The 72,089-nt window shown below is 36.8% G+C and overlaps 1 long non-coding RNA gene across 1 annotated transcript; it reads right to left on the bottom strand.

The window, feature by feature from the left end:
- Positions 1 to 28,184: 28,184 nt before the first annotated feature.
- On the bottom strand, positions 28,185 to 52,604 carry LOC108497312. The gene is made up of 5 exons (XR_001874754.1): positions 52,562 to 52,604; positions 49,652 to 49,773; positions 37,156 to 37,187; positions 30,363 to 30,528; positions 28,185 to 28,474 (listed from the first exon to the last, which is right to left on the bottom strand). It is a non-coding gene; the product is annotated as an uncharacterized LOC108497312 (long non-coding RNA).
- Positions 52,605 to 72,089: the final 19,485 nt, after the last annotated feature.

The raw sequence follows: 72,089 nt of genomic DNA, 5'->3' as shown, positions 1-72,089 counted from the left end.
AAAAAGAATGAAGAAATTAATTCAAATATATCTAGATTACATCTAGAAAATGGGGCCACATTATATTATTATATTTATTGAATAATATTCTAGTGATTAAAAATTCATTCACTGTGGAAGTTGCATTAAGAGGATTCTCCTTTGACGAATGTGCAGGTTGGTTTAGGAGAGGCTTAAACTGGTGAAACAAGGCAACTTGCTAAAAACACAGGGGGCCTTTTCATCTTGTTTAACCAGTAGCATCTAAATTGCACAGTGGGCAAGCAAGTAACTGTGATCATGAATTAAAAAGGTGACTAATGAATTACAGATTAGCATTGTAACGTTGGATTTGGATGTTAAAAAGACACTGTACATCTTCTCATCTGCTAAATGTAGGTCTCTGATGTGGACAAAAATTAATTTCCATTGATGCCAATGTCTGGCAAACTTCTCAGTTGCAGGACTTTACGTATTTTCAGTACACACAATCAAGTACAGAATGATGGGGTTTTGCCTCCAACATACACTACTTCAAGTTTTGCAATACTCTGTGATAAATTCAGGTTATAATTTATGCTCATTTTCACTACTCTACAGGTAGTTTCTAAAGAAAGCTTTCAGCAATGGTTAACATCTGTATGAATTAATTTTTCAACTAATAATAAGAGAATGAAAATTCATAATAAGCAGTACCTTCTTCAAGTTTATAGTAACACCATACGACAAAGAAATCACGACCTCGACAACTTAGGAAATATCTTACCACGTTCTTTTCCCATCCAAGATGAAAATAGAGATGAGAATGGAAGGAAGTAAACCTAGACACATGGTATCATCCCATTTATAACAATTTTACTTTCTGATATGTTTTCTGTCTTACACCACCACTAAGAGGAGTCTTTGTCTACCACAACTTCTCTTGTGTAAAAATTAAACAACCAAGATAATACAATGAATATCAATAATGTGTTCTAGCTTTACCTTTTTCCTCTCATTTTAGAATTTTAACAATATGAGTTATAATTATGGAATCATAGAAACACTGGTTGGAAGGAACCTGCAGGTGAAGCAGTACTAGACCAGATCAGCCTTGTAAGGCTCAGCTTTTAAAACCTCTGGACTCTTCCAGGGACCCACTATGATGCTCTCCTTCTCTCCTACTGAGGGAGGTGTCTCCAGCATGCACTATGAATCTCTGATCCTCTAGCTCCTGGTCCTTATTTTACTCTCTGCCCCATCCCCTGTAAGTCTCATCTTTGCCAGACCAAACAAGCCCCAGGCCCTCAGCCTCCCCTCACAGGCCCCGTGCTCTGGGCTCCATATTTGTGGCCTCTTCAGTTTTTAACATCTTCATGATCTAAGGGGCCCAAATTTGAATGTAATATTCCAGATACAACAGCAACATATTGCCCAGTTGGGAATGATTATCAGGCCCAGCTGGTTTAATGCAGGGTATCAGATGACCCGATGATCACTGCGGGTCCCTTCCAACTCGACATGTTCAGTGATTCTGTGATAACTGATACCTTTACTGGAGTGTAAAGTCCTTGCTTACATACTTGATTCAGACCCAAAGTGTAACCCAGGTAAGTCTGCTCATGGATTTTGTGTTTTCATAGGAAAAACATGAGCCTTCCTGCATTCCTGAGGTGCTTTCTGTGCCTCCCTCGGAATCGTTGAGACCAAAGCCTGAGAAACTTCTTTCCCATTACAAATGTCCAAAAGAGAAACATGTCAGAACAAAGACAGACTGCACCTAATCCTATTAATGCTGTGCAAAATCAATCTCCTAAAGCTTTCTAGTGCTTGCAAACAGGCAGTCAAGATGCCTCTGGTGATGGACAGAAATTGCGGGTTTTCCTCCCCATTTTGTTGCTATTTCTTATTTTCGTTCTCTTTGCTGTTGCTGCAAACTGATTGACTGTAAAAGATCTACTTCAATGTCAGTCTCCTGTTAACAGCTGGGAGGTCACTTTGTCTTACTTGCAGCCACAAAGAAACACAAGATAATCACACTGTGACAGCCATACCCAGCAAGACAGCAAGGGAAGCAAATCTCTTTGCCCATTTCAGCCCTTACTGAATTTCCAGACAGTGAAAGGAGAACATTCCTTTTCAATTCCATTAATGGTGGATAGCCAGTAGGAAAGCTTATTTTCAGCTCATAAAGCATGTTTTCAGGAGAAAGGTAGAGTTTTTCCCTTCTCTGCTACTAAAAGAAAAAATCTACAGTTTTCATTAATCTATCCCATTTTAGGGAAAATAGCCTCTTAATTTTCTTAACTGTGTTTCTCAAAGTCCTGTTGAGCTAGACAACAATATTCCAGACAGAGGAATTCAATGGGAAAAACTATAGAAAGAGACAATCCTGTGACACAAAAACCTGGAGCTGAACAGCATTAATGTCATGTAATTTAGTTGCTAGTTTCTGTAAGCACTTGAATATAAATCACAATTTCTACTGAAACTGAATTTAGTAACTAGAAACACAGGGAAGGAAGCATAAAGAAGACCATCTCTTTCTCTTCATTGCCTCTGAACTGTTCCTTGTTTCCATAGGTGCTGCTTCTCATTTAACAGAGACATTAGCATAGAAATAATCTGCATCAAGTCTGCTTCAAAGCTTGGCTCAGTCCCAGGAGTTTTGTCTGCCTAACTATATTAGGATCAAAAATAATTTGAGTCATTATATTTTACATCCAGATTAGCTATAGAAAAGACAACTTTATTTCTATTAACAGATACACATTACAAAATTATTATTCCCCTTATATTCACATAACATGAGAGAGATTGTCACAGCAGCTCATTCAAAGAGCTAGAAAAAAAATTTTAAAAAAATCACTAACACCAGTTTTCTAATAAAACCATCATGTCCAAGTCAGATCAACTACCTACAGTTAGTTTCACATTCTACATGGCATGTTACCTGTAAAGAAACAGCTAAATATTTTTTTTTATCATGTATGCCAATAAATCACAGGTAATTACTCCAAACTCTATTTATAAAACAAAAGAAAACAAAAGGTTCAGCACTAGAAGCACTGTGTTGCACCAGCCAACTCCCAGGGTCTCAGAATCTATCATTAGTAGTTTTATCTACTAAAAAATTAAGCTTGGCTGAGATCATCATGAAATTGGCAATAAATCTGAGATTCTATATAAAGAAAGAGCAAGTTAAAGATACTTTGCTATTCACTTCTCTGTACTGGTAGCTATTTGTTGAAGCATTCAACGTTTATGAATTTCTGCAAACCTAAAAGTAATAACTCAGTCAGCCAGACACAGTGTCCCAGAGTCATGAGCCAGTCAGCAGGAAAAAATAAAATAACCAGTAATGAGTATGATGTATTGGTTAGAGCAGATACTCCTGGATTCTTTATTTAGCTCTGCCAGCAATTAGTATGTGACCTTGAGCAAATTACTCGGCTAAAAAAACAGTTTAAAGCACCAGGTTTATACTGGGCATAGGTATGAATGCACTGTAAATCTCACAGATTTTCAAGTGCAAATAGGAAATTCAGGTTCCCTTACACTTGTACATTATTTTTAAAGAGAGCTGCAAGAAAATAAGAACTGTAAGTTCCACACCTTCTTCCACTGAATGTTGCCTCTAAATCCTTCGAAAAAATGTTAAACACAAACTTTTAATGCTACAGTATCTATTTATATTGTGTATACTATCACAGTGCTCTTACAGTGCTGTGTAATGACGAGGCTTTGTTATGTAGTGTTATTAGAGAGCTGTTTAACAACGAGTGTAGGATAGAGATATGGAACCTGAGTACCTCAAACTTCTCCACCGTTGCCTAATGTCCTCTGTTTGGACAATTAATGGCAGGGAAACGAAGCCAGATTCATCCCACCCAGCATCAGGCATGTCAGGGAGCAGCGAGGTGCAGTTGGTCCATGAAGGGAGCTGAGCCTGGAGCAGAGCGCAGGAATAAGGCAGAGAACTTACCAACATGTAGCCAGGATGCAGAGCTGCAGGTCCAGGTCGGGATCAGGGCCAGAGGCAATGGTCAGGACTGTACACAATCCAGTGATTACCCAGGAAGTCCACAGCAGCAGGGCAGGGTGAGGACAAAGCGGGAAACCGAGCCAGCAGGTTGGGGGCAGGGGCAGGATGAGACCAGGCACAGACCTACCTTCTGCACAGCTCCTGTCAGCAAAGGGGCTGCCCTTGGACTCCACCAGCTAAACTCTGATTTAGCCAGCTAAACTCCAAGAAGGAGGATGCCCTCAGGTCCTGCCCAGTGCACTGAGGGGCAGAAAGAAGAGAGCTCGATGCTCCTCCATCAGAAGAGATGTTCATGCAGAGTGTTCCTACACCTGATATCTGACACACCTTCTGGAGCTGCTTCTCAGTCTTGTGAGTTCATCAACTTCTGTGCTGCCTCACATACGTGCTGAAGTGGAATGAAAGAACCTGGGTCAAGCATTCCTTCCTAAGACTGCAACCTGTGAAGAGCAGGAGACTGAACTCAAACCACCAAAATCTCATGGCTATCAGTAAAGCCATTGGAATCTGCTCCTCCCTTTCTGATAGGATCTGAGCTCCTTAGCTTTGGATTTCAGTTATATTTTATTCAGCTTTGGAAGGATTATAAATCCCAGTCATGCTGGGTAGATTCCTTAAGACATGTTCCCCATGACATTCAAAACTCTGGATGAAGAGCCCCATATAGGCACTGAGTAGCATGTCTAAACTAGTATTTTTAAGATGTATTTTTACATTTACACGTTTATCAGAGCTTCAGATATCTCCTTGTGGCATGCAACTAGAAGCCAGTAAGGTTGCCATGTGCAGATAAAATTAGTTAGCATCACTGGTATAATTAGTACAGAGACAGCCCTCTCAGAGGGATAAAACAGTTTCTTTTCCAAGATCTGCTCCTGATTTTTCCTTAAGCCCTTTAAGACAACAGGCACATCTATTAGGCTTTCTATGACTACATTTCACCCTCTATTAAATAAATTAAAAAAAAAAAAAAAGAGAACAACACCAGGTTTCTCAAAATACCACCTCAATGAAGAGTTTTGGGATCATAAGATACAGAGCATCAATAACTGATCCTGCCTGCAAACCACAGGGAGCCTGGACCAGCTGTAACTCTTGGAACAGCTCTGCTCATTTTGCAGGATTTTTGCCTGAGAACAGAGTGCATTGTTGGTTTACTGATTATCTCACGTATTCTAAGGGTATCTCTGCCACTGGATGCAGCTGAGTCATGAGTTATGAAATAGTGATTTGCATGACCACAAATAAATACCTTGTAAACAGATCTAGTGGGGTGGAGTGTTATTGTGTCTGTGCTTGCATAACACTTTTTTTTCAGCAAAGCTCTATGAGGTGGTATTAAACTGACATTGATTAAAAGTTACAGAATTCAGTTATATTTAGAACTTAATTTAAAATCTTAAAAACACCCCGAGGCTAGCTGTAGGAAGACAAAGCATCATTTTCTAATTAATTTTAATGGAAACACTTTCAAATTTTATTTTATTGAAGAGAAACTGAATTTGGAATATTTGCACAGCCTTTTAGAATGAAAAATCACTTTGTCAGATACAGTTAATCTGAACAAGTTTCCTACAGCATCATCTTTTTTTATACTATCCTCTCTCATAATATTGGTAACTCCCTGGCAATCTTTAGGTAAAATACATTTTCTCAAGATTTTAGCTTAAAAAACATTTCAAATTCCGAGGGAAAAAAGATGTGAAATCAAAGATAAATATCAGATTTTTTTCTTTGCTTTAAAACAATTAGAGGAAAACCCAAATTTCTGTTAGAGAAACAGAGAAAATAGAATTTTTCTAACTCAGCCAATCTGCCCCATCAATGAAAGGGACAAGAATGCTGAAAAGAAAAAAAACAGATTAAAGAGCTACTTGAGAGGTGGTGGTCACTGAAGAGATAACCCAGTTAAATTAAAATGACTAATATCTGTTTCAAGATGCTACTTTCTTTTCAAGCCATTTTAATCTATTTGTTGTGATATTCTTTTTGTCCAGACTTTACAAAAAAAGACCATGTTTTGAGATGTACCCAGCGCCCGGTCTGTGTGTCAGTGAACTTGTACACAGTATGTCAAACAACTGGGCTAAACATTCGCTTATTACCTACATCATTTATTTACTTACTTTGTTTTTGAAATTAGATATCTAAATACTTAGATAATTTTAGAGATGAAAGGAATTTGCACAAGAATTAGGACTCACAGAGTTGAGGCCTTGGTGTATTTTTATGTTTTGTTTCCTACTATCTGGGGTCAACTTTGATTACTTATCAAAGATGAGAGAAAGAAAAAGAGAACCTCATTCATGTTCCTCCAGCCTTGACACTGTTGAAACAGCTACAGACTCTGCCTCAAGTTTTAATAACATTAGAACAAATCTAAATTACACCCTGCAATTCATGGTCAAATCAGCAGTTTCAGCTCCTGAGTTAACTCAAGTGCAGTTTACAATAACCATAACTCTTGCAAAGTGTATCAGCTCAGCTGCATGAGCAAAAAGGAAGTAAATTTAGAGGGTAGTATATGGGCTCTCTCTCAACTGAGGGCTCTGGAAGGGGACTTTTATATTTAGGGCAACAATATTTCCCTTAACATCAGTGAGTCTGTTTGCTCGTGTATTCCCCAAAGTGATTGTGGTTCAACCTGAAGCAAAAAAAAAAATTAGGTAGACTCCTGCAGAATCATAATGAGTTTCTCTACAAGCAACTGATTGACCCTTTGAAGTTTGTTTTTATCATGAATGTCCATACAATTGCATGAATGATTTCCACCTTTAAAAACTACTCTGTTTCCATGCACAACAATTCTTCAGCTTTGCCCACGCTCAGCCATCTGTGGATAGATGCAATACCGTGTGGCTTATTTGATCAAGCATACAAAATTGAAAGTATTAAATAAAAGCAGTGTTGATATATTCACTCGTGCCTCTCCTGTGATGGGCATTTTGAAACAAATATTGAGAAAAAAATGTGATCTTTTTACTCATAATTTATTACACAACTTACATTTAGGGCTATGCAAACCCCTTCCAGATCCCAGGACACCGCTGCAGCTTGGCCTCTGCTACCCCAGCACTCAGGCTTTCAGGTTCAAAACAAAATATTTACACTTGTTAACACAATATGTATGTGCAAAATGAGTGCCACATGTAAAAATAAGAAGGCAGTCAGGCAGTACCATCCTACTGGGTTTTTTTACAGAAACATTATAAAATATTAAGTTCAAATAATTTACCCAAAAGATTAGAAGATTGCAGGTTGAACTCCCAGGCACTTCAGAAGTTTTTAAAGACCCATGTAGTAGCTCCAGTGATGCTAAAGCATATTTTTTATAATTAGGTAACCAGCTTCTGCAAAAGTCATATACATGTATATCACCATTATTAAAGAGTTTTAAAAAGTCTACATCTTTTAGCCAACTAATTGACTGATACACTCACTGTATCAACAGTACACAGCCTATTTTCCTTATTAGTACTCCAACAGTATTTTTCAAGATTTCAGACCTACATGCTTTATTACAGCAAATTAAAACATTTAAGCTATCTAAACCCCAAAATAATAGAATAACTTATATATGATTTATTGCTTTCACATCCTCAGGCACAGTGGATGTTTTCCAAAACCCAGCTTTGAGAAGAAAGTATTTATAACATATATATCTATGTCTATATATATATATAGCATATGTGTATAGACTTAAGTCTCATTTCAAATAATAAGGTTGACATGGAGTATCATTGGTGTTTGTTTCCTTAATTTCTAATTATATTTTCTCATCCTGAAGTTAAACAAACTTTCTGCAACCTATTTTGGTAGGATCTCCTCAAGGTTCCAGTTTGACATTGCCTTTCAGATCAAAAGGGAACCTATTCAATCAAGTTCAAATACATTTCAGATATACGACGTCAGCAATGTAAGTTAGAGGCATGACTGTAATGAGCTGAAGGATAATCACTGCTCACTAGTTCACACTGGAAACATTTATCACGAAACTTTCTCTTAAATGAAACCTTGCAATCCAACAGCAATATCTGTCAGCTGAGGAGAGACATGACAGAATTGTTCAATAAAAGTCTTGTTCATTAGAACTTGGATTTTTTTTTTCCCTTTTTAAAGCAAGGATGTCTTATGATTAAAATATCATTATAAATGAGATGGTAGCCTGTCATGTGGAAAATTGAGATTCTCTGGTTCTAGTGAACTGCCTCCCAGCCTGAGGGTTTTTAGCTAACTTAAGTGACAGGCCTCCTTGTCTCACTAATTTACACATTTAATTTTTCATTATCTGTTTTCATGTAGACTTTTTATTGTTTAATGTGCTTCAAGATACAAAATATGCTGGTTGTCTTCTTGCTTTTATTAATATGCACTCATATGTATCTATGGTCATATACAGAGTTCTATATACTGAGAATTTTTTTGAAAGAAGATATTAAAATCCATAGACATAACCCCCACTAAAAGAAGAGTTTATTTTTCTCGAATGACTAAAATGTAAAGGAGCTGCACAAGCATTAGATTTTTATTTTTGGAGGGTCTCTTGTTCTTGAATGTTAAGTTTTGACAGCCACACTGAACAGTTCCATTAGTGCACCATTTTTTTCAGTTCTTTCATGATTTTAACATAGATTAGATTGACAGTAACCACATTTTTCCTTCAGGGCAAAAATATATGTTTTCCTATTAGATTTTGAAGGGATTAACATCAATGGTTGACCTCAATTTTTGCAGACTATTCTACTAACAGCACTCCTATTATATTTGCCAATCAGTTAAAGGACTTCTGTCAGACCCAAGTGCTTTACCTCCATCAGCTATGATCAAAGGGGGTCAGGACCTCCAATTTTAGAGGATATTTTTTCCTTCTTCCTCTCCCAGGAAGATATCAAAAGACCATGTTTTAGTGACTGATAGTCACAGGACGAATTCATACTCCAAGTATGAGACCAAAAGGAGTTTCTTAGAGCAGGAGAGAAGGCAGAGCAGCAGCAACAGCCACGTCTGGGATATTCACGCACCAGGAAAGATAAAATTTCCTGAGTGTTTGTACCTTTTCCTAATTTCCCACGTCATAATTGGTCACTGGCACAATGAGTCATGGAGTCTAAGCTGTGTGTCAGCAGGCAGATCTAAATCTCACTGAAGCCAAAGAGAATGTTACCTATTAATGCCAGGGTAAATCAGGCCCTTTTGTCTTCTCCTTTCCCAGACTTTACTAGGATGACTAATTAAGTGCATGTATGAGGGTATCTAACTTTGTTTCAGGGAAATATAGTTGCATGAAGGTGGTATTTCTCCATTTAGGGAACAGAGAAAAGAAGAGAGAGGGAATCAGATCCCCTAGAGATTTGAATAAGTTCTTTCCTGATGCAAGGACATTGTTCTTAGTTACTGGAAAGCTTCATTTCAGCCACGTACTGAGGAATATCCCAAACCTGCCTATATTTAGCAAAATATTTAACTAATAAATAGGTAGGCATTAAAGACAATGAAGTAAACAATGCTATGAAAAAATTCATCTGAAGAAATGGAAATAGTCATCACAACTCACAAGACTGAGGACTCCACGTTTCACAGAGGTGTTTGCAAACAATCCATAATTTAAAATGGTGAGAAAAAAAAAAAAGTTGAATCCTGTTTGTATATTACTTAAGAGGATAAATTAATGGGATAAATTATTCATTCTGAAATATTCACTGCGCTTTACTAATTATGACAGCAAACACAATGCAGGAATTTGATAACTTTCACTGTCACATACAAATGCAAAGACATGCCTGGAGATGCACTGCAGGCCAAAGGGAATGGGAAGAGAGATAATTAAAGATGCTTTAATAGGTTTTCAAAGTTGCTAAGATACCGTCAGGTAGCGTAGCACATCTTGGACAGCCACAAACATCCAAGACTATGTTCTAAATATTCATTTCCTGTAGCTTTGCTTTCATTTTGCCTTTCCTTTCTTTTGCATTTCCTCCACTGCTTCTTTTTCAAACTTTCCTGTTAATTGCAAACGTCTTTAGATAAAACATCACCGTCTGACAGGAAGAAATATTTGTGTTCAGGATTCACTATATCCACGCAGCAGTGAGCAAGTCTTTAAAGCTTTTCTGAATAATAAAAAGCACCACAAATATAAAGATGAAGTTATCTGCAAAAGCATGACTTGTAGCAGAGCAGGCAGCTGAGGAGATATATGTTTACTGCTTCTGATACAGTCAGGAAAGTAACAGGAGATAGAGCTTTCTTCAACTGTCACACATGGATTTTTCTAGTAGCATTACATCTTCCTGTGTAATTGAAAAAGAACATTGGGGGCATTTACATTAGACACAAATGTGAAGATGGAGTAATGTGAAAGAAAATAGCTTTACAGATGTGACATAAAAATAATAATCTCAAATAAATGGTTCTGATCTCACTACCTGCCTGAAGCTTATACAACAGAGCAGTATGAGTAAGTGTGCATCTGCTAATATAATAATATCATATATAAATATATATATTAATAATGGGTATTGAATCATTTAGGTGTCAGTTTAATCCTTGTAATAATCGTATTCAGACACACATACACAAAGGCTTCACCATTTTTAACTAACACTAACAGTGATTAAAGATCTTAGAGCAAACATTCCTCAAATTAAAATTAAAAGCTAAATTAACTATAAGTACCGAACAAAAATCACTTCAGTTCTGATTGCCTTGACACAAAGCTGGATGGAAAAATTCTCTTCAGCCTTGCTTTTGGTGTCCATTTTTGCCACGCAGATTTTTGTACAGATGCATTCCAACCCAGACTTAGCAATGTTCTTTGAAAACAGAACGGCAAATGCCTACTGAACTTTTCTTTTAAAACTTAACACCTAAGATCAAAGACTAATTCAATTAATTTTAATCTCTAAAGTTATTAGATCTGGGGGCTTTATTATTAACATTTTTTAGGCTTTTAATCCTTTATACAATGACTTATGCAGGCACATAATATCCCAAATGATAATAACCACACTGCGAATTCTAATAAATTTTTATCTGGCACAAATCATATATAAAGCTGTCAGCTGAGCTCCTTCTCTGTAGAAAAGAAACAGAAAATCCTGCACATGATGGAAACAAGGGGTGATAAAGACTACAGATACCAGTGCACTATTTGCAACTAATCATTTATTCAGAGATCAGAAATTGTTTCCAGGCAGACACTGGGGCAGTTCTTGGCACTTAACATGATCCTCTTTCAAGCAACTTGGTGTTAAAAAGGGATATAAAGCATCCCAAGGACTGTGACATGCAGAAATAGCTTTCAGCTGCCTTTTCTCTCTGCATTGTCTGCAGTCATGAGAGGCAAGCCCTGACCCCACTGAAGTCAACACCATTTCTGTCATTGCTGGTAGCAGGACTGAGCTTTATCACTGTTTTTATTAATAATTTATTCTTTAAAATGACTTTATGTGTATTTTGGAAGTGGCTTTGCTTTTTCCATTGAAGTGAAAAATTGATGCAAACCCAAAACACATCTGGAGGATGTTACCAGCTCTGATATTAGGATAAAACTAGTTGAGAAAAAAAATTAGATCGTGCTTATGTTGATTCTCTACTCTTGCTGCTTCCCTAAGCTCCAGTTCCATTTGAACTATTTGAATACTATTTACACTGTTATACACTTGCACTTCTTATTTCCTGATCAAAATTCTCTATCAAGATACTATGGCACTCACAAACTCTAGATTTGATGTAATGACACACTAATATTCTCCTGGACAGAATATAAACTTAAGAATTTTAAAAGTCACTTGCTTCAGCAACCTGAGGCTGTTAAAAAAAAAACAAACAAAAAAAAAACCCCAAAACCCCCAAACAAAAAAAACCAAAAAAAACCCAAAACCAACCAACCAAAACAAACAGAAAACAAACAAACAAAACAACACCCAAACAGACATATTTCATATCCTTAGAAATATGTGGGTAAGGATGTAGGGAGTCTCAGCCATACCAAATGACATCTAAGTGTAAGCTCAAATTTAACAACCATTTTTCTATCATAAAGGAATTGCTTATGAAGAATTTCAACAGCTCATATAAGCTGAAAAGTGTAAGTTCTTTTGAAAACACAAGAGATTATACCAAATTCCTCTAAGTTTGCACATGCACTTAAATTTCTACAAACCCAGTAAGCAAGAATTGAATCTTACCAATTTCTCAGAGGTGTCTTTTCATTAAATATGGAGTACAGCTATGAACTGCATCCTTACATACTTCTGACATGCATCCACCACCAAACTGGAGTGTGATACTGAGATATTATTCCTACTTCAAAGCACTTAGAAAGTTAAATCTTAACATCCACAGCTTGAGTTGTTAAAACATCACAGTCTGTAAACTTATTTGGGACAGATTGTTAATTCTTTTTTAATTATGGAAGTATTATAGCACAGACAAAATTAGATGCGTTTTATTTTGAATGTTAAATATTGTTAATGGTGGTGAATAGAGTAAAGGATTATTGATTAACTGTCAAGTGTACTTGGTAAATGGTCCATGTGTTTAATCAATGAGTTAGTACCCTGAGGAGAGTGATCCTTAAAGTACTTAGCCAAGTTTAGAGATTGATAGGCTTCTGTTTTATTTTCAACTTACTAAGCATCTGCTGTGTGTACTGCAAAGTATCTTTGTCATTGGCCTGAAAATAAAACATGTTTTTGTGGATATATTATGTACTTATAGCTGGCAACAACCATTTCACACTTGCAAATTAAACCAATCCCTGTCAAGTGACTGAGAGTCATGTTGATTTCAGTAAATCCAGAGAGATCTGGTAAACTGTCAGGACGAGTTTGGTTAAATGTTAACAGAGTTCAAAAGGAGAGCAGAGAGCATCAGTTCTAGTGAATTCCAAAAAGTAATTTGTGTCAAGTTCACTTGAAGGGAAAAAGAGTAACAGAAAAGGTATTAAAACCCTAGAGAACCACGTTCAAACCTTCTCTTACAGTTTTTGGCCTCTGTGTGCTTTGGCATTGAAATAATTGTATGCAAAGCTCTTTAAAGATCAATCACTGCCTACTTGTTAACTATATTTAATACAACAGGAAAATCATTCTACTCCATGGGTTCATACAGAAGAGTCCAAGACCTAAAAGGCTAACTTACTACTGGATGACAAATTAACAGAGACTGAATTTCTTGTTTACTTCTATGGAAATATATGATCGAGAACACAGACAGAAAGAAAGCATAAAGCTCTTTGAAAAACAGCTGTAATTAATACAGAAGCTGACACCAAAGGCTGCCTTTTGCACCCTCAGAAATGACCTGGTGTTTCCAGCCACCAGTCAGGATGGTTTATAACCAGCTTCTGACATTCAGAATACTGACATGGAAAAAAGACAATGTCTTCAAGAGTGGCCACTGTGCTGAGCCAGCAGGAGCAATATTGTACATCAGTGATAGTGTGGAAAATTCTGCAAGAACACCTGGGCCGTGCTTGGCCAAAATTTCCACACAAAACCAGTTTAAAGTTCATTAGAACTGTATTGTACGGTCCTTGAACTCAATCAAGGTCAGTGTGAATTACTCTAGAGGAGTTCTCAGGATACCTCTGGACGTACCTCAGTCTATTCAGACTCTGTTGGATTCCACACGTGTTTCTGTCAGTTTGAAAGTTGAATATATATGAATATAAAACATTATTTTTGCTGAAGTCTTACATAAACATTCCTTCTGGATTTGTTCTTGAGGACTACTCCACTCAAAGCACTTAATGCAACACAGTACACCACTTGTAAGACAACAAATATTTCCTTTTTTAATTTTTCCTATAACTCCATCTCCTGCTATTGCTGTTATTAAGCGAAAAGAGGGGAAAAAACCCCTTTATTCAACATTTAATGAATCTGGCTTGTTTGAAAAACTTGATTCCTATTCTTGTGACACTCTTCAAAATCCTAACATCAGAGCATATTTATTTAAAGCCATCCATGTTGAAGCTACTGCAACAATCATGGCAGTTTGCAGTAAGTAAATAGGTACTGTAAGAATAGCCTTAGAAAGGTACTGAACTCCCATTTTTAACCATTTCCCTTCAATAAAGGTGTTTTTTCCCCCTCATCCATCATCTCCACACAGGAGACTTGGATAGAAAAGACTTTATCAGACTGGGAACTGAGTGGGCCTTATCAAGCACCAAATAATTGCCAAATTGTTCCAACCCAGCTGTGCATTGTTCCACTTCGTGCTTCTCCTTGATATTCACATCCATCTTGTCAGAGCCCCTCCATCAGAAAATAATAATATTCTAGACCTTTTCCAGAGTAAAATAATATTCAAAAGGAAAGGAAAAGAGATTAATTTGAGCACAAAACCAGGAGAAATGCAACCTGACCTCTTCCTTACCTCTAAGCAAACACAACCAACGACCTTAGTTTTGCAAAACCATTTTTTCCAGTTCCATGCAGAGGTGATATCACTGCAGCAATCATCATATTAAGGTGTAAGTTATTATTTAAGTAAACCTTCCAGCAAATGATGGCTTTTTCAGAACTAAACATGCTATTTTATTAAAATTTCCCTACAAATTTGAATACAAAAAAAAAATAAAAAAACCTGAAGGAAGTTATCATATTTACTGCAGACATCAGAAAAAGCAGATGTTCCTCATAATCCAAATAATAATACAAGACACATAGCATTGTGACATTTCAGAAATTAAATTTTTCCTCCCCATGTGCAAATTTACAAGCTGAACAACTACAGCTCTTGGAAGGCTGAAGATTATGTGCTTCTAGTGAAGTTCTCCATCTCACAGTCCCACATTTGGCAAAACCTCAGCTCTGTCACAGGGGGTTTCCCCACAGGGAGTCCCACAACTTGCCTCCTCATCTGTTTCCTTATTTCATTAGTTAATATTTGGGGAATATTCCACTGCACAGACATACTAAAACTTCAGTTCACTGGGCAGGAGTGTCAGCTGCAATGACAGAACTGCCATTTGCTACCTTGAGTTTCTCAGGGTTTCCCAGTATCTCATACAAGTTGGTGCCATTGTGCACAAAGTATTAAAAGACGAGGTAAAAGTAAACTTGCCTGACTTCAATAACTCAGGGAGACCCACGAAGAAGATACAGAAATACATACAAAAAAGCCTTCCCAAGCTACTACATAACTGAAAGCAGAAATCCAAAGGCTTTGTTTCTTTCTTTCTTTTTGGACTAAGTATGGATTGACAACCAAGAATCACAAAGCACAGGCTTCACTCTCTTTTCCTGTGCAATAATGCTCAAGCAGAATCTCTTCACAAACCCAGCACTGCCTAGCATGACTTTGCCTATTTTCAAAGCATGTTACATAAATCACAAGTTTTCTTCACTTTTCAACACCAGCTTTGTGCCTACCCCACACAGCTGTGAACTGAACCTTTGCACACAGCAGGAAATTTCTGACCACTGCAAGCAGTTTCACATCTATTTGACATGTGCATTGCTTTACTAAGCACAAACAACCACCAAAAAAGCCAGGGAAAGGTCTCCATAACTATTAGACTCTCAGTTTCCACATTACTTCATGCAAATCATTCTGAGGGCTCTTTAGTGCATTTACATAATGCATACCCTGCCTTCTTTTTCCTTTTTAAATGCATTATTTTTATATTCTGTTTGCACAGAGCTCAAGTGATATACTGATAACAGGGAGCCTGCAATGCCTCCAGCATGCATTTGTGGAGCTTACAAGTACAGAAAATTCCTTGTTCCCCTGGTTACTCTCCCTAGATCTGCATTCTAAGACGAGAAGAAAGAGTGACAGCTTCCTGGCTGTCACCAGCGAACCCAGCTATTAAGGGAAGATTTTGCAAACAGATATTGTTTAACATTTTAATTTCTCCTCTGAAAACAAGTAGGTAAGAAGAGAAGGGCCGTCAGTAAACAGGCAGTCTGAAAGAATTAAAGTCTCTGGAAGAGACATTAAGAATCTGGGATGTTACATGGCTGACAAAGCAACTGGGGAAAGATAATGTTTGTAAAATCATTTGTTTAAAGACGCTTGGAGAAGTGAGTGGAACACAACAAACTGAGATTTTAAACTTAGGCCTTGACTGTTTTTGAGATTTTGACAGTGAGCAGATGCATTGACCTAATACTTCCTGGCAGTCAGAGTTTGGGATGTGAAATTCCAGTTTTCACCTAGCAAGAAACATTTGCACATAAAATGAACAGCATGACAGAGCTTGCTCTGAATTTCAAGGAAGGGCTGAGCTATCTGTAGGAGACAGCATAAATCCAAAGTTTGGTGTATCTCAAGCAATCCTTGCAGGGAACACATTCAGCTTTCCTGGTAAAGCAGCTGCCTGCTGTCAGGCAGGTCACATGCCAGAGAAATGCAAAGATTGAAGGTCTAATCCAAAGGTAATGAAGCCACTCATTACAGAGATTCCTGCACAGGACTTTCCCCATCATATTTTTGCTGTGTTTCCCACACCTGCACTTCTACCTGCTCACCCCTCCAGATCAGTAATGTGGACATAGAGCTAAAGAACATTCAGGAACATTAAACATGTTTCTGGCACACTGCACCAAGCATTATGCTACATCACTCACTATATCTCAGATCACATTACATCATGTCAAACATCCTGAAATTGAAATAATAGTACATGACACAAGACATTTGTTACATAATGTGATGTGACTGCTAAAATTTCACCAAAAATATTTTCCTGGTCCGGAGACCACTATCAAATCAGACTGAAGTTAATAAACCCAAATTGAATTTGGCACAGAGAGCATGAAAGTAAAACGAGAACAATTTTGTGCATGTATTATATACATAATCCTCTACTTAATATAATCACTTTGAGGTGGAGATGAGGATTTTCTTGTTTGAAACTGGCAGGCTTGTGCAGCTAAAAAAATGGGGGTTTATTTGCGTATAGATGCAATAACTGAAATCTACAGTGGATAAAAAATGTTTTTATGCACAGCACTGAAAATAAAATTTGTCATCATTTTTAATCATCAGGTGGCCTTAAAAGAAAACATTGTAGATAAAGCAAGTCTAAGAAGACTTTAATAATATTTTTTAGAAAATTCATATAGTACCACTTGTCATTTGTGATGCTTCCCAGCTGTTTTCTGGTGTAATTCCCATATCCTGTCCTGCTACAAGCAAATCTATTACATCCAAACACAAATTCCAGTACAAATTTTAATGAGTGATGCAAAATTCTAAACAGCAAGCCCAGACAACTGATATTACTGGCATGGCATATAGCTGAGTTCAGCTAGATATTAGGAGAGAGTATTTTTGTGAAAATGCCCAAATATTCATAAGAAATAAAATCAAATAGCAGAGAGCATTATGTTAAATAATTTTTTTCTATTTATGCCACCAATAAAGTCCAGAAATCACAGATAAGCCCAAACACCAATAAGAGTGAACATTTTGAGACGATGAATTTTTTTCTCTTCCAACCATTTAAGACTAGTTCTGTCCTCAAAAAATACCCTTAGTTCTATTAACTCTACTGCCTGAAAACATTTGGAAAAATGATGCCATACTTTCAGCCCTGAATGTTTTCTGGGTTGAAATATCAAATATGTGGTGACTGAGTAATCAAGGTAAAAATCAGGTTGAATTCAGACAAGCTGATGCAGACAGCAACACCTTTGAGACAGTGACAGTGATGCAAAATGCCTGTGCCAGAAGAGGGCATCACCCAAGAGTACAAATGGAATAATCATGTTCTAAACTAAAAGTTACTCAATCTACCATGATTTCTCCTTAGGAGAGGCTCCTCCCTAATTAACAAAAATTACATGCAATTTCTCTCTTAAAACATTGTCAGAATGAACTATCTGTTCCAATAAATTTGTCAAAAGATTGCCATAAGCAAGTGATAGTGGTAAAAAGTACTGACATTTTGAAGGCTCAGTATGGTCTGCTATTTTTAAAGGGGCATTCTTTTTACATGCTGCACTGGCATATGTTAGAGAATGCATGATTGCTACCTTGAGCTAGCATCAAATAATTAAAAAAAAAATCCACCTTATGATATTATATTTTATAAATTAAGTAACTCCAGATTGTAAAGCTTCATTTTTAATGTATTGTAAAGTTTCCTTTTTAATGCATTAGCCATTTATTCTGATGAACTCAGTACATTAAGTGTGAAGGTTTATTCTCCTTGGTTTATCAGGGCATTTATGTGCATGCACAGGCACAGAGTGTCAACCTTGTAGTTCAACATCTTCAACGAATTTATTTCACTTGTGATTAAAACAGAAGGAAAAACATACAAAGATAATAAAGTGCTGTAATTTGTAGTCTGCAGCCAGGAACTAGATAGCAAAAGCAACATCTCTTTCTGCAATGAAAAACCTTTCTTAGACAGAGAACAACTCCTGGAAATAAAACAAGATTAACCTGTCTCTGTTCTGTCTTCATCCTTGTAGTGGACAGGAGGGAGATATCACTTGACTGTTGTCCTAAAGCAACTGAGTTAAAAGCAAAATCCCATCTATTTCATGATTGGAATCAGCTTCCACACAGCACAGAAAGGTGGACCTGGAGAACTGAATTAATTCGTCTTCAGAAGGCATCACAGGACCTCCTCTGCTTAAATTATCCCTGGAAAATGCTTGTTTAGTCTGCTTTTAAGAGCAGCAGTGACAGAGACTCTAGGATTGCACCAATCAATATATTCTACAGCACAACTATTTTTACAACTGGGATTTTTTTCCTGATGGCAGGTCTAAATCTGCGTTGCCGCCATTTAATTCCATTATTCTTTATCCTGTCCCCAGCAGCAAAGGAAAACAAATTATTCCCTTTCTCTTTGAAGCAATTTGGAGACACTTGGAGTTCCATCACGCTCCCCTCCTGCTCCTTGCTTAGACTGACCAATTAAAACTTTGTCAGGCAGGATGGCTGAGCCTCCTGCCAGCTCTGCCCTCACCTCTCAAGTTTCTCCAGCAGTTTAAAGTTTGCTGCACAACTGGAATTGGTGGAATTTAGGATTAAGCTGAAACAGGGAGCTGCTGAGAAGCCAAGACCATGGGCAGCCCACACCAGGTGGGACAGAAGGATGGGTTTAGGAAGAGAGAGTGGATGGGTTAAACTGAGCCTGAGAAAGGAGGAAGAAAGTTGCTTATTTAAACGTTTAGGATTTTTTTTTCCCCTCTAATATCCAGATTACTGCCAAGAAGCTGGTATTAACTGCCAAAAAATTAAATTCACTAAAAACTCCCCAGGTCAAAGGCCATTTCACCTGTGGCACCACCCACAAAGAACCTTTTTAACTATTCCCTCTGAGCTGCATCTTAGTCTTTTCCAAACAACCTCTGCAAATTCTGAAGCTCATTTTCTGCTTTTATCCTCTGTTAGAGGCCTAAAACCACAATATTACTCTGGGGAACAAACCCCAAATTTATCTGTTTGTTTTCCAAATGAAAGACATAATTGCAATAGACAACAAGAACAAAAGTGAGTGCCTTGTAAATTTGCACTGGTACTTTGTGGTGTTCAAAATACTACCCATGCTTGCACACACAAGAGTGCTGTACAGATTAGGTAAGGATCATATTGATTCTCTACTTATCCAGCACTGTAAAATTTTAAGTGTTTTTCTGAAATGTTCTAAGTGAGGCATTGTTGAAGGTTATTTTTCCACTTGATTTATCTCACCATAGATTATTCCACTCTTAGGAACTGGAGTGGCACAGTCTCAGCAGCATCCATCGTTCCACAACCCAGCCTGTTACACTTCATGAGCACCACGTTCACTCTGAACTGCCCAAGAGGTCACTTGAGGTGAGAGATTAAAAACCTTACCTTGTTGTGTTTGTGAAGCTGAATATGCAGAAATGAAGAAATCAGCAGGAAGTCAAGGTGTGTTCATTAATATCTGTGACAAGACACAAGCTGGGTGCCCCTGAGCACTCCAGTTGTTCCAGGGTAGGGGAGGACCCAGGAGCAGCACCATGAGCACCACCTGCATCTCAGGGGAGCACGTGCAAATCAGTAGTGACACCTTGTGTGCAAGTAAGACATCAATCTGCATGATTGAGGAATTCAGGTTGAAGAAAGTCCTTCTTTCTGGTGTGCTGAAATAAAACAAATTAACAGTTTTCAGCACAGAGGAACCCACAAGGGTCATTTACTAAAAAGGGATGTGCACCACAACAGGTAAAACCCAACCACCCTATGGAGCTGTACAAAAGGCCTGTTTTGGTTTTCCCATGGTGCCCTTGCAGAAGGAATTGTGGTATATTTAAAGACACACTGCAGCAATAAAGACCATGATTTGTAGCTCACTTCTCTCACTGGCTTTCTCTGACAGCAGGCAAACTCCTCATCTTCAGCACTCTTGGTTTCTCAATGTAAACCTGAGAAACACCTCCCAAGTCATCTCAGTAAATGTTCTGAATAATACCAGGCAATTTTCCATCAAATAATTATTTGGGGATGCACATTTCATCAGTTCTAATATTATTTACCTACCTTATAGGCATGCTGCAGGTACCAGTCAGTTAATGTTTCAGTGATACCCTCAAAACACAAAAGCCTAGAATGATAACCAGCCTAAGTTAATAAATGATGCTATTGTTCCTTGGATTAATAGTGTCTTCATAAAGGATGCCCTCTGAAAAGTTCAAACTGCTTTTGTGCTGTATGTCAAACAGCAACAAAACCCATTATAATTAGACATTTTCCTGGATTTCAATGCTCCTTATAAACAGTGCTGAGTAGCACCTAAATTAATTTTCTTTCTTGTTTAAAAGCACTGAGAAGAATACTCAAGAGAGAAAGAAAGTGAGGGAGAAAGAGAACCGCTTGTCACATCATTTCTCAGAGCTCTGTAGTTCTGTACTGAAAACTCCCTTCAGTGGTTCAGGAGCTGTGAAGACTCAGGCTGTGATCATACAGGCTGCAAGGGGAGTGGGGGCTGAGTTAAGGAGGCAGGTGTTGCTTTTGCTACATATTTTATTTTAACATAATACACAGTTGCCAATATGAAAAAAAAATGTGCATATACTTCTCCTTCTGTGTCAGAATATGCCATGAAATATCAGCGTGCCTCGCTACATAAGGTTGTAAGTGATGCACCACCCACAGCTTTTTTTTTGTTGTGGTTAACTTTTGTTTATGATTTAAACCAATAATCACACTAAACACTTGGAAATAAATTAAGCCTTTTCAGACTGATTAAATTGGCTGAATGCTTTAAACATGCGACTTTGGCAGATCTAATCATCCCAGGATAGTCAGGGAGTTAATCATGCAAATGTCTTCAGATATTTCAATTTGCAAGGCTGTGTTTTGTAGCCTGCAATCTTCCAAAGCATCTGTATTCTGTGCTGCGAACTGCAATTGTTCAGTGACCAGGCAGCACAAAAACTTAATAACAAGCAAAATGCTAAGACAAAAAAGTAATGCCTTTAAAAAAAGTTTTAATAAGAAGAATATTAAATTTGTCAGGCACTTTACACCACTACAGGAGGTACCGACCCAGTGGCTCCAGCTGGAAGGGAGTAAGGAATTTAGAAGAGCTCCATTGCTTATGCAAACCTTCAAGCTTGCACATGTGCTTTGTGGAATTAGATTTTTTTACAAATGAGGAGATTGGTGGTGTTCCTAAATGGCCCTTGTTTGTTCACTCTGTTTTGGAGACTGGCACTTCCACCAGTTTTGAGACTCCTTTACTCCTCATAGGAATCGTTTCTTTCCACCTTCTTTTCAGTGTGATTGAAAATTTTAAGATGAGTGAGAGAAATCATGGATTCCACCTTTCAGTGAAAACCAGAAAGATTTGACCAGAATCTGAACCTTTCCTACCATATCCTCTTTCCTATCTCTGAACTGACTGGAAAAGGTTGCATCTAGAGCATATATTTTGATATTACAGCTAAACTTCTTTAAAGCTCTCATGTATTAGACCATTTGCAAAAGGACAGTGTATAGTAGAAAAAACACCATAGTTTCAAAAATTAATTAACCATTTAGATTTTTTATAAATTATCTGTTCTCTACTGAAGCAGATATTTTCATTTCCATTAAAATATGTTACTCTTATTAATAAGATTTAATATATATGTCTAACTTTATGGACCACCTACTGTCTGAGTTTATTCCTTAATTAACCCACCCAGACACTGTGAAAACAATTAAGGGTAATGAAAGACAGTAACTCAGTCTAGAAAATAAACTTTTGCAATAGTCTCCAAAAACCTTCGGAAAATGTTCCCTGAGTTTTAAATTCTGCCCTGTTATCAGTTGGCAAAAAGAGTTTTAGTTCAGCTTTTCAGAATGCAGCCAAGCAACCAGACCTAAAGCCAGGAAATTAGTGAAGAAGCTTAAAATCTGTCTTATGGACAAGGCAAGGAAGGATCAAAAGGTAGCAGAAAGTTTGTCAACTCCTGCCTGCCACCAAAAGATGTCAGTGATATCTTGTCATTTTATAAATGGCTAACACTGATTTTGCTTGTCTAAGTAAGAAGAACAAGAGTTATGAAGAGCATTCTACAAAATAGCAAAACATAACTGGCTTATAAGACTTTTAAGGGTTGAAAACATAAATTCCCAAAACAATAAGCAATAGAATTGATTGGATTTATAACTGAGATACTCCCCAGTATGTATTTGTAAAATTTAAACTATTTAGCTTGCTGTAACTGGGAAGAAATACAAGACAAATCTAGGTCTTGTAAATGAGAGTCCCAGAGCCAGTTTGTTTCTTCCCCTGCTTTCTCCCTACACTCAGGAAGAGCCTTCTTCAATGACATTAAGGTTATGATGGAAAAATGATTCCAATAGAAGTCTATAGAGATTTTGTTAATATGCCTTTATGATGTGATATTATGACGGCAATTCAATTTCATTGCAGGCCTAATGAGACCCTGTTACAATGTCAAAATGAAAGGAAACTATATTAATCAAGTTATAGTACCCTGAGAGAAAGAAAAACCTAAAGAAATTAACCCCATTAAAAACTCTTTTAAAACAACATTAAGATTTAGTGAATTCAGAATTGCTTTGCTTTTGTTGGTTTAGTGCTTCAGGTAGAAGCTAAATTTTGCACTGATTTACAACTCATTAAGTGTATTGAGATCAGGGGAATCAGGGGAAGTTTTAAGGAAACACAAACAGAACAAAATTCACACCAAGTATTGTGATTATGCAAGGCATTGGGCACAGTCTGCTTAGTCTTACAGCTAAAATATTTTTTCCTCTTCAGTGGAACCAGAATTTCTTCACTTCTCACTTAAAAAAGGCGACAAGCTGGCCAGTCTAAGAGTTTAAGTTCTTGTATTTCAGCTCTTTGATACCATATTTGAATTTGTACTAAACTGTAGAATTAAATCCCTAAAACTGCAAAAGAGAAACAAATTGGAGCGGAAAATTCTTCCTGAACTTATTAGAAGCAAATATTCAACTGCCAACAATAAAGTAAGAGTGGACACATACCCTGAAGACAAGAGGGGTCTTGGGTTGTTAAAATTGAGTGTAATGTCAGGTTGTTAAAATTGAGTGTAACAGGACAAGCCACAACTGGAAAACAGCCTTTGTATCAACACCTTTGGGATGACCTGCAAGGGAAGTTAAGTCACAGTTATGAAAACTCATAAGTCTATTTTAAAATATTAAAATGCCTATATTAAAAAAAAGTTTTAAAAGTCAAAAACCTCAGAATATTTTTTTTCTTTAAATTTAACTTTTTGGCAACAGAGACCTTTTTTTGTGCATTCATTGAATTTTATGTCAATGATTTTTGTCCTTGCCAAGCTAATGTTTCTTACTGAGTGCAGAAGTCAGGGCTGCAATATTAATGAGAATTTGATAAAGGCTAGCACATGTATTCAATTTTAAGTGTGCCACTGTCATTTTCCAAACCATGTGTAATATAAATATAAAGTGCTGTATATATGCAGTAAATATATAATATATGTGCAATATAAAGTTTTGGTCTCTTTAAAAACTGCCACCCACCTGAACAGTGGTGCAGCAGACAGGGCAACACTCTTTTTATATAATAGGTACATTCCAATTTTCAGCAAATACTTACAAGAATAGATCCACCAAGACATTAACACCAAACAGTTTGGACATGCACCAAAATATTTCAAAAAGTAAAAGACCCTTCTTTGTCTTTCAGCAAACTCAGATATTTACATGGCACTATGAAGATTTGCAAACTCACAAGAAATCCATTGATTTTTGCTTCTATTACTGTTGAACATGCAGAGATGGCACTTTGTCATCAGAGTATTAGGGAAAATTGAGGAAAGGAAAGTATGAACTCAAAATCCAGTTTCTATTTCTGCTTGTCCTTGGTGGACATGCATAAACACACAGATCACACATACACAGGGTTCTTTGTGCAGACTTGATATTTACTCACGTATCTCATTTACAGAGACAACCCATTTACATAGGATGGAAATCTACTGTACTTTTTGCCACTACAGTAAGTTTCTGTTGCCATTACTATCCTTAGCAGAAATAACCTGCAGTTACACCAGCATCATATAAATTGCATGTTATTGTTAAATTTTCCCAAGCCTATTTTTGTTGGTGTTATCTGGAGTCTCACAACGCCTTAAGAATGGATTCACTGGAACCTTATCTACCTTGCAAACCAACATTCACTGTAGTATTAAGTTCTACTGCAAAAATATCAGGACCACTTCTGTAAACACTGCGATGACAGCAGTAATGAGAAATGCAACAGTGAAATCGTAAATAAGATTATAAAGTAAAAGAAAAACCCTGATATTACTTTCAGGCCCTATAAAACTTGACCTTTAATCAGCAAGGTGGTTTGTACAAATACACCCAGCTCAGGCTGAACATTCAGTGGAGAATGTACAAACCAACAAAACAGCAAAAGAATCTACTGGGGGAAACATTTAGCAGGATTGTTCTGCTGACCAAACTCTAAATTCATCACTCCCTATTCATTATGTAGGAGAAAATATTTTTCCAAGGGTGTGCACTTTATTTTATCCATGAATTCCTGTGTGCTGAACTTCTCAAGAGTGTAAAAGGCAATCCATTAGAGAAAACTTTGTTCCTGTGACCTTGTCCATGATTACTTTAACTACATAACGACCGACTGGAACATTATAGATGTATGAAGATATTTACATATCCATAGGAGAGTTAACTTACTTACATAAACTTACTTCTATTTTATTGCAGTCTAAATATTCACCATAGGGATTGCATCAATGTAACTATTTAAACAGTAAAAATCATTACTCTGATCAAAACACTTACCAGGAAACTTATTCACACTCAAGGTCTGCTATAAACCACATTTCTTGCTGGCATCTTCCTTTAAATATTTGATGGGTTTGCTTTGCGGTCAGCACATTCAAATGCTTATAATCTGGCTGTAGGATAATGTATATAAATTACTAAAACTTTTCCTGTGCTGGTGTAATCTGCTTTGCACCTGTAAAACAAAACCATAAAGTTTTAAAACTTGGTATGGCCACACAGGTCTAAGTCACAGAAGCTAAAGGCATCTTCACCTGATACAGATTTCCTTGCTTTTCTCTCTGTATTTAAGTCCAGCAATTCAATTTAATTTTTATTATTCCTCCTCTGCCTAGTCCTTTATTTAAAGAATTCCTCCATTTTCTAAAGAAGCTCATTCATTTTCCACAGAGCATATTCATTTCCTCAGCTACATCTTCAAATGCTGCACCTCCATCTTTCTGTCTGGAAAACTTTCAAAGCACCAACTTCCTAACTGGGTGTTTACATTTTGACTCCAGAACCTCTTCTACTTTTCCTTGTGTCACTGGCACAACAAATATAAACACAGGTTGCTCACTTGCATATCTGTTCCAACAAGAATAGCCCAGAAATGTCTGCATGAGTTTCAGCAAGACATTTCTTTGATAACCAACCTGCCAAATAATTTCACTGCTTAACAGTGCGAATGCTGAGGTGTTTTTATTATTAGAGTAATTTTAATGATTGGCATGCATTGTGTGTTTATATGTTTGTCAAATATTGGGAAATCAATTAGAACAATATAATGCCACTGGGAAAAACATCATTTGCAAAATAGTTATAAGCAATTGGCACCAGATGTTCTATTTCTTCAAAATTTGCATTTTCAGTTTTATAATATTTATACTTTTCTTTTGGCAAAATGCTTAAGTAATCATACCTCAAAAGGCTGGATTTTTTCCTTTTTCTGAGTTTGGTTTTGTGACAACGGAATTCAAAGGCACAGCTCAGGTCATATGCCCTGAGTGGTTACACTTAGTGGTTTCATCCCCTACCCCAGAAATACAGTATCTTTTAATTTTATTATAATTAGTCTTATCTACTGATCTTCTAGAAGCAGAGATGAACAGCATATTTTAACAATACTGTTCTGCTAAATCTGAAGCCAAACAGAAACAAGGAGCTGATAAGAAGTTTCTCCTTCATATGAGAAAACCTGACTGTTGCTGTCATGGATGTTGGCTTTTTCTTGTTCATCCAGTTTCACCTAAAGTTATTTCATCTAAAGAACTAAAGATTTTAATCTAAAATGGAAAATTTTGATAGTCCTAAACCAAAAGTCATCAAAGCAAAGGTTTATTTTGACTTGTTTGCAGATGTGCATGAGGGAGCTTGTTTTAAGTTTCAACAGCTTTCTTTAGAAAAGAAGAGGTTTCTGAGGTCACAAAATATTGAGAGATCATTAGAATCCCACAGTATGAGCTCTTTAATAAGAGAGTTTAATACTTTTTAATTCTTTGTGTGAGAAAGATGGATCATTTACAGAAATAGGAATAGTATTTTCTTTAAATTCAAGTGTTTAGATTCATGTTTATTCAGAAAGCCTCGGTAGACTGCGTAGTCCAATTTCTTGGGGGGTTTGTTTTTTTTTTCCAAGATTACATTCGCTCTATTTTATTATTTATTTTAGGCTTTGAGTGAGCAATAAACTTAGCTGCAGGCAAAGAAACACAACACAGCATGAGTTGGCAAGGCCTTGACAAACACCATATCCCTGGTTCTGCCACCACAGTTAAAAAGAACTGGTCAATAAAATGCTCTGCCATGAAATCTCAGAGGTCAGACACAATCTTTGTTCATCTCCAGACTTTTATCTCCCTCTAGAAAATAAAATTTCTTAGCATTTTACTTGTTCTTTAACAAGATTCCCCAAATGTTCTTGGTTTACTGTCTCAGGTAATATTACATTATTTAGACTGAGTCAATACAGTAGTTTCTGAGAGTGGAGCCTTGTACAAATTTTATTGACACCATCAAGTCACTGGGCTGACGGCACCTTCAGACATCAGTTGTTAATGACTCTGAATTCCTTGACAACAAGTGAATAGGAAAATAAAGCTACACTTGGATAATCAGAAGAGAGTGTAGAATACTTGAAACACACAGTTTATTACTTTGTCTACTGGCTTTGTAATGTTGGGTCGTAAAAAAGCGAAAACATTCAAAACAGATTTAAAGCTTTTATTCACTCTGAATACATTCCTCTGCTTAAACAGCAAAAGACTTTCATAAAAAGAGATTATTTTTTATCAAGATTATCACTGATGCAATGCATCTTTAATTTTGAGGGCGGAAGAAAGAACAAGCACCATTATTTGTCATATTCAAAACATTAATTAATATTTTACTTGATTGAAGTAATAAAGAAATAATGGTACTACTTTCACTTTTTGCTAACATCAAGCATACAAGTTTACCAAAAAAGTTTTATAAACTCCCTAGTAAGGTTTTATTGTACATGTTGTTGTTACATCAGAGCAGGTGTGAGAACAGTGACTGCTGTCAATGAAAGAAAACGAAGCATATGATAGAAAAAAAATACAAAAATAAAATGGGTTAAGTGCTTACCACACCTGTTAGAGATGGGTCTTCTCCTTTGGGATGTCAATGAAATGACTTTTCAATGGCTTTCTGGTTCCAATACATCTTTTACAGTTCACTTAGAAGAACTGAAAGAATTCTTGCTTTCATCAGTTCTGTGGTCTGCCTTTGCATCCTTTCCATGTTCTGTGTGATCCTGGCTGAGCTAAAAGCTCTCTTCTTGTTACATTTTCTTTGCAGACACTATTCATGTCCCTCCCTTTTCTCCCACCAGTATTCCTTATTGAAAGCATCATTTCTCTCTCCCACCCCTGGGTTCCTCAGATCCACTGTGCTGCAGCCAGAATAGTGCAAACAGCAAAACTTTCTCTTTGCTGCTGAGATTTATCGATTTTTTTTTTGAAGTCTAGGTGTCTATTAGCACACTGACACCTATCAACCACTAATAAGCAACACTGTGACATTCAAAAGCTAGTTTTCCTCAAAATATTATTTAATGCAAGAAAGTCTCCAAGAGAGTGCTTTGGAAGTCAGAAATCAGTGTCCTCTTGATGGCAGGATTCAGCAGAGACTCCATTAGAGGTTGTCTTGTGATAGTGTCTTCCATTTCACAAGAAAGAAGGGAGAGGAATCCAGAAAGCTGTCCTATGGTGAAGGGAAATAAAGTCACAACAGGATACCACATTTTGAGGGTTTTTTTGTTGTTTGGTTTTTTGTTTTTATTTTGCTAATGGCAACATGCCATGGACTAGAATTAAATTCTTTCCCAGTTCACTCTTTCGTCACCTACCACCATATAAATCAAGTCTACATGAGATTAAGTAAGTGCATTCAGCTTGGGCTCAGGTGGGAGTGCAGATGGACTTTAAAACATTCCACAAATCCAGCCACAGCTATATTGGCTTAAAGGATGACTGCGGAGAGGAATTGCTGAAAGACTACATTTACTGATTATCTGCAGTTCCTTTAGCACAGTCCATATCATCTCCCTCCAATCTTCAGTTTGCATCAAACTAATCAAGATGCAATAGAAAGAAAAATAAGCATTTAAGACCTTCCTTTGAAACCTGCAGGCCCAGCTGAGACACAGAAACGTCTACACTCACTAAGCAAACTATTATTCATAACATCTGCCTATCCAGTGCAATGTGAGTTCCTGTCACTCATCATTGACATGTCTAGGACTGATTTCCTAACACTACATTATTATCTTTCATGAGAATATGCTAATTCCTTCTGTATCACTATGTATGCTGATATACAGTATCCTTTGACATTCACAACATGTTCTAGTGTGATAGATTAATTCAAGATTAAAAAAAAAAGAATGTGCAAAGGCACTGGTAAAGGCACCATATATCTGGCAAAAAACTGATTAAAAGTAGGAATTATTCTCCCAATAAAATTATTTTCCCAATATGACAACAGAATTTTTACCATCGATATCAGTGGTGCCAAGATTCCACCTGATAACCAAATATGGGGTTATTAATTAATAGTAAGGCACAATATTAGCTGTGTTATTCTGTAACATATTCAAGTAAAATTTTTAAAGGCTTTCTCTTTCCTTTTAGTTTCTAAAGAATGTGTTGACTTATTAGCAAAATAAGTTCTCTCCAATTCAGTTATTAAGTGTGTATTACCAGATCACACAGATATTTCTGCCACTATTTTCAAGTAGTGAGTGATCATAATCTTATGTACTTGACACATGTAATTCTAACATATTATTTCATGCTAAGAATGACTAGATGGGACTCTCATAGTGTCATCTTAGTATATTTTCTACAGTAACTTACCTCTTTTTAATATTTGACTTCTCTGCCCTTCACTGATGTCCTCAATGATTTCCTCCACCAAGTGTTTTACTGCTTCACCCTACTCTAATTAATTCTCAACTTTAAATTCTCCACTGACCCCCATTTAACTCTCAGTAGCTACAAAAGCTTTAAAAGAAAAATCCTCAGTGAGCAAGTGCTGGCCAGGCAGCTTTTCTTCAAGCTTTTGCAGCTTTAAATCTGATCACAGGGAATACTGAACCAAATCCTGCCCTGAACAGCACAACACCCTGTTGTACTGCAATGGCAATGCCATTTCCCAAGTGCTGTTGGACTCCAACAAAATCACAAAATTAGAGTTTGAGTGAGGAGATGCACCTGCAGGTTCACTTTCAGCAAGACTTTGCAAGTAGCTCATCATCTGATGCACTGGGAGCACCGAGAGACTGCTGCAAATTCAGTTCTTTTTTCCCTCACTTGCCAAAAGAATCCTCCTCCTCCAGCATGTGTGCAAGCAGAGAACACAGAATGAAAAGTATTCGATTCTAAAACTTCACTGAATGGATTTCTAGTTTTATTTACTTATCTTTAAGAAAAAGAAACATAAAATCCCTCAATTTAAGAGGAAGTTGAGAACAGCTGAGATGACCCAGTATGGTAAAAATTATAGCATAGACAAGAAAAAGACATCAATCATCCTGCTGAAAAAAAAAAAACAACTTTAACTTCAACATTATAAAGTAATTTTTACTAACTATTTTTTTAACCATTGTATTCAGTGCAAACAGATGAACTGTAAAAAGGTTGACCAGGGAGAACCAGTGCATTTATTTGCATTAATCTCTCAGCAGAGCCAGCTCCAACCTGCTGGACTGCTCACAGCTGTGGTCTTCTGTGTGCTGAATTCCAGCCTAAAATACACTTGAACACCAAATGCAAGAGTGTAAGCGAACAGAAGCAAATTCACAGACCTCAGGTAATATCAGCAACTTTAGAACTCTTTTGCAGTTAAATCAAAATGCCAGTAAAACTCAAGGACAGAAGTTTTTGGCTTCAGTTCTGTGTACCTTCAACGACCCTCAGTTCCATGTACACTGAGCTGGGACTCAATACAATAACAGGAAGCCATTAATGATTGAAAACATTTGTACTGTATAAAGGATCCAATCTAGATGACTTTCACCACATTTTGCTTTCACTGAGTGTACAGCATTTGATATCCTTATTACAGTTGCAATATTATTACAATGATATCTTTTTATTATGACTTAACCATCCTTTATACATTTTAACACAAACATGTGCTTAGTTTTTTTTTTTAATGTTAATTTACCATATGCCCACAAGAAACTGCTTTTCAGAATATCTTTCCTATCTTTTCTACTACATTATAAATTACACACAGTTACGATAATTCTGCTTGATTTACAATCTCTCTCATTCCCGAATTTAATCTGTTGTACAAAAACAAGCAATTGAAATTGGATACAATTTTGAATGGTATTTTAATGACCTTGAAATCAGTCAAAAGAAAAACCAAACGAACCAACACCAAACCAAACAAAATGAACCAGCTATTAAGTCTATATAACTTAACCTATATCCAAAGTAAGAGTTCAGCCCATGCCTGAGGGAAAGATAGAAATGTTTTGCTCCCAATTTGGTTCTGGGCACTGTCATATCTCGTATAATATCCGATTCTTTCAGAAATGACATTTTCATGTCATAAAATCTAATTGATAGGCACTTTCAAGTGCTATTTTTAGAGATAACATCCAAGATTAATGAATGCAATACACTAAGAAGTTTATATGAAGTTAAATCAAGCTGTCTTGTCTCTGTTGAAGTCATTCTTTTCTTGACAATAATACACAATAAGAGCAGCATTCCTCAAATGGGAGTTTATAACCCTGATCTTTGCCTGAACTGTGTTTCACTTGAAACAATATTTACCATTTCTTTAAGCCTAAAGGTTTCTCCTGTGACAAGTAATATGTGTTTTGTCTGGTTATCCTGAACCACCCAATCTGTGGATTATGCACCATTGTGCTGTTGATACAACATCAGATCAGTCACATTTACTGTGACTTTAGAGTCAATCTTTCCATTCTTTTGGAGGAGAACACCAGGATGAATAAAGAAAAAAAACATTCCAGGCTCATTTCAGTCTTTCACCTCTCACAGGTTTATTTTCACATTTTCTGTGAGATTTCACCTTTTCTCACATTTCACCGGGAACTCTTCTTACACAATTTTTTTTTTACTTTTTATCCTCAAATGACTTAAAAACCCCTGAATACAAGTAGTCTTTTACTACAAGCCCCATCTCTGAAATAAAAATCCCAAAGCGAAGCAGCTCTGCCTCATTTACCCCCACATGGCCCAGGCAATTCGTGGGCTTCCTTCCTCATGAAAACTGAGCTCAAGGGTCTCTCGTGCTTTTTTTTTTTACCCCTTTATCTTGCAAGTCTTGCTGATTGCATGTGTAAGGAATGTTAGTGGTTTTGTTCACCATCCTGTAAACTTTCCTTACCCAGATTGTAAAATATTTAGCAAACACTGTTAAGCTTTAGATGTGTTAGATTTTAAGGAAAAGCATCTGTGATATTTTGAAAAATTAAATGAATAACCAACAATACAATTCCCACAAAGTGTTTTCTACTCCACTATGGCTTAACAAGCCATCCCTCTGAAATTGCCTTAAACTTCCATGAAAGAATTACACATATAAGCAGATAAACTTTTCAACTAACTTAATTTGACTGAATTTAAGCACACTGACTTATTGTTTAGTAAAGAATCAACGTAATTATCCTATGGAGTCGGGAAATACTGAATAAACTGATCCTTGTGGAATTTTAGTTGCCCTAAATATTTCTAAGACATTTTAAGTCCATTAATATTCATAAGAGGTTTGAAAGTGACCCTTGCATTCTGAAAGCACTGATCATCTCAGGAAGGTAAACAAAATGCAGGCTTTTTTTTCTTTTTTGGGTCCAATATTGGGAATCTTCTCATCCATGATCATCACACAAAATAGGTATCCTAATTGTTTCCATTAACTGATTCAGTGAGAAAAAAAGCAGACATTTATTTGCTCAATAGGCATGACACTTTTAAGGGTTAAATCATCTTTTTGGACGAGCCACAAATCATATTCTTTCACTTCCTTCATTGTCAAGTTTATTTTTTCTAAAATATATAGATATAGATATAGATAGATATAGATATATCTACATCATCTTTTCTCCATTTCAGCTACCCAAAAATAATTGTTGAAACAAAAAGCAGGCTTTCACTTCACTTGAAAATGCACACAGAACTAGAAGGGGCATCCCAAAGGCTCAGCTGGAGTTCTGAAAAGCAATTTCCATATGGAAATTCAAGATAATGATGGTAGTGAAGTTCAAAATCCAAGTCTGTATTCTCACAGACTTCATCAGAAACAGGACTGGAGGAGAAAAGGACTATTGAAATGTGACACACAAAACTGTTCTTACAAGTACTAATCACACATCCATAACAGGATACATGACAAATGATTCAGTAGAATGTCAGGAAAAATGTACATCACAGTGAGCTTTTTATTGACCTAAAATATGGTATTTTCCAACAGAAAATAGTATGAGCAGTTATTTTAAGTCAAATTGACTTAGAAACTTCAAAACCAAGTATTTAAGGATCATATTAAATAGCCTCATGAGCTCTCATACACCTTCATCCCTTTTCTACTCAGCAAATACACTAAGAGAAAATGCTCATAAAAACAAACAAACAAACAAATGAAACAAACAAAAACTCAACCCCCCCCAACAAACAAACAAAAAACCCCAACAACCAAAAAAAACCCTACCCACCACATTGAATCTGTGGATTATACTGGTTAAAAAAAAGACAGAAGGATAAAAGTGACAAAAGTAGCCCTAGGTCTGGCAGCTGACAACAGCAACCTGTAGAGAAGTCAGTTGGGAAGCTCTCCAAAATCATTCTGGGACAGTACACTGATTTAAAAATGGCAACTCACCCTAATTTTATCCACTATTTGGAAATATTTATTGCACAAAAAAAAAACAAACAAAGAAAACCAACAAAAAAACCCCCAAAACCCAAACCAAAACCTCCAACATTTTGCTCAAATTAACATAAAGCATTTAGAACAGTGAAGATACTGTTCATGCATGTGATCTTGCTATCAGATATACAGTTTTTCTCATGAAATGGGGTTTACCTTCCTAATGACTCATCAGGTGCTCTGCAGTTCTCGCTTATCTGAAATTCCACCCTTGGGACTGGCTGTGAAAACATCTAATAGATTCTAATAAAGTCAACCTTTTTGTGCTACTGCTCTTGCTTTCAAAAGGTCAGTGCCTTTGCAGCAGGCTTGTTATGTCATTAATTTGTTAGCATTGCTATTCATAAATAACCCAACCTCTCTCACACAGCTGCATCGACCCCCACAAACAAAACAATAAACAGATGGCAGTGCAGTGGCTAAAGGTGCTGCTTCAGCTGTTGGACGTGCAGCTCTCTCCATTCCACATCCCCAGCTTCAGATGTACCATAAAATTAAAAGGGGTTATTTCTGATTTGAAAAATATCATGACTTTCTTTTATTGCAGCTAGACAACTTTGATAAAAGTGTTAAATTTTCTCTCATTCTCCTCCTCTAAGTGAAATGTCCATTCTACTGCTGCAAATAACTCATTTTTCTCAGGTCTCCCCTTTTAAAAATTCTTCTACACTATGAGTTCCTAACAGCTACAGACACAAATGAACACACAGAACTTGGATATCCATAACCAAATCTTCACTGTGTTCTTTCTCAACCTACTATTGACAGCTTTTAGTTATGCATTACTTTACATAAAGTGAATCTACAAAAAGGAGAACAGAGATAAGAAACACAAACCAGAAATGCAGCATTGGAGAATGTGAATTACTGATCTTTGTTCTCCTAGAAGCCACTTCATTGGCTTACTATTTTGTATTCAGCAGCTTAGCCATTAACCCCCTGAAAATACTGTGTAATAAGGAATTAGCTTTGTGTTTGCCACCAATTACTGCAAGCTGGGAGCAGAAGCCTGTCAGCAAAATCTGTGGGTTTTTTGAAAGGACAAAGCAAAATTGCAGTGGTCTTCTGCCTCCCTGAGATTAGCTGAATGAATTCAGGTATTTAAGACCTTTTACCAAGGATGCCTTAAAAAAAAACAAAAACAACAGAAACAAACCAAAACAAACCACAAACACAAAAACCAAGAAAAATCCCTGCATAAGCCAACAACGTGGCTTATGCAGGATGTATAGCATTTTGTCTGCACAACTGAAGTCAGGTTTACCTCAGGTTTTTGGGGGGACATTTTTGGGATACCTACTGGTGCCTGCACCATGCAAACACATCAATATTGGGCAAGCTTGCCACAAGCAGACAATTAAAAACATAGCAAACTTGCAGGATCAGCTTACTGTCATCTTCCCATTTTAGAGGGATCTGGGTTTATGCCTGGTCAGCGCTTTGCTAATTAACTGTATTCTGACTATTCTGCAGAAATGATATTTTAGCTTGTAACGTATCAGATGAATATTATGTCAAAAAAACTTACACTGCAAAACTGTGAAGTCACTGTCAGTCTGCTGTGTCTTACCCTGAGAAAGCTTAGAAGGGGCCCAAGTTTTGATTATATCAATATTATGCACTTTCCAACTATGAAGCATTTGTACTTGTAGTGGAGTTCAGTGTTTCAGTATTTGAAGACAGAGTGTCTCAGAAAAAGAGTATTAAAATACAGGTGCCTATTAAGATACCTTTAATAAATATCTAAGGACTAAGATGTGTTAATTCAACTCTCTCCAGATTGCTCTAAAAAACCTTCCTTTACTTGAAAAGGAAGTTGCCTTGTGCTTGTAACTCCATGGAATTCCACATTCAGTGGACCGGGGCTTGAAGCAGCTCCTTCGGGACAGTTCTTACTAAAGCCTGATAGTTTTTGCTTCTTCCTCTAGTTTGTTGACTCAGAACAGAGGTAGTAGATGAGGTATGGCTATTTTTCTCCTTTATCCTATACAGTTTCTTGACATACTGTAGTCTGTAAAATAATTCTTTGCCAAGCTGAGAGTGCTACTGGACTTGTCTATTAGGGGTTGGTGCTAAACATTTAGAATATAAAATATGAAAATTTTCCTTGTTTTAAAGACAGCCAAAACAATATTTGTGGTAAGGTTGTGCATTCACTGAAAGCAAAAACAAAACCCTGACACAACACAAGGAATGGAAGCTGAAAGGTAAATTGTGTTTGCTGTGTTTTTCTGAATTGAATCCTGCCTGTATGATCAGCAGCATTCAGACTCCCAGCAGGGTAGTTTCCAAAAGAGAGGGAAAACTAGGCAGGTGGCTTTAAAGAAAGCACAGAGAAATGTACTGAAAAAAAAATCTGGTTGAGAAGTGAAATTGGTTAAATTGCCTACAGCATGTCTGGGGAGGAAAAGAGTCTACACTGAGTTCCCTGCTTCGAGGGGTGGAGAGAAAGCATTGCAGAGCATGAAAAGGAAAAACCTGCATGGAGGACTGGTTCATTATGGACAACTTCTTTACAGATAATCTGTTTTGGAAATGGACAGAATGAGGGAGATACTAAAGAAACCACTGGGACAGGGTGAAGGGATCTATTGGAAGGAATCAGTCAGCAAAAGATTTAGTGGTGACTGCAAGAACAAGCTGCAGGAGACAGAAGGTATCATGGGGACAGAAACATCGCCTGGGCCTGAAAGCAAGGATTAGGAAATAGTCCCCTGCCTTCTCTGGATTGACAGAGCTGTAAGATGCTTCCATCAGAGAGTTTACCACAAGACAGGAGTCATTTCTCCTTCATCATTACTGGTCAGCAGGAGCTTCAAAATATTCAGGATTGGAATTATAAATTTTTAAAAGTCAGGTCATAATTTGGAGGTAGGAAGAGTGAGGAAAGCTAAGAGATGGCTACAGAAGTAAAACAAACAGCCATCCTTTACAATTACTCAAGAAAAAAAAAGGGATTGTATTCTGAAATGGTTTGAAACTCAGCATACACTCAGAGAGTTATTGTTAGTCCAAGCTTTAATGAATGTAAGAGCATTTTTTTCTATCAGATGGAACCAAGGAGACCAGATTTCTTAAGCAGCTCAGAAGACCTCAGTTCAACCACTTTTTGAACAGGTAAACTATTTCTTCCTCAGTTGCATACTATGACCTTCCCTTTCACAGAACCATGGATTGTTCCCCTCCAATATCAGGACAATTTTTCAAACAGTAGAATTTTAAAACTCTGTCTTCTGGGCACCATAAAAATGTCAATCTTGGTGTAAGGCATAAACTGTCCAATTTGTCTCTAGGCAATTCAGCAGTATGGAAAGAGTACAAACACAGTATATGAGACAAAATGTAGCTGAGAACAGGCCACTGGAACTCCCCAGATTTTCTTTCTCTTCTTGAAAATTTCATTACAGATCATGTACTACAGATAATGCTGAAACATGTATTGGAAATCATAAACTGATTTAATCTGTGACACTCACCAAGGGTCGATCTCTTCAGAATGGAAACACGACTGTAGAGACAAGAAAAGCTTCAGGTTAGAGCTGCAATTCAGGTGTCACCAGGAGTATTCAGTTTAATTTTAAAAAAAACCCTTTCTTGTGTAGTTCACAGACACACCTTTCCCTATTAGCCTGACTTCTGCACTTGTTCTGAACACTGCAGAACTAACTAAAATTCCGCTGTGTATTTGGACAACTCTTAAAATGGAGGGAAAATGCTATTTTTCCAGGATTGGACACTACTCAATGAATGTCATCAAACACTAAAGGTGGCCTTTAAAGAGTTATTTTTTTTTTCAGTGTTACCACAATACTGAGAGCTACTTCTAACCTGCTTTTATGCCTCTCTGTTTTGATGAAGAAAAGCAAGAACAAAACCTGAAGAATGAATCACAACTAGATTTGAACGCAAAGTTGTCACCTTTCACAGAAAACATGCTTACTTTTAAAATCAGTTTCTTTGAGACAAGATAATAGGTTTCTAATGACCTAATTAATTTTACACTAAATGTATTTTGCAAATGTACAAAGTTAGACAGCAAATTGCTGTCTGTGCTTTGGTAAGAAATGGTTGTCTCCAAACAAATCTCTAAACCCAATGTACAGTAATTCATGCAGATAGTTTATTCTAATTACAGCTGAATATAATGGTTCAGCTGAGATGTCAAATTTCAGTGCAAATAGCACTTTGCTAGACAGTAAATAAAAGAAAATGAAAACAAATTACAAATCCAAGTTATTTTAGCTGAAACCTTGTTTTTTCTAAGCACATAAAGCTACAGAAAGTTATAATGTAACCAGCAGCAGTATCTGGTGTTGATTCAGAAAATTAAAAGTATTTTTTTAAGTAAAACTAACAGATATATGTTTATATTTTTAATTGAATATTAAATGGGGGTGGGGTTGGTTGGTTGTTTGTTTGTTTGTTTGTTTGTTTGTTTGTTTGTTTGTTTTTAAGTCTTGGTAAACTTCTAGATAACCAGAAAAACATTTTGGAAACACTTAAGTGTAAAGTGTATGTATATAATAAAAATGTCATGCACACTAACAAAGGCAAAAATAAGAGTTTACATGTTAAAAGCTTTTGTGAAAATAAACATATTTTATACAGGAACAGGTTCATGTATAAGGAAGAGCAAAGAGCTGAATTGATTTTTCTTTGTGTACTTTTAGGGAGGCTCAACATTCAACATCTGTGTTTGAGTTTTAAAGTTTTATAGGATTCAAAATACAAAGACTTTGAAATCAACATTTAAATTTAGAGACAATCTGAAGTATTTGATTTTATGTAAGTTTACATACTTCCTACTCTGAACCTGGAAAAATTTAAGGTATAATTGCACTATACCAGCCATAAACTCCAAATTCAGCCTCCTAACCAAACCTGAAAGCTCAGGAATGCAATTTGTCAGGATTGTCCAGCTGATAGCACAGATAAGAGACAGGTTTAAGAGGTCTGACAACCATAAACCAACAGTTTTGTCCAAACTGTGCGCAACAGCAAAAGCACAGTTTTCTGGATTCAATCCATAGGGCTGAGAAATGCAAGAAGCAGAATGGTCTGTTCTTGTCCTGCTTGGATCCAGAGAGAAACCTCCTGCAAGCACAGCTATGTGGGACAGGAGGGATCCTTCAGCAAAGGAACCTGGATATCTGAAGGTGAAAACTCTTAAATGATGTCAATAGGCAAATAAAGGGAGAATAAAACCCAATGATATGATAACAAATATAAAAATATAATTAAACAAAACCAGAAAACGCAGGTGGAAGAATTAATATCCAAGTAGGTTGTTTCTGCAGAAAGAAGTATAGTAACAGCACCACCATATGTATTTTAAGCATTTTTAAAAAGGACTCCAAATTTACTTAACAGCACAAAAGTACAAATTTTCTACATTCTCCTTTTTCATACTGGCATACTACGAAAAGATTATTCGTTATAAAAAAGGCAGAAAAATTCTGTAGGATAATATGAATGAGGCATAGAGTTAATCCACTAAGATTTCATTAAGAAGTGAGCCGATGTTCAGCCAACTAATTACCCATTCATTAAAACAGAACCATAAATGACATTTCCAACATATTACAAAACCCCTCTGTAGTAATATTTTCCCATCTACATCTATTCTGGCATTTATATTCTATGTCTCTTTCATAATTATTTCAAATAATTCCTCTGACATATTGAGGGGAAAATAGCTTAAAAAGAGATTACTTACCACCTACTAGTTGCTCACAAAGAAAGGAGCAGGACAAAATAATTATATTGGTGTATTAATATAGAATTGGTGTGCCTGTAGTCCCTAATAATCACTACAGTGGTTTCATTTTTCCATGGTGAAAATTTTAAGGCGCCTAAAGTTATTTGCCCACACCTATAACTTGGGTTTCATTGTCCCAAAAAGTGAGCACACATAAAACTAACTCGTGATTCACAGAAAGAAATACAGCAACCAAAAGTTGGCATTAAAAACAAATAATTAAATCCAAAGCTGAATTTTTCACGACCCACTTAGTTCTGCTGTTGCAAGAGCTGCTGCTGTATGCAATAGAAACAGAAAGTGTGAAAAGGGTTGCACAGACAACTCAGACTTGTGGTTTCAACCAACAGAGAACTTGATACTCAGTACAAATTGTTATTTGTTGCATGTTCACTCAGGGATCCCCTGCACCTCTTTCACTGATAATTAATGAAGTCACAAAAGCTCAAGTTTGCAGGAGATAGTACAACCTCTGGGCTATTTAGACCAATAAAAATCTGCAATTTGCTACAAGTGGCTTCTTCCAGCACCTTTCATATCAGGATTTTTATATAAAGATTATTTCTTTCCTATAACACCACCACATTATTAATTTTCTCTTATAAAAGATAAAATAAAATTTCCCCTTCACACATTGTTTCATGCTTTGGCTTCCAAACTACACTCTCCTATCTTTGGATTCTTTTTCTTATAGTTCCTGTCCCTACTCCTCTCCCATTACACATTATTCTGACCTAATTCCTTCTAATGGTATTGATATTGAAAATCCAACAAACTTTTTGCTGAACCCAGATTTAGTTCCTATCAAGAAAACATCGTCAAAAAATCCCAACCTCAAGAAAACCTAGTCAAAGCCAGCTCTGCATTACATCATATATCTGATGAGATAACAACATCTGAAAGATAAAATAGATAAAATATCCTCAATGCAGATTTGAAGCCCTGCAAATGCTTCAAGTCCATAAAAAGAAAAAAAGGTGAGATGTCACGGTTTTATCATGTGCTGTTTAGGGATAAAAGAAGGTACATTTTTACTGAAGCTCCATCTCATACTGCATCTACAAAAGGACCGACCTACATAATCAAGAGAAGAGCTATCCGGTCTTCAAAACTCATCTCTCCTAAAGATTTCTTTCCTTTTAATTTGTGCCATTACCACATTCATATAAGTCAGAAAACAGAGTGGTCAAGCAAATCTAACAGCTGACACATCCCTAGATAGAAAAGTAATCTTCCTGACACCACTTCACCTGTGTTGGTCAATACCCAAAAGATTTCTGGGTGCTTTAGCAGAGCTGAGGGTGGTAACAAACCGTGATGTAGCTACCATATGCCAGGTATTGTCTGCAACCTTGAATAAGGTCAGCTCCCTATTTGAAGCACAAACAGTGTGTGATCAGAAGGCAGATGCTGGAATACAAAAAGCTCTGGCAAGCATATGGAAAAGAAGGAAAAAAAAGAAAGCCAACAAGGTCTTCAGATGCAAAGGCTGCTCAAGGTTTCACTTACCAAAAGAACAGTGACATAAGAAGGTGGGATTTATGCAGATTGCAGAGTCTGTAATGCAGCCACTGGGAGAGAAACACAGACCTGGATTAGATGGCACCACACAGCCACTGCACTCTTACTAATACTCAACAGCCAAATATTAAATCTTCCAGAACAAACACAAACCTCCAGAGTCTATAAATGGAATGAGTTCACTACTGTCCATGCTCAAAGTTTATTTTTAAGGAAACATGTGAGTTTTAAGAAATCCACTCCAAATAGAAGCGTGGACACAGATAGATATGAAAAACACAAAGAACATCTTTCTGAATTAAAGGAATCAGACTTGTCAAAAAGCAAACCTCAGAATTTGCAGTTTCCATCAAAAAAAGAAAAGACACAAAGACTTTAATATAAAAGAGGTTTATTTGTCTGGTTTCTATAGTACATCAAATTAGATGTTGGATTAGTTGTGGTCAAGGTCAGTGGTCAAGGTCAGTATATTGGTGGCAAGAGAGAGCTTGTAATGTTGTTTGATTTCCTACTCTCTATAAAATAAGAAAAGCAAGGGACCAGCCAAAACCTATTCCATTTCCCTCATCCAGCCCATGGGTGGAGATCCAGCCCTGAAAAGAGGATTCTGGATTAACCTGCACAAATATGAGACAGATGATACAGCTCAGCACAATCCCTGAAAATTCTTCCCATTCAAAATCATACAAGAGATTCATGACTACAGACAGTTACAGATAATTTAACAGATAGAAAAAGAAAAATACAGTCAAGTCTCTCAAACAACTTCCTGAAGAAATCACAAAGATTTAAGCAATGTCTCACAAATGTTTGTAATATGATTAGTCTCAAAACAGATTCTTTTTTCCCCAATGTACATTGGCTTTAACATATTTATAAGTCACCATGTACAAAAACAATTTATTGCAGCCTGTTAGGGGAGCTTTTCCTGTGAAAATGGGGTGATTAAATGTTTATGACGTGGGTCATGATTGTCCACTGCTGTACTTTCATTTCTTTGGTGGGAAGTTCTCACAGAGTAGGGATTTCAGAAAGAAACCATTCTGTGACAAAGTCACTGATATGAAAAATAGTCACCATATCCCCTGAAAGCACATAGCATTTACTTTACATTTAATTACAGAAAAGTCTGTTACATTCATTTAAAGGAAAAATATTAATTTTTCACATTGTGCACAATTTTTTTTGGTGAAATTCGCATTTTGACACAGTCTCACTAAGAATTTGAGAACGGTTCACTATGAAATAAATTGGTACTAAACAAAATGTGTTTGCTATCTCTGTATGAAAGTTTATTGTGAAAAAGATAATGTGAGCAAGTGGGAACCAATTTGAGAGCAGATGCACTGGCTACTACTATTAAATAGAGAGGCTTTTAAGAGTCTTCAAAGCAGCAGTCCGCAGGCAGTGGGAATGCAGCACTAAGATAAAATACCTATCACTGGCACTACATTTTGCAGTAAAAATAATTGATGAGGAGTTGGGTAGAGTGGATTATAAATTGCAGGGTGCATGCAGTAATTTCTGCTCTGGTCAATGTAGATATTAGATATATTAGTATAAAGACTGTCACTGATACAATAAAGGACAGAATAACCCACTAACAGGGAGGATTATATTTTGTTGATTGATAAGAGATTAAACGCCTATATTATCCAAAATTTGTTTCTACTGCTTTAAGAAAAAAAAATGTTTTTCTGCAAGTCCTGCATCAAATATTAATCAAGCCATAATTAAATAGGATAAAGAAAACTGTCTAGGTATCTAACTTGCAATCATTTACTTGGTGTATAAAATAAGCCAAGCTTGACTGAATAAAACTGTGATACTCTAATACTGGATTTTTAAATTTTAATGTTCTGCTTTATTCCCAACTCCTTAATAGAAACACCATTTTTAACTGACTTTTGGTAATCTGTGGGATGATATTGTTGCTTATGAACAGTGCAGCGAGATGGCAAAGCAGGACCAATATAGCAAGATGAGGCTTCAGATTCTTCTTTTGTATTACTTGAACTATTCCACTTTCTCTGCAGGCTTTTTTTATTACATTTCTGTGACAGAGTGCCAAGGTCAGAGAGACCAAGATAGAACAGCTCATCTACTCAGTGAGTGGTTACACACGTGCTTAAGGACTTCATAAAGCAAATAACTCCTTAACCAGATCTTAAAGGATCCTGGCTCGCTGAGGGGTGCACAATCAAGCAGTCAAGATGAAATTATGAACTCAGGATCTACAGCTCCTGTGCTGGACTTTGCCAATGACTATTTCATTAACTGCTGAGAAGTCATTGCAGGTATAATGTGCTGTTGGACTAATTGTGGTTAACGAGAAGTTCATGGCTGACGTCACCACAAGGAGGGATCTTTAACATAGAGTAGATAAAATAATAAATATTAGAAAAGAATCCTTTAGGAGACTCTGTCTTAAATATCCCAGTACCTTTGATTAGAGTACACCTCTGACACTCAGCTAACTACTCCTTTTAACGATGCCGATCTTACACACCTAAAAACTGATTTTTGCCCATTATATTATCAGAACAAAAGCAAACTATTAATAGTTCCAAAGTGCAAAATTTTTGGAAACACCTCAAGACAGAGAAGCTAAAGCCTGTTACAGGCATGTTGACTGGGACTGGAGCACTCAGCCTAGTAAAGAAGTCATGGTCATCCTTACATCTCTTCCAAGCATCAGATTTTAAAACTGATTGTATGAACCACTACTTCTGTGTTTAATCCTGTGCAGAATCAGGATCGTAGTATGACAAATAGTTTTAAAACAATACTTAAACTTATTGGTACTGAAGAAAAAAAAAGGACCATAAATTAGCCTGTTTGATAATTAGTTGAGAATTTATGTTGTTTTCAGAGAATAAAATTGAAAACAACATAAATTATATCCTGTCAATGAGATTCTCTAAAGTTTATTTACAAATAATGAGTTTTAAATAATGTAGTGAAGCATTTAATGGGGAAAGTTTGTTGTTTTGGTTTTTTTTTCCCTGCATGCTGGGAACACTTTCTTTTAACACAGATTACAGTAGAGATATAAAAAAAAAATAAAGCATAACTGCCTCACATTCGACATTATTAAATCTATCAGGCCTCTACCTACTTCAGTGACAATATTACTCTCCTTGCCTTTTGAAAAATCCTGCAGATTATTTTTTTTTCTTCCATAATATGCTTGAGATATTTGGAATTATTAAAATACATGAAAATCAAATAGACTTTTATGTATCTACTCTGGTTAGTTATGAATCCATAGGATTTTTAATTCCCTGTGGGGAAAAGAAAATAGACAGTATTTGAAAGGCCTCAATTGTTAAGAAGAACAATGTATTATATCAAGGTGGGAAGAGAAGATAAATTCATGAATATACAGAAGAAAAGGAAAATGAAAGTCTGCACAGAAGTAAATAATGGTCACATTTAACCAACTCTATAGTGAAATATATCCCAGGAAAAGACAAAAGCTGGCTATCTTTCCTTCCTTTCCATTGGTTCTTTTTGTTGAATTTCCATAAGGATTTGCATTTCCTGCAATGAGACATATGGAAAATTTAAAGCAGATTGTCCTTTGTGTAAGACGAGTGTATAGAGGTGACAGAAACCAAGGTAGGGATTTAAACCCCAAATCTGAGTCTCCTGCTCAGTTAAGGGAGATCCAGATGAGGCTGGTGCAGCTCCTCAGGGATGATACGAAAGGAGGTTTGGCTGATGTGAAGGCAGGTAATTAATTTGGTGGACCTGCACCAGTTTTTCTGGTTGATCAGAAAGAAGACTGAAACTAAAAAGTTATACATAAATTACCACGGAGTATTATGTTCTGATTGGAAAGATATAACAACTAGACTGTAAACTCTACTTTGAAAAGTATGTAAAAAAAATATATTTCTCAGAATTCATTTTCTGGAGGCTAATTATTTCTGGTTTGCTACCCCATGGAGAGCATAGTCAACAAGCATATCTCATTCTCAAATAGTCAAAAACATGAAATACATCAGGTCTCTTCAGATTTTACAGCATTCCAGAATAAAATCAATTAAGGCCTGTAGTAGAAAAAATTGTGTACTCAATTAGCACTGCTCCAAAATAAGACATTAATGAAACTCTGTTAAATGTCCATCAGATTTTTAGTTAGCATGCTTACAATTTTGAAAATATCAAATCAGTCTAAAAATACCAAACCAATTCCATTCTTTTGGTCTCAGTGTCTTCTACAGAACAAGCTGAGGTTAATTGCTCTCTCTCTCTCTCTTCCCTTTATCTGAACTTTTGCAGCTCTGTACAAAATTCCCAATTAGAATACATGGTCTGTTTTCTACACTTCAATGGGCATCTGCACTAAATTTAACCAAAGGCTTTAAAGAAAAGAAGTAACTTATTTGAGATGACAAAAAAGAGCAATTTCACCAGAGATTGTTTTCTTAACGTTACCTGGAAATGAAAAAGGAATGTCAATAGAAAATTGTGACCTCTGCCTTCACTAACTTGCTCAACTATGCCCAAAAACACCTGGGACGAGGGCAAGGGTGGATTATCCCTTCAAGCACCAAGTAAATCTACATCTCAGGATTGGATTTTATCATCTGAAAAAGACATGAAAGTGGATGGGTTTGTCTCTAATTCATCTCAACCCTCAAAAAATAACCAACCATTATTTCAAGTCATCTAAGAAACCATGCAGTACACAGTGCAGCATTTCTGCACCTCATAAACTGGGATACAACTCTCAAAGCTACTTTTGCAAGTCAAAAAGCTGGAGATAAATGAACTCTTCAGGGTCTGCATTTGTGAAAAACAGTGCCCCAGACACCTTCCGAGCTTTAGGGAATAACTATAGCCTCAGATAACTTGGATAACTGTGAGAACTACTGAGAATTCTCTCTGAATTGAAATGACTTTAAACCCACAATACAATATGTTTTCCTTTGGTTCATCAAAGCAGGAGAAAGAAAGGAGCTCACCATTTCCAGGCTACACAGCCAGCTAATTGTTGTCTCCTTTGTAAAGCAGAATGCTCCTTATTTTTTCTGATCACAGTGAGAGAACTAAGGACTTTTCCACGTATTTTCTTGATGTTGATAAGGCTGATAAAGTGTTAATAAAACAGTCAAGTGAAATGCAGTTGTTGCAATGCCTCACTGAAAATGGCCCTGAAAGGATGTGAACTCTCACATCAGAACCAGATGAGAGCTGTACCTCTCTGTGATCCCACCCAAACTGTGCTGACACAGTGACACAGGGTGACACCTGCACTGAAGAAGTTTCTGCCCATTCAACAGAAAAGCTCTGGCCATATGAAATCCCAAGTATTGTCTGGAAGACTGAAGGCACATTACAATATTGATGATAAATGTTTACGTTATCATATTCATGGACAAAGACTGCAAATAAAATTTGAAGTGCTTTTTAAATTATTTATTATTTTATTTATTTTTTATTTAATTATTTGAAGTGCTTTCTTTAATCTACCTCTAATACTTGCTGAGGTACAAAAGTAGAGCCATAGAAGCTGGTGCAGATAGGACTGAGATAAGAGCCAAGTGAGTGCAGACCCAAAATTCCAAAGGGAAATACTGTGGAATTAAATGTGGATACTGCCTGTAATATAACATCTTTCATATATGTTGACAGCTATAGTGTTGTCAGATGTTTAATTAAATTAGATTAATTAAAATAATTATTTGTAACATTGAGAAATATATAAATCTGCAACATCCAGACATTTAAATCTCAGTACTAGAAAGATGGCAAGCAGGAAGATTTTGTGCTGTATGGGACCTGATTTATTTCAGAGACAGTTTGTACAGGTGACTATTCCAGTTTCCAAAAAGAAAAAGCAGAGGTGAAATCCTACTTCTACAGATGGCCATCACAATGTGTCCTGCCTAATCTGCACTTCAAAGGAGAGGTAGGTGTCCTTTATTTTGAAACTCTCCCTCTCACTGTACTAAATTTAAATAATACATAAAATGTTTAGCTCTGAGGAGCAGCAGGAATTTAGCAGCAGAACCTGTCATGAGTGGCAGAGGGATGCAGGCTCAAGGACTGTGGGACTCTGCTGGCTCAGAAGTTATTGAGACCTACATGGATCCCTGTGAGGTTACAAGCTTGGCTCATTTTAGCTGCCAAACTGGCAGCCTGACAAAATCCTGCATTTCCCAGGCCCGCAGTCCTCCAACAGCCAGTGGAGAAATTCTTGCCCAGGGAATTTCTGCAGTTTGGGTTCCAACCAATCACTCTCACTGTGAAACACCAGAATCCTTTGAAACACAGAAGCTGTTTTCCTACGTACTGTTACAGCTCTAAATCTTTCCTTGCATTTCACTTCATTCCCGTCTCTGAGATTAGAAAATATTGTATTTCGGAAAGATTTTTTACAAAATAACGCTGTGGCTACAAAGTGAAGCTGAACAAAGCTGCACCTGCTAAAGAGACACACCTGCACTACAAAGGGATTTGGCTTGGGGATCCAGTCAAACCAGGACAACTCTATCATTTCACCCTCTGGTCAGCAGAAGGCAAGCTGCCCAAACCAGAGAAGTTTTTTCAAAAAGAGCAGGAAAAGAAGCAGATGGCCTTGGATGAGGATATCATACTTCAAGAAAATGAAAGTTATTAAAAATGAAAACCATAAAGTTAAATCTGAGGAAATAAAATACTTTAACTTTGCACAGATGTAATTTAAAGGCTCCATAAAAGATCTGAAAAAAAACTTGGAGGAGATAGAAAAATAGGCTCTAACTCAGTGACCAGAAACATTTCCTACCTACTTTCAGAACACTCAGCTCATAGCACATAAAATATTGAACTAGAAGAGAACTATCGATGTAGATGTAATGGATTTGTAAGCAAACTTGCTTTTTGTGTACATTTTAACAGTAATTTAAAGTCTCATATGTTTGGAATTGCTGAGCCTAATTTTTAGCCCTGAGGAAATTTTTATAGCTAAACAGCAAACTCTAATGATAAGGGTTTCTAATGGTCAGACTTAACTACTCCTCTGCTGCCAGGTACTGCAAATGGCACAGTTTACCTTTGCCAGAGCTGGTTCCACAAAAAGGGCCATTCACTTTTTTGCATAAACTCTGCAACTTGAAATTAGACATTATTTGGAGACATTTAAACCTCATCTGTTTTAATGGAGAGCGTGTGTTCATTTTTTTTCAAACTACCTTTGAAAGGATCCTGAGCAAGTAATTAAAACTATTAGTTGACATTTCGGTTCTCAACAGCTCTATCTAGCCTAAAAGTGTTCTCTTTAGAAATGGCAAACATATTCAAAACAAATAATTGGGAGTTATTAAGAAAATCAAAACCCTGAGTGCTTTTCAATTCATTTACATCAAACTAATTTCTCTTGACCTCTAAATTTAAAACAACACTTTTTTTTTTTTTTGCAGTTGATATAAAATGAAGAATAAAAGTTCCTGTTCTTTTAACCTAATGAAGGCAGAAGTCCAAACACAATTTCCTGTGCCCAACAGACTCCAGCATTCACATTTTCTGATGACCAACTGAGAAGGAAATTGGTATTATTCCATCGTGTCATTCATTCAAGGAAAGGAGTTGTTCAGAAACGTCTCTATGAAAATGTTATTAAAAACTTGTTGTTATTCCACATACAGCTGTGTTCTTTTAATTTGGGACAGGTCAAGAGGATTGGCAGTAAATCAGGGAGAATCCAGCAGCAGGGTTCCGTTGTCTGCAGGGATAAAAATAAACTAAAAAAAAAAAAAGCCAACACACATGTTGCAGGATCCAAGGTTTCCATGGACAGTGAATCAAGGCTTTTCCTCATCTCTAACTTACCTACCATCTCAGATCAGGGACAGAACAGGAAATAAATTTAAGATTTCCTAATTTTCAATTGTTTCACACACACATAGAGCATTCAAAGTGTTGCCAGCTGATTATGAAGCTTTTCCCTAAACACCCATAAATTGATGAAAAGCACCACAGCACTCAAAAGAATCAGTTGGCATAAATTGGAACAGAAGCCTTGGACTTGCATTTTTAATACCTTTTAATCCAATCCAATACATTGAACACACAGAAAATATTCGTGCCTCAAATTTTCCCAATAACTGCCATTGACTCATTGCACTGCTATGGTTTCTAATCAGCAGAAGATACCCAGCTTTAACAACAGTATGACAGAGTACAGCACTACACCTCCTTAACTCTTGAAAAGGAAGGAAAAATAACAAACCTAATGTTCCTATAAATTGTAAAAGGACTGAAATTATTACATATTTTTAATTAAATGGTTAAGATGATAGAGAGCTTAAATCCAGTATTAACTAAAAAAATGGAATTATTTCAGTGAATTAAGTGTGATCATTGCAGAATTAATTGTATTTGCATAGTAATGTTTAAGTACTAGAAACTGCAAAAGGAAAAATTCTGAATATCAATTATGTTAATTATGTTGCAGACTATTGGGAGAAAGGAAAAGATAGGTCTTCCCTTTATTTTCTTTAGTATGTGCTTTTCTGTGCACAGTGGAAAGATGAGAGCTCCAGTTGCTATAACAACTTAACTCTATTATAATCAACAATCATCTAAGTTTAATTGCCATCCTGTCCTTCTAAACCAATATATTCAACAGCAGTTGTATGAATTTCATAAATTTTGCTACTAAAACCTGTTCAACATCTGAAAACAAGCTGAAGAATACTTACCCACCAGAGGCAAACTGAAGTTGTCCTTTCGTTCCTTACTGTAGCAATATACCTTTAAAATTCTCTACTGTATCCATGAGAATGTTTGTCTTGGGACAGTTATCTTCTTACTAAATCTAAAACTAAATAAAAACCGGAACTGAAACTCAATGTATGAAAGCAAATAAATTAAAATAGCAATTGTAAACTTAAAATATACTAAATATTGCAATATTTTTTCTGATACTATAAGCGTCGCTACCTTCTTCAAAAGTAACTCCAGTTAGGCTACCAACAAGAGTTAAGTTAGACATAAAATATAAAGTAATCAGAAGAAGAGCACTCAATGAACTTCAAAATCTAGTGTTGCAGACTAACTACAAAGATTATTACAAACTATACAATGAACTATAATAATTTCTATTGTTGGCCTCCCTAATGTTTCCTTTCATTATTCAACAAAATGACATTTGAAAAATGGGAAATTTGTCAGCATTCTTCAAATATTCTCTAATTCAGGCCCTGTGGGCTCAGAATAAAATTAACCCTTATCATTTACCCATAATTATGGTGTTTATCTGTAATAACATGCCTTGTAAGTAACACTGGAAACAATCAGAGCAGAAGAAAAAAGTGGAATCACCATGAAATGGTGAAACAGAAGCTAAAAGAGGTCTTTTGCATAAGGTACAAAAGATAAACAAGTGATGCAGTATTAACTGAGATTGTTTCTTTCTGAACAAAAAGAATGGGGGCTCCAAAAGTACTTAAACTTATGTACTTTTGCAACCACTGGTTCCTGCCTCATGCCCCACATGTCTCTTATGTTCCAGTAACTTGCAAATAATGCAACAACAGCTCATAGGAGCACTGAGAACAGCAGGTGCTCGGCTCACTTTCATTCATAGCACAAGGCAGAGATCCCAGAAAACTCTTTAAATGCAATAGTGGGAGCTAAACCCACAAACGAGCAAGACAAAGCTTAAAACTGGATGATATAAACCTTTCAGCCACAGCCAAATCTTTTGGCCAAGTATTAACTTGTTAACTACGCCTCTATCAGTGTTTGACAGTAAAGATACAGCTGATGCACAAGAAAAATCAGAAAGGTGGAATTAGCCTGAAAACATGGTTGAAATTGCAGCTGAGCCCTCAAGCAGAAATGTGAAAGTACTGGAACCATCTTGGTTATACACTAGTCATTACTATCCTGGTGGAATGATAATCTTTCTTATCAGTTAACCATTATGAAAAGAACTATTTCAACAACACTGAAAATAAATCACATTCATTAAACCTAAAACAATAACTATTAAACCCACTGAGTCAAGTTGTTTCCTTTTTGAATATACTTGTTTTAAGATTTAACACACTAATTCATTTTAAGTTACTTGTACATCTTTTATTTACTGATTAATGAATACAGTACATAAAAAAAAAGCAAACAAAAAAACCCATAAGAAATAAAAAAAAAAGCAGCTCAGTAAAACTATTAGCTCAGTAAAGGGAAAAAATATCACAATAAAAATTCCACCCTGCAGTCCTATCAGGATGTAAAACAACCAAAAAGGTACTGGAATTTAAGCCTTTTTATCTATTTATTTGTCTATTTTGTTCAATTACAATGAATATTTACATTATATATATATAAAACATGAGGACTTTGTCAGGAAGTCAGAGCACTCTAAAAACAAATTGTACTGAACTTTTTGACAGCAAGTGAACAGTTCTTTTATCAGAAATCAATAATTCTAAAACACAATCATGAAATAAGAACAACTGATAATCTTTGCTAAAGGGCCAGTTTGGAGAATTGCAGCACCGAAGAGACAGAATAAGCTTTGACTCCTGTTCCAAAAGTAGCATTTCATAAACTAGCAAAAAATGGCTTTCTTTTGATCTTAGTTTATTAGATCCAGATCAGAGAACAGAATGAACTATTTATCTTTAAAAAAGTAATATCTTTTTGATTATATGTCATAGCAGAAATCTTATCTTTGTCTTGGAAGTTTGAGACTAATGACGCCAACACTGGGAGTCGTGTGAACCCTGACAGCGGCTCAGCCAATTATGTGATGAACGATGGAGATGGAAAGTGCTTTACTCCTCTGCGACATTTCTAGAAACCATAATTCTGAAAATCTAAATGGAGTCATTGCTTTTCACCCCCGTGGGCAGAGCCATAATTCCTCACATATACATCCTAACTGGGTTTTTCTAATAGCTCCATTCGTTTCTCAATCTCTCTAATAAGATTGCCAGAGAGGACAGCTTGTCTCTGGCACATTTCTCTTCCAGAAAGGACAAAAATCAGCTGGGCTATTATTCAGCCTTTCAGCATCACATTTTGGTCATTAGAACTTGTCAAATTAAACAAACTAATATCGCAAACGAAAAAGAAAAATGGAAGGGACAGAAGAAGGCTCTGTGGTTCCTGTGGCTTCCACAGCACGCTTTGAGAAGTCAAAAGTGTTTGAAAAGTAGCTCCTCACTTCTGAAACACAGAGGGATATTTACTGAGCTGAGGCTGATATCTGGCATTCACTATGTGGTGTGAAATTTCTCACAACGATTTAGAACTTAAAATTAAAATTGTAACCAAATAGTAAAATCAAAATGTAAAAAAAATCATTTTGAATTAGAAAAAACAATTTTTGTACAATTTTTTAATGCAAAATGTAAGTTAAAAAACCTCTCAGTTAAAAAAAAAAAAAAGAAAAAGAAGCTTTTAATATCTTTTAATATTTTCAAAAAGACTACAGGGAAAAGAAAAGCAGTGTGGAAATCAAATTACTTTGCAATAAAGTTAAGGAAAAACTCTTCTCGATCACACCAATGATATATCATTACAATACATGAAACTGTAGCTCAGAGTAGCAAGAAATTGCTACAAAATTTTATTTTAAAAAACGCAGCAAGTGAGAAGCTTACCTTAATTTGTATAATGGGAAATATCTATGTCATGTCTCATGTGATGAGGGAAATTATAGGTTTACTCTTAACATACTTTAGGTTACACAGTAACCAGTGAATTGCAAAAAGGCTCCCCAGGAAAAGGGGGAGTTGGTTTAAGAAGTACAAATGAAGCCTGGCGATTTGTCAGGGATAAATTCCTTGGAATAGAAGAACATCGTTAAAACCTGGTCTAGCACTTCCAGAAGTTACCCTGTCAGCAACTACAGCAACTTGTTAAACTTTGTGAGCAACATGATAACAAGTTTTCTGATGAAAAGATGGAGGTTTGTGTTAAATGGTTTCATTTATACTGAAAAACAGAGACTATCTTGTCCTACACCTCACAGAACTCTAAGTTCAACCTGAGTGCTGGTGTAGGATTCACATTTCACTGAATTATTCTGCATTAACACATATGAACCATCCAAAAGCATTGGTTTAAAAAATGCATCTCTTCAGAGGACTAAAAAAAGCTATTAGAAATCTAAAGCCCTGCAAGTGCATTAATTCAACAGACCTTAAGTAGAGAGGATCCGCATGTAATTTTTCTGCTACTCAGTCAATATATACATTTCCATCTCTGAATTAAGATATTCCTAGTCATTTTATTTTATATTAATTCCAAGAAATGTGAAAGTTATTAAAGTAAAAGTAAAATACTATTTGCTGTAGTGGTTTCTTCTGTAAGTTCTCATTTCTCACCATGTCCAAAATGCTTCTGTTTCAGCCAACTCTTGAGGAAACAAAACACCATTATATGTATAATCTCCTACCTGCGCCTTTGCCTCAGAGTTCAAAGACTGAGAAGAAAAGAAATTTTCATTGTTCATTTGAAAAAGAGCAAACGGAAACAGAAACTGAAGAGAGGACATGGATTTTGATAGAGTTGACTTTCTTTGAAAGAGAGAAAATATGAGAGAGTGCAAATATTGTAGTGAGTGAAAATAGAGTCGACATCACAAAGAATGTTTGTTGTCTGATAGAAAATGTGCCTTTGAAAACTTAGCAAACAATATCAAAAGCTTAGGTTTTGTCTACAGATATGACTGGTAAAATCCAAACCATCCAGTTCTTTTAATACAATAAACTCCATTTAATTGGACTCAGATGCAGTTGACTGCAGTTCATTTGTGTGAACTTTCTGGCAAGTTTTAAAATGAGACAAAATCCCATTTACCTACACCCAATAGTATCCACAGTCTGACTGAACAATAGCATCTGTGGCTGAGAGTATGGATATAAAATGGCTGAATGCCAAATACTGCCTTGATTTCAATGGAATGTTTTCTCTTAATGTGGTTTTCTTATTTAGACAAATACTGATTGCAAAAATTCCAGAACACCGGCCAATTACCTATTGAGGAAGAAATATGTATTCCTCAAAAATGGCTAAAAAAAAAAAAAAAAATTACCCAGAAATTCCAGAATAAATCTTTGTGATTGTATCTTTTTCTTTCACGTGCTGTTTGCACAATTCTGTACGTGACACGTGTATTTTTGGACAGATGGACAAGAGGCAGGAGGGGGCCCAGCCAGGACAGCTGACCCAGGAGGGCCAGAGGGGAAGTCCCTGCCACGGACTGTCATGCTCAGCCGTCACACCGGGGTGGTTGGGGGTCTTTCCAAAGTCAACACAGCTCAGATATTGGCTGGACATCAACCTGCTTGTGGGAGGTGGAATTTACCTGTGTTTTCATTTTGCTTTTTAATTCCCCTTTCCTTATTAAACTGTCTTTGCCCTGACACGTGAGTTTTTTTGCTCTTCTCTTCTTCCGTCACCCAGCTGGGAACAGGGGGTGAGGGAATGGTTGTGTCATCCTTGGCTGCTGACAGGGAACAACCAAACCCCTTTGAGTTCAGAACTCATGCTGAGTAGCACATGCCACTGTTTATGTTCTTTGGTTGGAAACCCCTCAAAACTGGCCCGTCCAGACCAACTCTCTTGGCCATCCTTGTCCTGTTTCGAGATTCAATGCTCATGTTACAAAATTCAGCCTAGTAAGGCTGAACCCAGGATTAAGTGGTGAAAGTCATTATATACAGAATCATTAGAGCCAGATCAAATTTTTTCTTTTATGTTCAGATGCATATTTTTATGGCAAAAAGCACTGATTAAATCTGGAGCTCTGAAATAACACCTTTTTCTTTGTTTCACTATAAGCATTTCAGTGCATTTGTGTAGCTACTTCACAACTTGACAGCTACCTTCACGATATTTTTAATTAAAAGACATTAAACACTTCAAAGAACAGCTAGCCACAGTGCCACTTGGCAGCTTCCTTTGTTCTGCTCAAGTAATGCCAGAAACAGAACACCACTGACAACACCTTTCTGGGATTCAAACGAGTGGTTTTCTGAAAGCTTCCACCATCTACAGCCTTTTCCTCAAATGATTAAATTTAAGCTTTTGGTAATTTTTGGCTCTTCTATTTTCTCATGTTGTCACCAAAAGGGACCCTGTTCAGAAAGAACTGTTGGGACAACAAACACAACTGCATCAGCACAGGCTTTGCACATTGTAACTTTCTTTTCAGTTTTAGTATTCAAAGGAAAAGGTTTATTCTCTCACACTGAAAACATCTCTTCGCATAAACCAGGTTCTGTCTCAAAATAAAAATAACATTCGATACATTTATCTTAAAACTATCTTAATTTTTGAAACTTTTTTGCAATGTACCACGGTCATCCTGAGTTTACATAGAGCAAATTCCATAAATCATATAGACTCAAAGCCCCAAATGCCCAGATATTTGATCCCCTCTTCTCATTCAGCTAACAGGATAAAAAGGCATTTATAGAATATTCACCATGACCATGGGAATAATGATAACACCCCAATACCCTTTGCCCAAAGGTGAAGCAGACAGTTAGTATAAGCCCAGGTGAACTGCTTTGATCTGTGCCCTTGGAGTTTTGTGCCACATTTGGCAAGAAAGGCATAGCCTGTATTTCACACACTGCACCACTCTTTTTATGTATGTGATGTATATTTTCACCAGTAATAGTTAATTGGAGTACAGGAATCAATTACTGCCTTCTCATTCTAGCTGCAAAAATCTCATAATTCGTAAACTACATTGTTTTGCCCCATGTACACTAAAACCAGGTTAAGCGAGATTAGTACTGAAAACAGGTTAAAAATAGCTTTATTCAACAGAGAGAGATGAATTTAAATGTTATATATTCTGAAGGAGGAGCAGAGGGAGAGGGGACTAAGAGGTCTCACAAGGGGGATTAGACTTTGCTACTTAATAAAATATTAAGTGACAATCAATCAAACTGGAATGTGTGGGAAGCACAGTTTTGCAGAACTGCTCTTTTAGGATTTGTTTTCTTTCAAATTTGCATTCCTTTCTGCATGCTTTGGAGATATACGTATGTTGGCTGTTTAATGATTAGAAATGGCTTTGATCTTGACTACTTGAAGGAACATAAAGATATAAATAGTATGAGTGGATATGATTAATCCTAGTAATGACAAACATAACAAAAACCCAAGATAAGCTTTTCTGAATTTTTCAACCATACCTTAGGAAGTTCAGTCTTAATCTCCTGCCATTCCTACGGGAATCATCTACAGGAAAGGTCAGAAACACCCCAGTGTTCAAGGTCCCCAAACACCTCTAGTGCCAGTTTATCAAAGATAAGAAGCTGGGAAATCAGAAATATCAGCTTTCTGCTTGAGTAACTGCCACTTTGCTTTGAGATGGACTAGAGAGCAAGAAAACATCCTTCCTGCTACAGCATCACTGCCAAAATAATGAAATAATATGCAGTAACCAGGTATGACACTGAAAATAGCCCACTGATATAAGAAAATGTCACCAGTAGATAATAAGTGCCTGAAGGCCAGGGTTTGATAGCTATTTATTAGGTATGAAGCTAGAACTCTTATCAGCTTAAAAAATAGAACTCTCTACAGCTTAAAAAAATGGTCCCAAGTTGTCATTAAGATGACATAATTTTCTGCATCAGTGTGAGAGGGCAGTAAAGTGAGATGAGAGGAAGAGCTTTTACAATTAAAGGAGGAAATTTTTAAGGACAAAATAAAAAAAAAACCCAAGAAAGTTCTACAAGACATCATCTCTATTGTGTCTTCAGACCTCATCTCCTCAGTGTATTCTGGAACCCAGCAGTTCCAGAATACACCTGTCTTACAAAGTGATGACTTTCAAAGTCTGTAGTATCTTGAGACAGCACTGCTGAAACCTGAGCTCTTGTTTCCTCATGGGCATAAAATACATCAAATAGGTACATATATAATCTGAACTAAATCTTTAACCTACTTCTTCTCAACAGCAGCTTTAATAGAAGTTGATTACTTCTAGTGAAACTACAGAAAATTAAATGGAATATCAGAATTAAAAGGAAAAACAATGGACCAATTGCTCCACCAAATAAAGTAAAATTTTAGAGAATTCTGCTGCATTTTCCAGTCAATTGACTGGAAGACAAATTCTGCTTCCTTCCATTACCAGCCACCCAGTTCTTTTTCATGGATTCTTTGCATTCAGGGGCTATTCAACTAAAAGAAAATTAACTTACAGACTAAGAAGTACAGTACAGCAACAGAGAATTAACTAAACAGGGAAAATTTTTCAAAACTCATATTTGAATAAAAATGGCAAAGTCATGAATGAAAGACCATATAATGCCATAGTGAACATTTTTTTTTCAAAACTAGTTTAGTAGTTTCACAGCAAAACACATAAACACAAAGCAATTAATTACTTTAGTTTTATTTCTTTCTACTTGTTTCTTTCTGTGTATTCCCCCACCAATGGCTTGAATTCTTTACAGAAGCATAAAACCTACACCCCACTCCTCACAAGCTAATGAGTGTCTAGACTGAAACAATTTCATTTCTTAAAAAAAAAAGTTTTTTATTTGGACCAGCCCTATTCAAGCTATTTGTGAGAAAAGTACCATCAGTAATTGCATTTTGAAAGGAATATTACCCAAAATAACTGTACTAAGACTGTACCCAGTGAAGCCTGGATTTCAGTGATAATCTTTCAACACTAAAGATGTTTGTACTCAATGGAGGAGCAAAACAACTTCATTAAGTTATCTGTGTAATTCTTAGGTATTTCCAACAAATTATAAAGCTCTGATCTTTTGAAAAGCACAACAGAGAGACAAATAAGATGCTAATATTATATGATTGTTATTTTTAAACCATTTGAGAAAACTCACACCCACCCAGAGTGAAGACATATTAGAAAATGATTTATATACAAAATTACATAGTTCAGCATCCCATTGTGATTGAGAAGATGCTACAATATTGGTACCTATGTTTCACTCCTGGATTACTCTAAAGCAAGGCTAAGTAGTACTTTTAAGTTTTGCTGTAGCAGTTGCTTTTATTTGGGAAAATGGGAGGAAGATTTGTATTTAGTATAATGTATCATTAACTTTCTCTCTGTTATATAAGTGTAATAGTTTTTGCAAGTATCACCCTGACTATATTTGGAACAGAAGAGACATTTGATAATAAAACTTAGGAAAACAAAAACCAAATCAACCTCTAAGGTCTTAATCAAACAAGTATTATAAAGTAAAAAATTGAAGAACCGGCAAATCAAAGAAACATAGAAACAATTCTAACAGTTTTATTGGAGCAGCTTTTTACTTGGATCAACACCTGGAAACCCTCTGGAAGCTCCAGCCAGCAGGTAACACAGGCAGTAATTGGCCCAGCAGTCTCTGACACTGTAAGAAACCTCTCTGTCCTTCCCTCTGTTCACATCATCAGGATTTCTAACTCTCACCTCAGCTCTCAAGGTGATCGTTCTTCCTGCCTTCTGGATAATATTCCTTCTCTATCTGTAATTGGCTCTACAAAGCCCAAAGGAAGTTTTGCAGCATCATAAAGAGTAATTAAAAATGTTCTTCTAAACAGCAATACCTTCAGGGTCCAGGAGGAAGGAGAAGCTTTCCTGTAAGATGTGTTTGTAGGAACAACCATCACCAGCACTGATCTCTCCAAGCTTCAACCAGCAGAGGCACTGATAGTGCCTAATAATATTAATAAAAAGCCCTTCTAAATGAAACATAAACATTTAAATGTTTCCTGACCCTCAGATGAGCTGATTAATTCTATAGACCTGTCTAAGTGAGTAAATAGGGGTGTAGGTGAATGGTGTTTGAACATATTGTGACAGTGTGATAAAAACAGACAAATAAAAAAAAACCCAAACCCTGCATTTAAATAAGATGATGACATATACATGCAATTTCTCTGCTGGAAAATTTGAGTAAATCTGAAAATATTACTGAAATAAATGCATTTATAAAGCAAGCCTAACAAAAGACAAAAAAGCTACCAGCACCCCCAAAAAACCCCCAAACTGACAGATGATATAAACTCTTTTTTTTTTTTCTCTGAAGAAATATGCTCTAACCCTGTTCAGGATGTAGCAGAGTGATTTTAACTTGACAGCTGACAACACATGGTACTTACATGGACTGCTCTCAGCCTGGCAGACAAACAGCCCTCCGTGGTTCCTGCAGTAACAGGGCTGGTCTGAGGCTAATGAATTCCCCCACTCGTATTCTTTTAATGTGTGCATTTTATAGCTGCCAAGACACAAAAATACAGGCTTTGAAAATTAGAGATTAACTCAGTTGCTTGTGGAAGGAGGGGTCAGGGCATGAATGATACAAACAAGGCACATATTATGCACATGGTGGCTCTCTAACATTAAAAGAAAGCTTCACAACTCTATATATCCTTGTTTGTACTCGTTGGGCTCAGGACTTCAACTATCTTTTGCAATTAAATCTATCAAACTTCAAGCTCCCAATTAAAAATTTTCAAATGCATCATGCTCCAGGGTGTCTGAAATTAAAAACCACTTTACATGTTTGTCAAGTCCTCTTTTGTAATTTTTACAGTGTTGCTCTTTCTGCTGCGATAAGTGCTGCCAAACCCCTTGCCATTTATGTGCCACCACAGAAGAGAAAATAAACAAAACTCCTTCAGACATTCAGTTCATTCCAAACTGCAGAGTTTTGTTTCGACAGTGGCTGCTCCTACCTTTCCCAGACATCCGTTCTCAAGAGGAGGACAAGGGGGAACGAGAGGTTGTCTCCATGTTGCCATTCCTACAGCTCCAGAGAGGTGAACTGGAAGCAGCACAGCACTGAGCTGTGCAATTGCTCCTTCCAGCATTGCCTCCAACAGGCATCAGCTAATCACAAAACCTGGCAAGATCCTTGTAAGTTCATGTCACCTTTTGGTAAAATGGAAGAGGGAATGACTGTTTTCACTGAGTATGAGGGTACAGCCAGTTCCTAATTTTTCCTAAGCCCCTGGGAAAGGAAAAAAAAACCAAACAAAAACAACCAACTACTAATTCTAAAAGTCTTGAGAAGTCAGTAAACCTTTACATTTTTTTCCTCAACAAACTCTTCTTCTAGACCTGAATGCCTCCTATATGATGGTCCAAGTAAATATATCTATAGATAAAAGAGGTTTATTCATTATATGCTTCTTAAGTATTCCTAAAATAAACTGTGTCATACCTGTAGTGATGTTGTAGTGAGTGTCCTGCCATGGAAATGGAAGCCTGCTTTTGGCCTTCTCTCAGAATTGATTCACCAGGAGAGAGCACCTAAAACCAATGTTGTGTCTTAAAGCAGATTATGAAAGGACAGATCAACACAAAGACACTGTTCTCAATTCATATGAATATATATTAAAAAAAGTGATGTGACCAATATTGTTTATCCACCAATGGACACTGAATGAAGAACTTACAGTGGGAGATACTGAACAGCTGGATTGGAACTGCAGGAGCCTCAGTTCCCTTTTTCTCTCCAATGGCTTCTCTCATCTATAGAGAAAATGAAAAGACTTCAAATCCAAAATGGCTGAGCATGAGAGAGACAAAATGCTGCAGCTTCAATCTTCCTTTGCCATTTGGTAACACTGTAGGCAACAATCTTAATCAACTGTTTTCATTTCTGTTAACTTCAATTCCTATTTTATCTTTAAAGGGAAAAGACAGAGCCTATGGAGGACCCAAACTAGCATTTCCCTGTAAATACAAAATATTATGTATTTAGGAGACAAACAGCAGCTAAAACAGAAGTATGAATGCAGTTTAGGAGAAAATAGTACAGTACAAGTAGAAGTCACACAGTGGGCATAAAAGGAATATGCAGAGCCTTAATTATGAATTACACTTGAGTTGTATAATGCCAGGGGCAGACTAAAATTATTTATTTTTCCCTTTCCATCAGTTATATAAGGGACAATTTTTTTCCAGGTTACACTTTGCAAGTAATGTTTATGATGTGCCTAGTATTTTGTTTACTTAGTTTTGCAAAACATCCTGGTTTGATATTGCACTCTTACCACAGGCCCTTGAAAATTAAAACATGTTCAGAGAGAATTCTTGACATTGATCTTTTCCCATTGTAAGTGTTCCTTCTTTTTTCTCAACCCTGCATGAACATTAATACTTGTATTTCATAAGTGTGTGTCTATTGTTTTACCTTCTATACCTTGTAAAACAAAATCAATGTTCTCTGATGAGACAAAGGTAAGGTTTCCAAGTAAACTCTGAATTTCTTCTCCTTGAGCAGCAAAAATGAAGATATCTGGAAGACAAATAGGAATCTACTCTAAACAAACACTGACACAACCAACCAGGGAGATATTTCTTATGCTTCCCTTGAAGATGCAAAAACATCTGTGAGCAAGTAATTACTTGAAGGGAATAATCTGAACCAGCACATCTCCACTTCCTAAGGAAAGCCAGAGAGAAAACACAGCAACACGAATTAGGGGACCTACACATGGAACAAACACTTCCCTCACCCTCTCTCTTTCTCTCTTTAAAAGGATCCAAACAATTTCTTTTTATTCTGGGTAGCTGAGGAGTGTTAGAACTAAAACAACAGCTTTTTAAAGCTCTAAACATACTAGAAAACACTGGGGAACTGAAAAGCACTATATCCTTGAAGAAGGAAAATACAATATAAATCCAAAGCTTAGGAGTAGAGGAACATCATCAAGAGGATGCTATCTATTTTAACCTAGGTACATGAAGTTTCTCTTATTTCTAACACAGAAACACTGAAATTCAGTTTTAGAAACGTGGATTTAATTCAAACTGTATCCACAGTTTTAGAATCTCACCTCTTCTGCTGCTGATTTGGGATTTCAGCACTGCAGAGCAGCCAAGTTTAGATGAACAAGAGAACAAACGCTTTCAAGACTTCCTGTTCTGCTTGACTTGCTCACTTGGAGAAAATTCAAACCAATAAAAGAGAACAAAGGGGTACTTTTTTTCCCAGGCTATAGTTTCTTTGTTTGACTGATTTCTGACCATCCTATTAAGAAATCTTCCAAGTTTACCAGTAAATGCAATAAACACCACAACTTCAGGAATTTGGTCTACAAACTTCTTGCCTTAAGAGTTTGTCCATAGGCTCTGGGTTGGTGAAATAGTTTCAGTTTTCTTTTATTCCACATTCTTTGGTGGAGAATTGCTTAAAAATGGTGCTTGGCCTTCAATGGTTGCTCATTACAGTTTTGTCTGCTTGTATTTGTGGTTTTCTTGAAGGTCAAGCTCACTCCTTAGCTGGCTTTTTTAAATCCTCACTGTCAAAACTTCTGCTGAGAGTATTAAGTTTAGTTCAAAACCCAGAATCACAGCTATTTGAGCCAGGTTTTCAGAGTGGATCATACTTTAAGGAGCAAAATACGCTGTTCCAGTCAGACACACTGATTTATCACATACAAAAATATGAATGAAACGTATTTCACAAAATCCTTCTCCAATAATTCTAGAAAGATTTCTCTGCAGGAACACATTCTTCTCTCAGCCTCCTGAAACTTAGGAACAGTAACAACAGCTATCAGTGGTTGACCTGTAAACAGAGGCATTTTCCATATATTGCTTGATATGCACGGAGTTTTGAGGATATATTGCTAGGAATGAGGTGTTAATGGTCCTCCTCAATGGGAGTTGGAAGCAAACATGTTAACTGACCTCATTTAAATAAATTAATACTAAGCACTCAAATGGAATACCTCTGTATAGTTAAATCACCAAAGAGGATGCCTGGTGCTACCACCTGAGGCAAAGAGGTCAGGGAGAATCATGGAGCTAACAGGTGTAATTCCTACTTTATTCCTAAGGTGCTGGAGGAGGCTGAAGCAGAGAACTAAGGGCAGATCTGCACCTCCTACAGCAGCACAGACCTCAGGTCTTCCCCTTCCAGAAAAGCTGGAGGAGAAAAGCTGCTTGTTTATTGTGTTCCTGACTCTTCACAGAAAGAGAAAACACTCAATCTCTTTAGAAATAAATGAATTGCAATAAGAAAATCCCTGAACATGCTGTCACAATTTATCAGCCAGAGAACGACCACCTTACTCAAGCAGACAGGAATATCCCTACATGAGGACTGACTGGAGCCCTAAGGGCCTTCTAGGACCCAGTAACCCTGTGGTGGTGACTTTCAGCAGGTTTTCTTATTGAAGGAAACAAATCTCCTTGCAGCAGCTCCCCATCTTAAAGAGCTTTCAGGAGTTCTGGTTTCCAGGCTAAAAAAGTGACATTTGACAAGTTGCTCCTCAGCGAAGCAGAACTGGCAGGGTTAGTGGGTCACTGGTGAGCTTGTTCCCTAATTGCACAGGGGACAAGGTTTGTGCTTCTTGAATGACAAACTTGCCAGTTTGTTCAGGATGATCCTTTTCTTTAGGATGTAGTTCTACCCTAAAGAAAGTACCAGTAAAATACAGTACCTAATACACAGAAATCCTGAGACACCAGGTAAATTAAGCTGACCTAGAACCTACATGCTTTTGGAAACCTGTGTAATTCTTCAACGCTCTCAGTGAAACATATGAAAGCTAAAATCCTCCCATGTAAAATTATTTCATTTGTTTTCTGATAGAAATAAATTCTTTCAGCATAACAGAGTTTTACTAAATAAGTTCAAAGGACTAATAAGGTTTTTGCAGATGTTTGAGGTTTCATTTTTTTCTTGTACAGAAAATATCATAAGCTCTCCTCACCATATTTTGTAATATTTTTTCTAATTTTCAGTGGAATCCCACCACAGATACAGTCCTTCACAGGGATGCAGTATACACTGCCAGCCCTGAGGAATGACACAACATGCACAGTGAATATTGCAACATCAAATGGAAAATAATAGAAAGGGAGATATAACTAAGGTAATGATACCCTGTTGTAGTAGATTAAACCAGCAAATGAAATAAGAAGGTAAATAACATTTACTTGTACTGTTTTATTTGTTCCTGATTATCATTATCCTGAAAAATAAGACATTTGTTATTGCTTTAAAAGCCCTCATTAAATATCTGCTTGCTTCTTTCAAACTGACAATGTCATATTAAACAAACAGGTTTTCCAAGTTTTAAAACAAACGTAACATTTAAACTTCACAAGGACATAAAATGCATTCAATTCTTACTTTACATTCAAATGTCTCCCTGCATAATATTCATTAGATTGCATTAAAATGGCCATTCTGGATGCCAGGTCAGCTGTGTCTGCCTTTGAAGTTCTTCACGAAGAATAACAATTTCAGCTTTTGTCTGACTACCAGGCAGACTTTCCACAGCAGCTGTGCCAAGAAACAGACCTCACAGTGTATCAGGGCTCCTGAGTGTGACCAGCATGAATTCAAGAGCAGACTTAGAATAGATTAGTCTCGTAGAGTAATTCAGAGATGCCGTTTCGTGGTTTGCCCACAGATCTGCCAGAATGCTGCAGATTCATCAGGAACGTTTTAAGGTGGCTCCAAATGTCCCCCACCTCCTGCACCAGGCTGGCAGGGTGTGAACCTGCACTGGAGCTAAACCTCCACAGCTGATCAAGGTGGGTCTGCTGAGAATAACATGGTGAGCTGAAATTAGATTGTTATTCCTCCCCTCCAGCTCACACCTACAGCACTGGCTGAGTCAGGAAGCTGGGGACAAAGATGTGTGATCCAAGCACTTGGCCTAATTCAGCTGATAACTCTCTTTCCTGAAGCTCCTCCCTGCTCTTTATGAGCCTGAGGAGTATTAGTATTCTTAAAGAGATGAAAGTGTCATGATTCACAGGAGGAAAACGAAAATAATCCATTTACAAAGCTGAAACTGCTGTCATTAAAAAGCATCAAACATGACTAAGTTTGCATGATTTACAGGGTGATTTACAGGCTGTTCCAAAAAGAGAGGTTATCTGAAATCCTTCATGTTCTTCCTTTCTTACAACAAACAAAAACCTAAATCTGAACAAACAGGAGAAAAGAAAGTCTTGACTGAATTTTTAATTAAAATTAAGGCAAAAGCCATTCAATATGAGGCAACCATTTATTTTAACACTGTGACAAAAAAAACTTCCCAATCTATTTGGATCATGAGAAGAAGCGATGCCCTCAGCACTGAGTCAGCAGATACTGACAAACCCAGAAAGGCTGCACTCCAAGAAAAAGTTCTCTCCCCCATAAATGTCTTTTACCCAAGCAACACTTCTGTCATCTGCCACTGGGGAAAAAATTCTCATGAGCTTCAGAATGCTGCAATTTTCTGGCAAACTTGTTGCTTAAAGAAAGAAAACACTTGTATACTTGGTCTGTATTTATTCTCTTGTATACTCTGGTGTTGAGAGAAGGGATATGCAGGAGTGATCCCCTTCATTGTGGATATAAGGTTTGCTTGTGGCTGATGAAGAGTTATTAAATGGAGTATTATGTGACACTGCACAGACTTACAGTAGCAGAAACAAGAACCACACTACAAAAGTTTTTTAAAAAGGAAGAAGACCTCATTCATTTTCTATCTTTAATAAGGTTATATGGCAGGTAAATTGTGGATAGATCAGGAGAGTTCTTTGTGTTATCAAAAAAATAACAATATAGAGGAAATAGGGACTCTGTTAAGAAGGCGAGAAAGGAACAGCTACTATGCAGTCCTCAGATAAACAAATGCACAATAAGAGAACGAGTCATCTGTCGCCTCCTATCCACACAATCATGCAAAAGCCATTTTGCATCCTTCTTTATCCACCTGTGATACCACAGAGCTATCTCAGATTTGAACTGCACAGTCCTTGACTAAATTCTGTGATCTAGCAGGAGAAGATCATATCCTTTCAACAATATATATCAAAATGCCACTTCATTCCTAATTCATGGAAAGGAAGGATGTAACAGAGAAAATACCACTTGCTCTTTGTGTGCCTTGTGGTGACCTCACCTGGTCCCTTCATTTTCACTAAGCATAACAAGTGCATGAAAGTACATACTAAGAAAATAACCTTCAGAATTGAAAAAAACACTCACTTTCATAATAAACCACATTCAATTTTCCTAATTACATTCTTTGTTAATCTGGTCTTTCTGTTACATGTAATTTTTCAAAGGTCCTTGAATGACAATCAAAGTCAAAACTTTTAAAGAGAAAAAAAATATTTGTGTGTTTCTGTCCAGGATCAGAAAGGAAGGGATACAAAATAAAAACTTTCTTTGTGGTTTTCAGAAAAGTTTATTCTAAATGTACCAAGGTAACCTAAATGTCACAGCTGTCACAAACTGTTCAGGGTTTATAATACTCCTAAATTTCACAAGTAAGCTGGATTACAAGAGCAGTAACCCCTTTTTTAACTCTGGACTTCTTGCAATAAGAGTATTATCTTCAATCTACTTTTGACTGGATTCCAAGTTTTCTGTTATATGAGCCTTACATAGCTGAGTCGTGTATTATCAGCATTCTTCTGACCCTTATCACCCTTTTATTCTCCAGAACATTCACCAGAAATTCACAAATAATTTTATGACATTTAGCAAGTCATCTCAGCACCTAAGTGAAAGCTTTTTTAAGAGAGTATTTGAAAGAAAATGATAATGAAAGGGTTATCAGAAGAGAAAGAAAAGTGCTCTCAATATCCAAGAGTACACAAACAATTCAGTCCCAACATCCTAAAAGATTGAGATGTAAGACAGCAGGTTTCATGCTAGAGGAAATTGGACAAAAATATTTGGGTGGAATGGATAAAGAAATTCTAAGAAATAAGGCATTTTTGGGGAAACTGGGGGTGGAAGGAGGAAAACAGAATACTGTTTATGCTAAGAAATAAGCTGCTTTTTGTGAGGGACTTTCCCAGTGGAGTTTGTGAAATTACACTGTTGCAAGTCTGAGGAAGGCAATCACCTGCAAAATGTTTTTCTCCTGCATTCACATCCCTTTGAGGATGTTCAGTCTGGGTCTGCAATCTCTGCTGACACCCCCACACCCCTAAAACCCCCTCCTTTTTTTCCTGGCCCTCTGCCCCATCTGGCTGACAAGGGAGAAATATAGTTTATACATAAACAGTAGATAATTCCTAGTTTATGAGAGTGGGGGATGCAATACTGCAGCTGAGATAGATGGAGATTAGTCTAAAATATTGGGTTTCCTGGGTTATGGAGGTGTAAGTGGGCCACCTGAATCTCTGGTTTTGTATCCCTTCAAATAATGCTCCCCCATGCTCTCTGCTTCAACACAGGACTAAAAATCTATTTTAAATGGTTGAGATAAAGAGAATGGTTCCTGCCTTCTCTCTCATGTTGATCTTTATTAACTCCTTATTCATTTATTCTCCTTTCTCTCCTTCAGTCTGAAATAAAAACAATTCTGAGAGGAAAAGTGTTTGCTCAGAGTAAACCTTGTATCAGAAACTTGGGATGTTCAAGGGCTGAAAAGAAACCAGGGCTCATAGGAAGTGAAAACAGTATTAATTAATTTAATATGTGCTCCAGATGTTCTGCACAGTGCATTAATATGAGCCTTTTAAAATTCAAGCAATAATTTTGTATGTCTTTCCCTTTCTAGCATGTGTGAATCATCACCCCTTGGACTAAGAAAAGAAGGCAACATTACCCACACTTTATGGATAAAGTATAGAAGATTAGGTGTCATGCCTCGAATCAGACAAAAGTCTTCAGAAAAGCTCCTGAACCAAAGTCTGGTACTTTAACCACATGATAATTTTGCTCTCCCGGGCATTTGAATTTTACCCAGTCGTTCAGGAGTTGCCATTAGCAGAGAATTCATTCCAGCACCTGTCACCCATGAAAGTGGAGGAGATTAGAGTTCATGAAGGGGATCCCATCTGCTCCTCATTACCATGTTTTTCCCTTACTGAAGATGGGACGTGTCTGCAGAGCGCTGCTGAAGGAACTGAGAGAGCAAGAGCAAGGGAAAGAGCAAACAACACGTTGCAGAGGCCATGGCAATTTTCAGCACACAATAGAGGAAATCTTTGTAGTTTTACTTGGCTCTGCCTGACATGGAGACCAGTCTGGACCTTGGAGATAATGAGTGTGAAAGACTTGAGGATGAGGACACCACAGGATGGGTTTTTCGAGAATTGTCACTTCATCTTGTCATACATTCATTAGATTTTAAGCCAAGGTGACAGAAAGCATTAGTCTCTATTTCTAATATTTTTGTACATAGTGCTATATTACTATTCTCAGGCCTTGAGTTCTGAACTGTACAGCTGATTTTCAGCTACTGGTTTTGTTTTCCATCCTTGCATTGAGATTGCAGATGTCTAACTAAACACTGGCCCTCTCCTTAACTCTTAGAGGGACATGGGCTGATTTTACCCAGATAACAATCCCTCACATATCAACAAGTAGCAACTATAAAATGCAATATTTTAAAGGAATCCTCATAAAGCAAGGCAGGTGAACCACAGGTCCCAGATTATGTTGCTTACATTGCTCAAGGGCTTTTCTCTATAGAGGTGTAATAATACCTCAACACTGAGGATTCTATAGACTGTTTGTAAAACTTCCCCGATACTCTAAAGGCTGTCAAGGTATGAAAGATGAATCCTAAGATACCCAGTCACTGGGGATTTAGACATTGTCTTAAAATATTACTTTTTTTGCCTACTACTCAAATAATGCGTAACGTGTGGATGGAGACAGTGCTTCTGCATTTTCCACAACTCTGAACCTGTATGGCTGTGCACAGATATTTTACACACCCTTCTACACACAGTACAGAACTACTACAACTGCATAGTTTGTCCTTTGCCTTCTTCCAGGTCCTGTTTCTAATTTTAGCCTGTGGATACTGACCATATGTGCCCAGAAAATCCTATTAAAAATCAAAATAACTCTTTGATTACAGGTAGGGTTCATACTGTACTAACAGAGAGCTTCTGTTTCTGCCAGAAAGGGCTGTTCCTTCCATTAAGTCCAGTTTTCACAAACATGTTTTAATATTTAAAAATGCATTTAACGATTCTCACCTCATTTAAAAGGTTAAAAAAAGCAATGTCCTGATTATGTAGGTGGTTGCTCCACTGATTACTTCCATGATGAAGAAATAACATCAGTGTCCATAAACAAGCAGCCATGGGAGCTAATTTTGCATTCTAAGTAAAAGTTATTTATAAGTGTTGATTTGTAGACTTTATATAAAAAGGTGACCAACTACTCAGAACTTGAAAACTGTGGTATAAGCCACGCAACTGAGGTCTAGAATCCAGAAATGTTGTCTTCATAACCTCTAAGACTGTACTACAATCCTTTGCATATTACAAATTATCATAGTAAACTTTTAAAACTTAACAGCAGTGCAGCAAGTGACAGGCCAAGTAAATTTTAGTATTTTTTAATATTCAGGCTTGAAACTTTGAGGTATTTTGACCAACTGTTGTTATTTTTATTGCAATATTTTAAGGTCAGAAAAGACTATTATCTCACCTGATTTATCTTCCTGCCTATCACTGGTGATCAGCTCTCACATCTCAACCAGATCTCTCTATGAAGAGCTCTAAGAGGGAGTATTAGAGTTCTCATGAAAATGTCAGTGACTGAGCTGGCAGATACACCAGGAGCTCCTGCAGTGGAAGGAGTCTGATCAAGTGATATGCCTGCAGATGAACTCACAAATGCCAAATATGCCTTGTCATTACAGGGAGGGACTACAGTTCCAATTTGCTATTAATCCTGAAAAAATGCTTCACTAGCCTTACCTTTCTTTTTTTGACTTTTGTGTATATTCAGAAACATTCCAAGTACAAAGGTTTATACAGAGAGCTGTGAAAGCTGTCTGCTTAAAGAGCACATACATGTTTCAGCAGAGACACACACCAATCCATTAAAATCTAACATATTATCTCAGGAATTTAGCAGAGTAGCACCTTATTCCAATTACACCATTCTGATGGACAAGTAAGTGAAGTTTCTTTGGCGACAGGGAGACCAGGAAAAAGTCAAATAGAAATCTTAAGTCTGCTTCCAGGGAAGTCCTGAGGTTGCAGCGTGGTGGGGGACTGACAGCTCTGACTCTACTCCCCAGACAAACAGCTGTGGCAATGTAAAGCTGTACCTCCCCCAGCTGTTCAGTATCCCTTGACCAGATGTTGCATCCCTGTGATGGAAAATGGAACACGTGGCATCACCTTCTCTCTGTCAGCGCCGTCTGGTGCTTCAGCACAAAGTTACTCTGACTGTCAGCTTGCATGAGGGATGAATGAAACACAGACCTTAAGGTCCTGTGTTAGTTCACCTTTCCAGAACTAGACTGGCCAGAGCTGCACTGTCAGATCACTGCTGCATTCACAGCAGCAGAGTCTCTCTGTTCCCAGTTCAGCCACACACAGGGAGCTGAGCAGCGTTTCCTGCCTGTATGAGAGGTAACTGCTAATTGTATTAAAGCCAGAGCTTACAAGTATAATTTTGGTAGACATCTCTGAAAATCCCTGGCTGTACTTAAGTGGGTGTGCTTTGTGTGTCTTCCCTGTATAGAGACAGCACTTGCTGCTGGGTGAATGTTTCAATGCATTTTTGTGTCTATGCTGGGGTTTAGGTGAGATAAGCAGAGAACTGAAGCCTTCCTGTAGCATAACCCTGCTTTACTACTTGTCATGACCTCTGAGGCTCTGAATTACAACCCCATTTCTCTCTGCTCCAACTAATGGAAGGGCCTATGTAAAGATAAGACAAGACTGGTGTTTCGTGAACTTTTACAGAAGTTAGTTGTTCTAATACCAGACTCCATGGACAGCAGGAATTAGATATTTTAAGATCAAAGGGTTATTTTTAAACTAGCAATTAATCATCTTCTCAGCATATTCACCAATAACAAGTATAGTTAAAATCCTAATGCCAAGGCATTACAAGATAGGCCTGCACATATCCCTCACTGCTCTCACAACACAGTCTCAGTCTTTGATATGCTTGATCCAAAGACTTAGTGATACTGATACAGGTATTACTGGGATACATTCTCCAGCCTAATTAATGCAGATTACTGGGCTACAATATTCTACCTTTTTCTTGACTATTCAGCACTCAATAGCAGCAGCAAAATCAGAAGCTTATCATGCTATTAGCTGTAAGCAGACAAGTAGACAGATCTTACTTATTCCACTGCTTATGGTGATGAAACCTTTCTCCTCTTAAGGGGTTTGCTGTAACCTTAATACAAGTTTAGATGACCTCTGAAACAATTCAACAGAGAACTAAATGCCAGAGCCAAGCATTAGGGTACAACATGTCAAGAACCATCCACAGCTGAGAGGAAATTTGGTCTCTTACTCCTGGTCATGCACAGTAAGAACTACTTCCAATTTGGAGTGTGCCACAGAACAGGCTGCAGGACAGATTAGCATCAGCAGTTCATACATGACCATGGGGATGAGAGCTGTTAGAAGGGGAGTTGGCAAAAGTAACACCATGAAGTGCAACCACAGATGTGGGAAGAAAAAATGTACATGTAAACGGAACACCAAACAAACAGTATTAAAAGTGCAGGTTGGTAGATGGGACTGAAGCAGTCAGTAATGGCCTATGTTCCAAGAGAATACATTTCAGATTTATTCATACTTAGAAAGGGTTCCATGCCCTAAATGTTTGCAACTTAGCCTGCATTTACCAGCTTGCTTTACCAAATATAAATGAAGAGTCTCCTCCCTCCAAAGGCACAAAGCTTTCCATGGACAGGATGGTAGAATAGAAGAATAAACATTATACATTATCTAAACAATCACAGCTGGAGCTGTTACAAATTCAGAGTAAAAATAATTGCTTTTAGTCATAAATAACCAAGATGCCTCCATTCTAACTGTTCAGTGAATACATACACATACAACATGCAGAGCACACTCATCAGCAGGAAAAAGGAACGTACTATCTGCCAGGCATATTAAAAGATGAAACCAGAAGATGAAACCCAAAGGCAATTGTTCCACTATCCCTTTAACACAGAAAATATCAGCAACATCTAAAGTTTTCCAGATCACCACAGAAAGTTGCTTAAAAGATATCCCGATTTATTGTAATGAAGAATGACATCTTCATTGCTGCCAGAAGCGGTGCTGAATATTTGTTATGTAGTTTTGAGTGCAAATATTAGAATCCCATTTTTCACTTGATCACAATTTCTGCTACTGAGATTTTTTAATACAAATAAAGACATAAGAAAATTTCCAGTCATTTAACATTATTTTTAGTTCCCTTTGCTACATACGAC

This window comes from Lepidothrix coronata, unplaced genomic scaffold, assembly GCF_001604755.1.
Source record: "Lepidothrix coronata isolate B3197 unplaced genomic scaffold, Lepidothrix_coronata-1.0 Scaffold2, whole genome shotgun sequence".
NCBI classification, from domain to species: domain Eukaryota; kingdom Metazoa; phylum Chordata; class Aves; order Passeriformes; family Pipridae; genus Lepidothrix; species Lepidothrix coronata.
This window is presented reverse-complemented; position numbering and strand designations above follow the sequence as displayed.